Source organism: Lygodium microphyllum, chromosome 4 (assembly GCF_053477565.2).
Source record: "Lygodium microphyllum isolate KBCC chromosome 4, Lygodium_microphyllum_v1.1.10, whole genome shotgun sequence".
Taxonomy (NCBI): domain Eukaryota; kingdom Viridiplantae; phylum Streptophyta; class Polypodiopsida; order Schizaeales; family Lygodiaceae; genus Lygodium; species Lygodium microphyllum.
In genome coordinates this window covers 7,966,620-8,038,708 of record NC_141138.1, presented here as the reverse complement: position 1 = coordinate 8,038,708, position 72,089 = coordinate 7,966,620, and the positions used below count along the sequence as shown (strand labels likewise).

At 38.4% G+C, this 72,089-nt stretch overlaps 1 protein-coding gene across 4 annotated transcripts; it reads left to right on the top strand.

Moving 5' to 3' along the window:
- Positions 1-15,886: 15,886 nt before the first annotated feature.
- LOC148036774 (HVA22-like protein i) lies at positions 15,887-45,353 on the top strand. 4 transcript variants are annotated; one of them, XM_087675653.1, is made up of 6 exons: positions 15,887-15,950; positions 16,062-16,160; positions 23,897-23,953; positions 24,050-24,113; positions 24,721-24,906; positions 45,128-45,353. In XM_087675653.1, exons 1-6 carry the CDS (start codon positions 15,922-15,924, stop codon positions 45,173-45,175), a joined length of 483 nt encoding a protein of 160 aa, XP_087531779.1. In that variant the 5' UTR covers positions 15,887-15,921; the 3' UTR covers positions 45,176-45,353. The 4 variants fall into 4 exon arrangements, with proteins under 4 accessions (XP_087531779.1, XP_087531778.1, XP_087531781.1 ...); XM_087675652.1 differs by lacking the exon at positions 45,128-45,353 and adding an exon at positions 31,811-31,907; XM_087675655.1 differs by lacking the exon at positions 45,128-45,353 and adding an exon at positions 29,610-30,217.
- The last annotated feature ends 26,736 nt before the right edge of the window (positions 45,354-72,089 follow it).

The following is a 72,089-nucleotide window of genomic DNA, read 5'->3' as shown; positions in this document are numbered from 1 at the left end:
GATCTCCCTCAACCTCCAAAAATGCATATTTGGAGTTTCTTCTAGAGTCACGTTGGGCCACATTGTCTTTGCGTAAGGGATAGCAACAGACCCTGCAAAGATTGAGAAGATTGTAGCCTTGACATCACCAACCAACCTAAAAAAGTTGAGGGGATTTCTAGGCCATGTGGACTACTACAAAATGTTCATAGCCCATTTTGCAACAAAGGGAGCCCCCCTGTATAAGCTTCTAAGGAAGGATGCGGAGTTCATTTGGATAGGGGATTGTGATCAGGCCTTCAACACTCTAAAACAGTGCCTAGTTGAGGCACCTATATTGCAACCTCCTGATTGGACAAATGAGTTTCATGTGCACACTGATGCATCAATTGAAGGCTTAGGATAGTCTTATGCTAGAAAGGCTCCTTGAAGTTCGATCAGCCCATCTACTATGCAAGCTAAAAAGTCACTGACAGAGAGTGTAACTATACAGTGATAGAGCTGGAATGCTTGGCAATAGTGTTTTCCCTAGAGAAGTTTCGCCACTACCTACTGTCAAATCACTTCAAATTTTATGTGGATCATGAGGTCCTATCCTTCCTGATGAACAAAGCAGATGTGAAGGGAAGAATGATGAGATGGCTCCTTCTATTCCAAGAGTTTGACTTCGAGGTAATCACCAAACCTGGTCACTCCCATGTTTTGGCTGATCATCTATCGCATATCCCATAGACTGTAGAAGAGGAGTAGGATGATCCAGACCTTCTTGATGCGTCTTTGTTTCTAGTCGACATTTCCCCCTGGTATGTAGACATTGCCAACCTATTGGCAACCCAACAGTATCCTCTTGGCATCTCTAGTCACAATAGGAAGAAGCTTCCGTTAGAATCAGCCCCCTACACCCTGTTAGGTGGCGCACTGTACAAGAAAGGCAAAGATGAAGTGCTCAAAAGGTGTGTTGCAAGAGATGAGATTGGGATTATTCTAAAGGATTGCCATGACAAGCCATGTACAAGAAAGGCAAAGATGAAGTGCTCAGAAGGTGTGTTGCAGGAGATGAGATTGGGATTATTCTAAAGGAAGAAGCTTCTATTAGAATTAGTCCCCTACACCCTGTTAGGTGGCGCACTGTACAAGAAAGGCAAAGATGAAGTGCTCAGAAGGTGTGTTGCAAGAGATGAGATTGGGATTATTCTAAAGGCTTGCCGTGACAAGCCATGTGGAGGCCACTTTGCAGGAGAAGCAACAGCCAGAAAGGCTCTACTCGCAGGATACTAGTGGCCAACCCTCCACAAGGATGCCTATGAGACTATTGTAAGCGATGTGATGCTTGTCAATGAATGGGGAAACCCACCTAGACCAATGCTATGCCACTACAGCCTATCATTCCCTTGAAGCAGTTCGAGAAGTGGGGCATTGACTTCGTAGGTCCAATTGATCCGCCACCCGGACGAAAGCAGAATAGATACATCCTGGTATGTATAGATTATGTCACCAAGTGGTGTGAAGCTAAAAGTATGAAGCGAAACGATGGTAATAGTGTGGTCTTATTCTTGTATGAGAATATCATCACCCATTTTGGCGATCCCCCAGAGCTTGTCAGTGATGACAGAGGCACCCACTTCCTTAACAAAATCATGGAAGAGTTGATAGAACTATATAAGATCTGCCATCACAAGTCCACCCCCTATTACCTCAGAGCCATCGGCCAAGTTGAAGTCAACAATCACATCCTCTGCCCGATCTTGATAAGGATGATTGCTGCAAATCGCCGTGATTGGGATGATCGACTTACAGAGACCCTCTGGGGGTACACAACCTCCCATAAGGTAGCTACAAGACAGATCCCCTTTTAGTTGGTGTATGGAACAAAATTCGTATTTCTTGTTGAATTCGAGCTACCCTCTCTACGTGTGGCCATCAATGAAAACTCGGGAGACGACGAGTCGCTACAACGCCATTTGTTGCACTTGGAGTGTCTTGATGAGATTCATAGGATGGACCTACAGTGCATGGAAACCACACAAGCTCATAGAAATGTCTATCATGACAACTTCATCAAGCACAAGGAGTTCAAAGAAGGTGATCTCGTCTTGGCCTATGACTCAAGATTTGGAAAGTTTCCTCAAGCTTCAACAACGTTGGATGGGTCCCTATAAGGTACTTGCCATCAATCTGAATGGCTCAGTCCAAGTTCAGATAGTTGATGCCTCTAATGATCCCTTCCTGATTAATGGCTATCGCCTGAAGAAGTACTTCCCTCCCTGGGGATCTTGACAATCACAGTCGACCCACTCTTCCCCTTTTGGGCATCGCACTGTCCTTCTCCTTATGCTATTGATAGCCATTATGATCTTCTTTACGAGGCGACGTCCTTCTACTTGGCCCTCCCAAACACCTCCCATCCCTACTCTGTTTTCCTCTCACCTGATCCAGCAGTGGTGGTGAGGATGGTCCTGACACACGGTATTTCTACAATTCTCCTTGTTTAAAAAAAAAGAAAAAAATGAGAAAAAAAAAGATATATCGGTCATGGGAGAAAAGGACTTAGGTCCCTATCATACCGACCTATTCTTCACGAAAAGGTGGAAACACCCTTGGAAGTAGGAAAGAAAAATAATAATAAAAGAAAAAAAAAGCAAACTATTATGGAAAAAAAGGAAGCAATTCCCTGTCATAGTAGGCCTCGTTTCGCGAAAAGATGGCAACACCCTTGGGTGGGAAGCTGGCTGTGGAAAAGGTGGTAACACCCCATAGTTCAGGATAGCTGACTCACCGACAGAATTTCTTCAGATACAATTTCAAGCCACCTCCCTTGGTGTGTTGCCTATGCAACTTTATCAAATCATCTGACTCCTTCAACAGACGATCTCTTTTCTAACTTAATTGAAGTACCATACATGTTGGCTGCCTCCCTAGGTACGCCTCAACTTCAACACCCTGATGACAATAATGGACGAAGTGATCTTCATCGACAACCCCTTGAGTGATGCGAGCTTTCATCCTTATTGGATGGGGATGTGAGTATGGTCTGCCCTTTGTATATCTATCAGTGAGTGTGAGACAAAGGGTGGGATGAGTAACTGGTCCTTTCTCTTCAATTCAAATGAGAAGGTGCGATGCGTGAATGGAATGTTGCACACACAGGTTGGGGTTCTCAATGCACAAAGCACAATCTGTTCCTGTGCACTACATTATAAGGCTTGCTAGCCTTCCTTCTTGCACCGTATGCTGGCATAGGGCAAGATGCACAATTTCACCATCAAATGCGTACAAGGCATACAACCTCTGCACAAGTTATTGTGAGGCTAACATCAATGGGTTTTAGGAACAGGTTGCCCTCCTATATCTATCAACAGAGAGTGAGATAGAGGGGGGGTTGAGCTTGACTGGTGTGTCCTCCTAACAATCATCGAGAGGTGAGACTGAGGGACATTACAACAGTTGGTGCAAGGTATGTTTTCCTTTCCCTATGCACCCAATGGGATTGGTCTCTGCGATCACCACAGGATACGTCATCCTCTTCTGTACATTGCACAACAAGGCTCCCTGTCCTGCTTGCTTGCACCTATGTTAGATGGGGTTAGACGCACTAATGCACCATCAACTGTGCACACTGGAATACTCCCTCTGCACCATCCCCCTTGTCGATTCCTAAACTTGGTGTGAGATTTGGGTTTTCATCAATATTACTTCGAGTGATGTAAGTTATGGGGCGAGTGACAGTTCTCTCATCCCATTTGAGTGCTCGTGAGCTGAGTGACTATCCTTCGTCAATGACACCTACCCTGATGGGCTTTATCAACCAGCTACCTCCCTGGGTGCTACTACATGGTCCCTGCCATGTTGGCTGAATGCTGGAGCGAGCTGTGGCACCTCCTGCAGCCGACTCCAACCCTTCTCTAATAGTGACAGTTTCTTCAACCATACGTGAAACACGCCAAGTTTTTCTAACCCTATCCTTATGATTGCAAGTGTATGTTATGCGTTAAGTGTGGGGATTTCAGAGTCCAATTGGTTGACGAGTTCTAGGCTGTGTTGATGCATCTAACCCTGTTCGTTCAAGTTTTAAGTGTAGGGACGCATCCCTGCGTGTATATGCCTCAATTTGATCATGCATCTATGCCATGACTTGATTTTACCCTGATGGGGTCCCTTTCCCACCCACTCGTCCACTTTCAACCTACCCTTGGAGCCGTTTCTTCTCTATTTCCCTTTATCCCTTGTTTTGAAGTTTTTCATGTGAACGCACCCTACATTAACTGGAACCCAAATCCAGCCTTACAACCCTATTCTTCCCTTCGACCCGACCATTTTTCCTTTTTAGTAACCCCTGTTTTGCTCGACACGATTCTTGAGTTATTAATTTTTGAACCATTTTTCATCAATTGGACGTGTTTCCATGTGAACGCATCCTTTTTACTTCAGAACAACAATCTGACATGACAACCCCCCTTGCAATTTGTTCTTTTTATCGCCCATCGTTCCGATGCACGGTTCATCGATTATTAAATTTTTGGGGTTTTTGAAACATTTTCTTGAGTATTTTTACATTTTTCCATGTGAACATGCCCTATTTTTACTAGAATTCCAGTCCAATTTGACATTCATGTCCACCAACCTTTCCCCACATTTTTTGTTTTTTCTCCGCCCTATTTTGCTCACTGGATTTTTAGTTATTACTTTTCCAATGTGTTTTTGGGCGTTTTTTTGTGTGTTTTTTGCATGTGCACCCCTCCTCATTCCCCCAGACATGAGTTTTGATGCGACCGCCTTGTGAATCCCTTCCCTCGGATATTTTTCCTTTTTAGTGCCCTTCGTTCCGGTACTCGGTTATTCCCGTATGAATTTTCGAGTCCCTTTTTGAGTCCGTTTTTTGGGTTTTTTTCATGTGAACACATCCTATCTCTGTCAGAACCATGTTTTGACATGATAAGTTTGTCGCCACATTATTTTACACCTTTTTCCTTCTTTCTGCCCTTTGTTTCGACGAGCCGTTTTTCACATTTTTAGAGCCGTTTTTCACATTTTTCCCATATGAATGCCCTGATTTTGCATTGGATACCCTGTTCCACATTTCCATCATCTTCCCCTCATGGCCCGGACCATTTTTATTTTTTTTTGGAATTTTGTTTCGATGTACAGTTTGCGTGTTATTAATTTTTCTTTGTTTGGCCGTGTTCCCGCGCACCTCGCCTCACGCGTGAACGCTTGCGCTTTTAATTTCAGGTGCCTCGAGATGCCCCCATTGTGTCCGTGACTCTCCCGCCGCCAGTTTGGACCTGTTTGATATTGTCGATGCAAATGTTTTTACCCCCATCCCACGCACACGTGCGGGATAGGGGCGCACCACCCTTTTTAATGGTTCCTCCTTTACAATGCTCTCCTCTTATTCCATTACCCTCTCCCTCTGATTACATTAACCTTCCTCCCCAGATAGTGCTAGATACTCCTGGCTATGATCATGACATAGTTCGTTGAAGACAATGGACGCTGCATGATTCTATGATCGGACCAGTATTTAACTGGCCTTTTATTCTAGGGTCTTGGGATATGTTTATAGCATACTTGAACTCTTATCTTCATTTTTCCAGAGTGCATGTTACTTCTAAGGATACCACTGTCCGTGTTGCAGCTCATTTTTGTTGGTATTTTTCTTTTATGCATTAGTAGTCAACCTTGAATGATCGAAAGAGTATCCCCCATTGATCATCAATCCAAATGTGGATGTAGTTGTTGCTGATCAAATGGATGTGCAGTACTACTTTGAACATGCCTTCCCTACTAGGTTCATCATCTTATTGGAGAGGATATGTTGTTTACAGTTCCTCCAGAATGTGCCTTAGCATTTTGTTGATGAGAGTAAAGCTTTGGAGCGCCTCAAGCTTAGTATACACTTTAAGAAGAGATACCTTCATCCTACTTAGCAGAGGATCTTTTCATGATTGTATCATCTTTTTATTAATGGAAAATTCTTTTTGCTCTCGAATTTTGGGGGATCCATGCCATTCAGACTATATTTGTATATGGGTATTTTTTGTGTTGGGTAATGTGTGTTTTTTTTTTTGATTGTGTGGAGCTAATGAAGATAAAGCTATGAAGATTGATGATGTTAGTTATAACATGGTTGTAGTTGAGGACTTGGATACATAACTTTTATATCCTTTAATAATTTGAGTTATTTTGGTTTTATGATGTTGGAATGGTTCTTGGTATTATTGGTTTTCCTTTCATATGTGTTTTAGATACAAGTTCTATGAAGTTGATATATTGGGGAAGTGATAGTAGTTGGCGACTTGTGATGGATTGAAGATTCTTTTTAGCAGATATTCGAGCTTTCATTCTCCTTTTCTTTCTGAGGTCACGAGGACGCTTCCTTTCTAAGTGTGCGGATATGTTGAGTGTGGAAATGATTTATTTTTTTGGGCTAATTTTTTGTTGTTTTTGTTGCTGAATGGTTATTTTTGGTGATTGATTGTTTGAATTTGAAGATGTCTTGAAGTGTTTGGAATGGTTTGAGTATGTTTGAAGGGTTTATGTTGGTTTTTGATGAGGATATATTGTTCTAAAGGGTTCTGTTATTCTCTCTGTTTGGTTCTATAAGGTCTGCTTTTCTTCTGTTTTATTTATGTCGTGTTTCTGTTTTGGTAGTTGAGATGGTTGAATGGATGTTTTGAGAGATGTTTGAGATTGTATTAAAAGGTTTATGAAAGATTGAATTGGTTTTAGTTTGGTTTTTGTGGTTTTTATGGTCTTTGTTGATCTTCTGTAAGGCTCCGTAGCTTTTGTAGTTCTGTTCTTCTATTGTCATGTTGTTCTGTGGTCTATACTGTTTGTTTTTGTTGAGTGTTATATTGGATATATGGATATTTTGAAAATTGTCATTGTCTTAGAAAATGATGAATGGAAGCTCTATTCAAGCTAATTGAAGTGAAGAAGTAGCTAATGAAGATTCATAGAAGGTTATAGAAGAACAGTGACAGAAGCCAGATCTCACAGGACACTATGATGTCTCTGGTGCCTCTTTGTATCTAACATACCTTTTGGGAGGTGTATCCACAACCTAAGAAGGATTATTGTGAGTGATTATTGAGCATTGTAGTGAGATTTTGATGTACTATTGAGAGTGTAATATTGTGAGAGAGATCATATGTTAGAGATAGCCAATTCTATCAAAACAATGTATCTTTCTATGAGAGAGAGAGAGAAGAGAACTATGAAGACAATGAAGATGAATCCTATGTGATTATTTCCATTCAAAAGTGGTGCCTTTCTTTTGTGTTTCTTGTTCTATTGATGGATTTTGTGAAGATGTTGAAGATTATGGTTGATTCTATCAAATCCATGGGAGATATTTACTATGAGACTGCGTGAAGATTTGTTCTTTTCCTTGTTGTGGTTCTCAAAAGAATGAAATAAAATCTTGTTGATGTTACAAGATAGATTTTCTTGTAGTAGAAACCCTTTTTCCTTGGTGTCTCTATTGGGGCTCCACTCCTTAGCTTCCTAGAGCAAGGGCTAACTATAGATGTAGTACCGGATGATGCCTCTTGTCTCCACTATGGCTCTGTGATTCTTGCTTTTCTTTCTGCACATAACTATCATGATCATCATCATCATCTAGTGTATCACCACTAGATGTATACCAATTGCTCCTCTTATTGAAGATAACATCCCTAGTCACTCTAAACTGACATGTGATATGGTTATAACAATGATATAATTTTTGCTCTAAAGAGTATCTGATAAAAATACATATTTAAGCCTTTGGACCAAGTTTCATTTGCATCTCATCTTGCACATGAATATATGCAATACAACCAAGCACTTTCAAGTGTGACACACCGGACTTCTTGCTTGTAGAGCATTCTTTGGGAGATGTTCCATGAATTCTAGTTGTGGGAGTTTTGTTTTTAATATAGATAGTAGCGTATGACCATCTTTAGATAAAAAATATTTTGACAATATTTTTTGAGCCATCAATGTTCGTGCAACTTTTGCGATATATCTATATTTACTTTTTGCAACCTCATTTTGTTATGGGATATATCTATAAATAAATTGTCTTTTTATCCTATGAGACCTCAAGAAGTCACTAAAATAATTAGAGAGGTACTCTCTTGGGGGGTTTACTATAGATGGTGTATGGTATCATGTGAGTGTAAGGGAGGGGTTTTTTGGAAGGGGACACTTAAGCATATACATTAGAGGTAGACCCCTCTTAATTTCCTATATTGAACTTAAATTTAAGGAGCGGATAGAGGGAAAAAAGAAGGGGGGATGAATTTGATCACCTCTGTCCATAGATTGGTTTCTCCATGGCATACAAGAGACCTTGACAAGTAAGGTTAAATCCCTAAACCCTCACATAGTAGGGTTATTGAATTAATCATAGTGTGGGAGGGGGGGGAGTTGACACTCTCCCATGGTTTTGGTAGAGAGACTCAACTCTCCTTCTTCTAAAGAGAGCTTGGTGTCTGCTTGGTGTAGTCACTTTAAGTATAAAGGGGTTTGATTCTCCTACTCTCTCTCCTCATGTGGTAAGGGGGTATGGGCACTCAAAAATATTGCGACACATACTTCGATGGTATCCAAGTGCCACTACATAAATCACTTTGTGATAAGACCATTTTGATACTTTTAATTGCTTAGGATAATTCAAACTTTTAAAAATAAAGTTAGTATATGTTCTATGAAGACTTACATTTAAGAAAGGGGATACATAAAAAGTCATACATGTATATATCTTATATGCTTAAATAGGGGGATATATTAGTCTTACAAGCTTCATAAATAGGGGTTTTTTTAGAAGTCCTTGCACGCAGGTGACATGTCTTCTTTACTATGAGAAAACCCCCCGTGGGTACTCTTCCCCTCCATCTAATCTTAAGCACTTAATTTTCAAGCCTATTTCTCTTTCAACATTAGCCTTGAAAGTTTTGAAGTGCTCAAACACATCACTCTTTTTCTTCATGGAATATACCCATAGCTTTCTTGAATAATCATCAATATACGTGACAAAATATTTGCTACCACCAAGAGATATATTTTGTGTAGGTCCCCAAATATATGTACACACAACATTGAGTATATTCATGCTCACATCTCTATTATGTAGAAAAGGTTGTCTTTCTTGCTTACCAAACTAACATTCTTTACACACGTTATGAAAATATGCAACTCTAATAGTAGGCAACCCTTTGGACTGCATCAATTTCAACCTTTGCACATTTGCATATCCAATATGTTTGTGCCATGTTTCAGTTGTTGCAACTACTTCTTTGTCTTTAGCATACATAGCAACATTCATAGTAGGAATTTCAACATCTAAAGCAAATATATAGCTAACTCTACTTTCTTTTGTGAGACTAACTTGCACTTATCATTACAACCTTTCATAATATAATTTTTTACATTAAATCAAACCTACAATCCTTGCTCTACCATTTAGTGAATAAATACTAGACTCTTTGTGATGGATAGCACATGTAATACATTTGACAAACTCTTTATTTGACCATTATGTAAGGACAAGGAAACTTTTTTAATGTGTAAAATTAGGTGGCATGAATCATTACCCATTTGTACATAACCTAGATTTTATAAATCTTACATCTCTTTAAATCATTTGATATGGTTGATCATATGATTAGATGCACTTGAATCAACATGCCATATATCATCATGTGTCCCCTTTCCTGGGTAACAACATTCATCATATGTTACATAACAAACAGATGCTCATTTTTATCTTCATTCTATTGCAAAGATGTTGCATAGTTTCCTTGCTATGATTTACTACTATGGATATAATCATTGTTAGCATAGAACTAGGCTACAATATGACATGTTTTGCTATAATAATTACAAATAATACCAAAATTGCTAGAACCTATGTTCTATCCTCCACCTCTTCCTCTAGAGCTCCCCTTTCCTTTCAAGTTTTCATAGTCTCCTAAGACCTACATTTCATTAAATTTCTTTGGTTATCACAAGAAAGTCCTATACCATTGCCTCTTGAAGAGGATTTGCCACGTCCTCTTCCTGAATTTGAGTAAAATGATGGAACCTATTTACCATTTTTTTCAAATGATTCACCCTACATGTTGATCTATTTAGTAATCATAAGAGAGACTAACTCATTAAAAAATAGAAAATGGCTTCTATACATATAAAAAAGTGATAAATGATTCCAAGTCTTCTCATTATTAAGGCCACCCAAAGTAGATGAAACAAAATCATTATCATCATGTATTACATTGATAGCTACCAAGGCATCTACAATGCTTCTCACTTTCAAAACATACTCATTCACAAACATATTCTCTTTCTTCAAAGTATTTACTCTTTCTTAAGTTGAATCTTTCTTTGTGTTTACTAAGAATATATTCTCAAAGATTTTCGAAGTTGCATGTGAAGTTTTTGCATTTCTGATATGTCCCAACATAGTATTATCAATGACTGTAGATAGCCAATATATCAACTTTTTATCTTTTGTATTCCATTCCTTCCATGGCTTCAATTCTTCTAGAGTCATAGAATTACTTAGCTCTAGCTCATTTTCTTCACGTGAAATATACCCATAGAGGTATTTTCCAATAAAGAATCTCTTGAAAGTGCCTAAGTCCCACTACTCTACTCTCAAAGAGGGCAGTAGTAACAAGCTGGCCCATCGCTTCTATGGCCCCTACTAGATCCTGAAGACAGTTGGTGACTTGGCCTACTGATTAGAGCTCCTCCCTACCACCAAAATCCACAATGTGTTTCATATCAGCCAACTGAACCCCTTTAAGGTCTCGATCCATCAAGGAGTATCTCATCAAATGGCAAGGCCTACCCCTAGAAGAGACCTCTTGGCACCCAACCACCATTTTCAATGAATTTTCTCACCTCCAAGAGGCCCAATGGATTGAAGACTAGTTAGTTATGCCCCGGTTTAACCACAATCTGCCTACATCTACACACTACTTTAGAACAATTTTGTACTTGCTCGAATCTCAAGCATGTGCATTCTACCTAGGATGAAATTAATCGTCATAAGCTCCGTTTCGACATGTGGCACACCCCATTTGGAGTAACCTACCAAAAGCTATGACAATTTTACCTCAGTAGGCTGATCGTGGACAGAATTGTAAAAAATTACACGGCGTAGCGAACATAATCTGAGAAAGACATAGAGAGTACACAACAGATAAGAGGAGAATGAGAAAATTCTTTAGCTCCAAACAACTAATACAAAGATGGCTCTGTCCACCCGTGCGCTTCCACTGTGTGAAGCTTAGATGGTGATCTAGACAAAAGATAGGTGAAGAGCTCAAGGCTAGCTGGAATAACAACTTTGACTGGGTGAAAGATGAATGATGGATGGTTGTGAAGGGGTTTAGCTTTTATAGCCTGCGAAGGCCATTAGGTCGGCCTAACCGACCTACCATATAAGCCTCCACTAGTCGGCCAGGGAATATTTCCTTTACCATCGGGCCGGGGGCCCCCAGACCCCAAAATAGGGGCCTCTTTTAACTCCCTTACCCCGCAACTCAATGCAATGCGCCTCGAGTTGCTACCAGCTTAACCACTCTGTCTAACCCAAAGATTAGACCCACAACAGTCAACTTTTTGCCATCCGGTCACATAGACCTCATCTGATATACAAGTTAGGACTCAACCAATGTCCAGGCTCACATTTGGCTTCTCCTCATAATGGGGGTCTTACAACTTTGAGCACCATGGATCATTGGTGGCACCTAATGAGGGTGGGGCATTGATCATATCTAACAAGAATGTTGTCCCTAGTCTTTACCCACCCATTTTCATTGTAATGTGGCTCAAAGTAGTACTCTGCACCCCTCCCTAAGCTCACCCATCACTCCCCTCTAGTTCTCTTTGTTTTTTAGGGAAAAAACCTTCAGGGTGGGGATGGATTGTAACGAGCGGGATACATATAAACTAGGAATTAGACACCTAGTCACACTAATCGGGGTATATAAGGTGTAAAAGTCCCAGATTAGGGCAACTAGTTATTATTAAGAACATACTCTTTATCTTCATCTTCAGCTTCCATGGCTTCCTCCTTCCTTCTCCCCTCTTTTTTGTATTTCTCTCTCCTCTCCTAGTCTTCCTTTCTCTTCTTCTTGTTCTCTTTCTCTCTCTCTAGCTCTTTCTCCTCTCTCCTCTCAACTTCATTCATTACAATCTGGTTGTACTAATCTCCCCAATCTGAATCCATTAATTGTGGGCTTGATTATCTTACCCTGCAGTGTAGCCAAAACAAAAGTTCCTTGGTCCACATCCTTAACCACTTCATACAGACTTATATACCGTAACTTCAACTTTCCTCAATGCTTTCCTAGCCTTGAATTATATACCATGACAAGCTCTCCTCCCTTAAATATCTTCTTCTTAATGTGCCAGCTGACCCATGCTTGTCTTCTCAACTATACCACCATTGAAAGGTAATGAGCTATAATCCGATCCTTTTCAAGTTGCATTAATTGTTGTAACCTATCATGTACTGAATCTTCCAAAGATAACCTATGCCTTACTACCACTCTCAAACTAGGAACTAAGAATTCCATTCGGACTACTACTTCAAGTCCATAAACAAACTTAAATGGAGTTAACAATGTCGACACCTTATATGTTGTGTGAAAAGACCAAAGTGTTGAATCTAATTTAGTGTCCCAATCCTTACGGTTAACAGTAAATATCTTCTTAAAAAACTACAACAAGATCTTGTTAGAGATCTCGGTATGCCCATTTGCTTTAGGGTGGTAAGGTGTTGATTTCTTATGCAAAATTATATGTTAAGAAGTTGACTCCTTGATCACTTCATTCACAAAATGCTTACCACGGCCACTTACCAACTTTATAGGGCAGTCAAACTAGGTCTTTATATTGGACTAGAGAAACTATGTTACATTTTATGCATTCCTATCCTGGAAGGCTTTACCTTCAACCCACTTAGTATTGTAATCTGTACATCATTATCATAAAATTGATACAAAACAACAAGCAAGTCTTCTATAACCTTTCACAATAAGCACATAGTAACGCACCAAGTAGCCTTTTCGATAGTATGTGTAATTTGTAACTTGTTAGCCGATAAAGCTTGTGTTTGATTCTAGACAAACACCTTAGAACTTAAAGATTCAAAATCTGTAATGCACATATCCACTTTCAATTCATACAAGCAAAATCGCAATATACCCCAAAATTGATGTCTGTAACTTTGTGGATCCAAAATAGGTCCTAAAACAACCTATAGTGGCAAAAAATGCTATGTTGCATATCAAATCTCATAGCAATCTGAGATTTTTTCTTTGCCATGCTTTTAGTGCCTCCACAGGCACTATCCAAGAGAAAGAGTGGAAGAATGGGAGAGCTTCTTACCTATTGCGCTATGCTTGCTCAAATCCTTACTTATTTTCCTTCACTTCGACCTACAAAACCAACCTCTCTTAGTGGTTCCATTCTAATACCATGTCACGAATCATGTGGTGGGGGGAGTTGCTATGCTAAACACACCCTACACACAAGAGGAAGCTCACTTAAGTACACAAGAAGAGAGATGGAGGCCAAAACGTTTTCTTGCTAGTTTTTTCTTCTTCTTTCACACATAGTGCAATATGCACAAAGTATAGATAAGATACAACATAAAGAAAAGTGGCATATTAAGTCAAACAATGCATAATTGATTATATAAATCAACTAGCACTATAACTATGCTAGTTGTTGTAGGTAGGTGCAATAAACTAAATATAATAAGTGATAGGTCAATGGCTATGTGAGGATCATAATGACCACAGATGTACTAAGTATAGATATGTGGACCCATCTAATCAAACAAGGCTATGTGTGAGGTATCTATTGACTAAGTTGGCATGCCCTTGAAACAATAAGAGTTGTTTCCAATGGTCTCGAATGTTGAGCTGATTAGCATAACGATCCTCGATGTTAATGCTATGGACGTAGACACCTTTTGTCAGGATATTGACCAATAGTTGAGATCCAACGTCCTTAATCACATGTAATTAGTTGTATCTACTAACCTTTTGTTACAAGAGAAGCATATTGTGCTTGAGAATTGTCTCCCCCTATTGTTCTTCACTGTGAATGTTAGAGTGAATAAAGCACAATGGTCAACAAATTCATTCTTCTTGAAATACCTAATGAGGGAGGCTTGCCTTGGTCAAACTCTATTCCCTACTCCTTGAAGCATTAAAATATAAAAATTCAAGAAAAAAAATGAAAAAAAGTAATGAATGATCTATTGGATCCATCTCTAATTTCCTAGCCCATCTGCCCCTTCACAATTCAAAGCATATCAAGCCTTAGGGGATCCTAGGCTTGCTTGATAGACTTCTCATTCTAAATCTCATCAAACATTCATCCTTCACCAATTATCTTCTCAATTATGGGACCTACCTATGGTCTAACTAGTCTTCCACCAATTACATTGCACCAACACTCACCACTAGCACATGCGATTGGATATTACTTTCACAGAGAGTACAATATTTTTTTTCAAGTACATCTCAAGGACATTGCCATCTACCATCAACATCCATCTCACTACCTTCATCAGTAGCTCCATCCTCCCAAACCCTTTCCATTTCATCATTCATGTTCCTAGTACTAAAGTCTCTGATACCTACCCAATGTGTTCCTAAGAGTAACTTGCCATGGGATTGACATCTCCCAAATTTTCTCTCTACTGTACTAGTATTTAATAATGTTTTTCTTTTTACACTGCTAGTGTTCGGGAACCTTCCTCCCTATCTAGATATTGTATGTGTTCACATGTGATCTACGAGATTTAAAAAAACCCTTAGCTTGAAGGCCCCTCATGCATAAAGAGCTAAGTTTCTCCTACCACCTAATAAAGGTGAACATTCCCAAATAAAGTAAATATACATATAGTAAGGAGGGCAATTTTGTGACATCTCTCCAATCAGGATTAGGAGGTTTCTTTTTGACCCAACATTCTATAATATCTAAGAGGTGGGTTTCACATGTTCAACCATCACCTATCAATCACCCAACCCTCCCTTTTGGATCATTCTCAACTCATTCATTGCATGATATGTTCGAAGATAGCAGTAATCTTGGCATGAGAGCACCTAGGAAAAGATGCCTTCTCCTATCTAGTGTTCACAATAATGTAGGTTTAGTTCAAATGAATGGTAGTAATTCTACATGAACTCATTGATTCCTTGATCTCATCGTTATATTGTAGCTCAATGAGGAGAAGCTTGCTCGCCTCCAATCACAATAATGTAGGTTTAGTTCAAATGAATTGTAGTAATTCTACATGAACTCATTGATTCCTTGATCTCATCGTTATATTGTAGCTCAATGAGGAGAAGCTTTCTCATCTCTAATCTATGTTGCAAGATCCAATGTCCTCCTCTTGATTCATCTCCACTTGATCCACAATGTTGCCCTCCCATGACAAAGAAAGAGAGAAAAGGAGAAGAGTGAATACTCTAGAGACCAAGGGGAGAAGCTCTCACGTTCTCATGCTCACAAATGCTCTCACAAGAGCAATGAAATCTCACTCTTGCGCTCAAGCTCTAGCTATGGAGGGTAAGGAGGAGAGAAGGAGATGGAGAGGTACTAGGAAAAGGTGGCTTCTCCTATCCAATGTCCCCAGAAGATGTGAGATGAATTGTAGTGTGTGATAAAAGTGAAAAGTAATCTCTTAACTACCCCAAATGGATGAGCATATCCTATGAGCATGAAAGCTCTTCCTTGTTCTTACAAATGGCGGATTAGTGAGAATCACGTAAGGGGCATAAGCGCTTGGATGCTAGGTGTGTTTCTACGGATTAGCTTGGATAGTACGTGATGATTGATGGAACCTTTCTTAAGAAACGATCTGTATAAAGGGGAATGGATTGGAACCCTTGCAAACGATCAACCAGATTATCCTCAACAATAACAATCATGGCAGCCATTTCCACAAGGCTCCTGACGTGGGTACCCTGTATATTTAGTGCAGCCTATCTATTATCTTGGTCATGTACACGATCTGCAGGTCTTAATTTTGCCGATCCATTTTGTGGGCTGGTGGGTTGGATGGCCAGGTTGGTGGTGGCGTACATCTACCCGGCGTTCGAGTGCTTCAAAACGATTGAAGCTGCCGCGCCCGACCAAGAAACGCTCATATTTTGGTGCCAATACTGGTAGAAATCATCAAATTGACTCTCTAGATTTACGAGAGAGAGAGAGAGAGAGAGAGAGAGAGAGAGTGTGTGTGTGTGTGTTTGGCTCTACGCGATCGCCACTGGACTCTAAATTCCAGAGCATTGTGTCAGAGAGAGAGAGAGAGAGAGAGAGAGAGAGAGAGAGGCCGCCGACTGCAGCGCTTGACTGTTAAGGAAAAAGATGGCTAAGTGTGAGAATAAGGAAAAAAGCTTTTCCACATTTCTATAACTTCAGTACTATGAAGAAAATACCAACTCAACGTTCTAAATTCCTCTCTAGTGTGAACCTCCCATGATTCCCATGTGCTTCAATACAACAAGATTTCCCGTTATAGGGCGCTCTCTCACCTAAAAGTACATACTTTATGTCACTTTATTGATCATCTTTTGCATTATTTAGCTTCAAATTCCTCTTCATGGCATAAGAATAGCTTCGGCTATGTGGGAATGACAATTCCACACTTGAAATCTTTTGGCATGATGAAAGTTTCTCTATGGGACATGTATGGCATCCTTCTAAGCTACAACAAACAAATCTCCTTTGGTAACTTTGAATATAAGGATTGTTGGTGACATGTTGATCAACAATCAATGTAGCCCTAACCATCTAGGGAGAGCAATCACACTTACCATTGAAGCCTCCACATAGGCTATAGGAAGAACATGGAGACAGAACCTTCCATTCCCCTCTTTTTTTCCCATTGCTTTATAATCTTGCTTTTGACATCTTCGATTTTATTTTGGTCTCCTATTAATAGGCTCAAGGTAAACTCAAGGCTCCACATAGAAATTATGCCAAAGGCAAAGAGTGCACGAATCTCTTTTTTAATGGAGCATAAAGTACCCATCAAGCTATATGTAGAGTCTTATTCAATTTCAAATGCAATCTAGTAGATATGACACTTCACAAGGTTGGTTGACAACTAAATTTTGTGTTTAAGGTGAACTTTGTATTTCCTTTTTAAACACTAGGATTGTAACCCCATAAATATTGTGACTCAACGATGAAGCTAGGAATTAGCATCTCCGTCCTAGACTAGTTTTACATCCTCCAAACCCACCATAAGCCGTAGGTCATATACTATTTGTAAAGTTGGTCATATAGCCTTCTTTGAGCTATTGCTTGCAAAAGAGACCAGTTAGACTTCAACATTTGAACACTTATCCTTTAGGCATAGATCATATCTTGTCTATGCATAGATCATACAACCTCCTCTAGGCTACTACTTGAGACTAAAAAATTAATGCGACTTTAAATTGCATGTAGGTGGTGATGCTAGTCGTGGTGGTGGTTATATAGACCATTCACAATGAATATGTTGCAAATTGGTAAAAAGAAGGAAAACAAGTTTAAGAGGTCTTTTATATGGTCCAACTAAGGAGGACTATGGGCACTTTTGAAAACCTCTTTTAGAGGATCCCAAGGTACCTTTGATACATATTTGAATGGAGGACCTTAGTTGTGCCTTCTATGGTTTCAAAAAACAACCCTTTTCATAGTGATGGATAGCCATGAAATTTCATAAGGTTTAATGCGATCTCCATTTTATGGCAACTAATGTATATGACACTTGGGCTAAATCTAATCCATGCAAGTTCTATCTACTACTTTGAAGCTTCCTAGGTACCTACATAAACTAACTCACAAGTCAAATAACATAGCTTAAGTTTGGCCTTGTGATTGTCATATAGATCAAAACTCCCTACTATCTCCTTGAATATAGTAGGGTCTTCTATCTCATCCCCGACATTAGTACTCGACTTTTTATTTTGCTCCAATGGTACTAAAAGAGGCTTACATGCCAATGGTACTAAAAGAGGCTTACATGCCATCATACTATACTTGGATAATATATCCAAGCCATAAAGCCTTTAGGATAGCCATAATATACCATCTATACATTTGATCACCTTAATACCAAGAAAATATCTCAGCTCACCCAAATCCTTCATCTTAAACTTTTTTTTCAAAAGGCCCTTGCAATTAGCAATCCCACTATCACTATCATTTGTAATAATCAAGTCATCCACATAGATGACTATGACAACCAAACTTACATCATCATTCCTCAAATAAAGTGAGTGATCTACATTTGAAATATAAAAGCTAAGGCTGATAAGTTACTCTTCGATCTTGTTAGACCATGCTCTAGGTGCTTGTTTCAGCCCGTAGAGCACATTCTCTAACCTGCACACATATATGGGATGCTCTAAATCCTCATCACCTACTATAGCTACTCCATATATAACTCTTCCTACAAATCACCATGCAAGAAGGCATTCTTTAGATCCATTTTCTCTATAAACTCTAATCTTTGGTTGTTGCCAAAGCAATCACACATTTGATAGTTGCCATCCTAGCAAGTGGATTGAATGTCTCTTCATAATCTATGCCATATGTTTGTGCATAGACTTTTGCAACCATCTTGGCCTTACACTTGCTAGTAGAGCCATTTGCATTATGCTTTATTTCATAGACCCACTTACAACCAATAGCTTTCTTGCCTTTGGGCAATGGTACTAGATTCCAAGTCATGTTGGCTTGTAATATAGCCATCTCCTTATCCATTGTTGCATCCCAATGAGTATGACCAATATTCTACTCAAAAGAAGTGGGCTCAACATCCTCAACCACCTTTTCATTATAAGCATAATGATGAGCTTCATAACCCTCAAAACCAAATCTTCTAACAAGGTATCTCATCCTACTAGCCTTGCATGTACCACCAAATCACTCAATGAAGCCTTTACATTTCTATGTGCTCTCTATATATTTGGTGACATGATTAAAGAAATACCAAGCTCATATTCCAATTCTTCTCTTTATAATTACTTGCCACACTAGTAGATGCACATGAAGATGTGGGACTGCTTCTTAGTCTCCTAGACCAAGGACTAATTTTAGATCTACCACTAGATGATGTCTCTGGTCTACTAAGAGTTCGTGATTCGTACTTTTTGTATATCCACATGAGTATCATGATTATCAATATTATTCAATGTATCTCCACTAGATGTATATTAATTGTTTACCTCATAAAAAATAACATCTTTGCTCACCCAAAACTCACTACTACCAGGGTTATAACAATGATACCCTTTCTACTCAATAAAATCTAAAATGAAAATACATTTTTGAGACTTTGGGTCCAATTTCTTCCTTAACTCATTAGGCACATGAACATACGCAATACAACCAAATACTTTCAAGTGTGATATATTAGGTTTCTTGCTTGTAAAGCATTCTTTAGGAGGCCTATTCATAATTTAGATAGTAGTATGAATAGCCTCAGACAAAAAATGCTTGGGTATATTCTTTTTAGCCATTAATATCCATGCAACTTCTACAATATGTCTATTTTTCTTTTCTGCAACCGCATTTTGTGTGGGATATGCCTACATGTAGATTGTCACTTTATCCCATGAGACCTTAGAAAAAATCACAGAACTCATTAGAGAGATATTCTCCCCCTCCATCTAACCTCAATCACCTAACTTTCAAGTATATATCTATTTCAATAACAGTCTTAGTCTAAGTTTTGTAGTGCTCAAATAGTTCACTCTTTTACTTTATAATATACCCAAAGTTTCTTGGAGAAACCATCAATTAAAATAACAAAATACTTGTTGCCACCAAAGGGATACATTTTGGGTAGGCCTCCAAACATTTGTAGAGATCACATTAAGTATATTCTTGCTTACATCTTCATCATATAAAAATGGTTGCCTTGCCTGCTTACTGCATTAATTTTTACCTTGGTAGATTTACATGTCCAATATGGCCAACTCTACTTCCTTTTGTAATCATCCTACACTTATGATTAAAGTCTTTAACAAAAAAATCATTTGCATTAAATCTAACTTGAAACCCTTGCTCTACCGTTTGACCAATAAATATCGAAATTTTTATGATGGATGGCACATGTAAAACATCTGACAAACACTTTATCTGATCATCATGAAAGGACAAGAAACCTTTTTCAAATATGTGAACTGGATGATACGAATGGCCTTTTATAAATCATGCATCTCTGTAAATCATTTAGCATGGCTAGACATATGATTAGATGCACTTGAATCAACATACCATATATCATCACATGCCCTCTTTCTTGTAACAACATTCATAATATGTTGCATGACAAAAAAATGCTCAATTTTGGCATCATTCTGTCTTGAAGACGATGCATGATTTCCTTGTTGCAAATTTTCACTTGAACGTCATTTTTCTTAACAAAACAATGGGCTATAATATGCTCTATTCTTCCACAGTAATGGTAGACAATACCAAATTGCTAGAACCTCTGTTGTTGTTCTGCCATCCACCTCTTTCTCTAGAGCTCCCCCTACCTCTAGAATTACTACAACCTCTTAAAATCTACATGCCACCAAAGGGTTGATTTAACCTATTTTGGTAGTTACCACAAACACAATCCATACCATGGCCTCTTGAAGAGGATATGCCATGTCTCCTTCCTAAACTTGAGTAAAATTCTTAGACTTGTTTACCACTTCTTTCTAATGGTTCACCTTGCATATTGATCTCTTTAATGATCATGAGAGAGACCAACTCGTCAAAATCAGGAAACGGCTTCTGTATGTACATAGAAGTAATAAAAGTTTTCTAGGCCTTTTCATTATTAAGGCCACCCAAAGTAGAAAAAACCAAATCACCATCATTAGGTATTACATGTATCTATAATGATCCTCATCTTCAAAACATACTTGTTTACATATATATTGCCTTTCTTCATGTTTACATATATCTTGCCTTTCTTCAAAGTATTCAACTCTTGCTTGATTTGGATCTTCGATGCCTTTGTATTTATTGAAAACATAACCTTGAAGATTGTTCAAGTTGCATGTGAAGTTTCTGCATTTTTGATATGCCCTAGCATAGTGTTATCAATGACTACAAACAACCAATACATTACCTTTTTATCTTTTTGTGTTTTATTCTTTCCGTACATTTTTTTCTTCTATAATTGCAAGAGTACTTAGCTCTAGTTCCTTTTTTCAATTGAAACAAACTTGTAGAGGCCTTTTCCAATAGGCACACAAAACTTCCATGATGGATACTTGTTCTTGTCTAGCTTCTCAATAATTGGATTTTCACTTTTCTCAGTCATTATGACACAATTGAGCACCAAAAAACAAGAATGACTTCTGCAACTCTTCACAAGATGTACATAGAAATAAATCAAGCAACCTTTTCTTTGACTGCTCAATAATACATACAATCTACAATATGTTTGCAAATAAATCTTGTGTTTGCTTCTTGACAAATACCCTAAAATTACATATTTAAAATCTATAACCTATGCACTAGAGAACAATCGACATACCTGAAATTACAAGATGCCTCGAAAATATTATCTACAACTTTGCGGAGCTAAAATAATGCTAAAATAGCTCACCAAATCTCAAATATCTCACAATAATCTGAGAGTTTGCTCCGCCCTACTTCCGGTACCTCCATATGCACTATCCAAGGAAAATAGAGAAAGAATGGAAAAGCTTCTTACCAATTGCTTGCTTGCTTGAATCCTTGCTCCTCCTTTACTTCAACCTTTAAAACCAAACTCTCTTAATGGTATCACTTTGATACCATATCACGGATCACGTAGTGTGGGGACTTGCTTAAGTCAATGTGTCGAACAAGTAGTTAGGAGGATTTCTAGATATTTCATTGTCTTAGCAACAATTCTACTTGTGACGAATACATTTGGCCTCTTCGAGTAGAACTTTTGAATGTCAAACTCATTGTTTCATTAGTTATATGACATCTAAAAGGAAAAAAACATCTTTATCACAAACATTTTCTCCACTTTAGTAGCCTAACCTTTCCAATATACAACATTTTCTCCATTGTAGTAGCTTAACCTTTCCAATATACAACTTCTTCGAACCAATATCTACTAATAACTGGGTTTTGACATGAGTAGTTGGAAGATCACACACACACACACACACACACACACACACACTCTCTCTCTCTCTCTCTCTCTCTCTCTCTCTCTCTCCCCCAAATGAGCAAGTCTATTTGCATGATTAAAACTTCTTTCTACTTCTCCTTTGACATTTTTATTAAGTATGATAGCATGAAGTTAGGTGTTAGAAATTTCATGTTTCCACATGGTTATGAGCTAGAGGATATAACTAAGGAGGATGATATATTATAGTGCTCATGATTATTTGTGAGAAAGAATGTGTTTGTGCATGGAGAGAAAAGATAGCAAGACACAAACTAGATGCAAAGTAGAAACGTAATCTTATTGCTAGAGAATGATTGATTGTGTGAGAGGGGAGTTACAATGTGGGATAGAGCCTCTTTTATAGGCTTAGGCAAGTTGCTTGATTATATCATTAGTGAGGCCATAGTCATATGGGTCCAACTACTTCTCTCAAATGGTAAATGCATGTTCCCTTTTTCCACCACATAGAGGAGGATTCACATCAACTTGTAAGAGGCATATTTCAACACCCTCCTTGGCTTGAGTAACATGAAAGAGATAGATAAGGGAGGATAGGATATACAGATGGGATAGATAGGGATAAATGGACTAGGTGTTACCATTTAGTACCCATGAAGACCAGAATTACAAGGAAAAGAAACATATGGAACTGAGATAACAAGTCTATGATTACAAGAAAAAGAAAAAATTGGAACTTAAATAACAAGTCGAGGATTATGATAAATAGAGAGGAGATGCCAATAACATAAAAACCTAGCCACTACAAAATAATAGTCTTCAAATTCTCAAATGAGAGGCCAAACATAGTTGATTATGCTCAATGGCAAGCACATAGTGTGACACTCAATGAAATAAAGAACTCGAGTATAGAAGATCCAAAATATGTTGGTCTGAGTGAGAGTGGTTTGTCGATGAAGAACTTATTTGTAGTTGGACACTTTGGTTGAAGACTCTAATGATGCACAAACTTCTTATATATTGTTGCTCTTGATGTAGTGATTCAAAATTGGTGTGTTTGATAGCCCTCCGTTAATTCTACATGTGAAGTTGATCTTCTCTTGGTCCTGCACTCCTGTGGTTGTGGAAGCTTGTCATATGTTGACTTCATGTTATGCTCTTGAAGCTTCTTCTTTGATAAAATAATGCTACTTGTTGTAGTTCAAAAAACAAACTTAATAGAAGAATTAGAAATTAGTTGTCTAATGTGAACAAACACTTGAAAATAACTTGGTGTGAATGGGGTCTAAAGAGAATGTTAATGTTTTAAAAAATTAATGAGATTTTAAGCTCAAAAATATTATTAGAAAAAGAAAAATTATAAGATTATTAGAAAAAGAACAATATTATTGATTACACTGATGGATTCCATGAGCTATAATAATGAGGATGCTACCTTTTTTACCGTGATGATCTGCCGTCATTTTATGATTTTGGTGGACTTGAGATGCAATAAAAGCACCATTTCTACATTGGATGAGCTTATGTGGATAGGAGCTTAATTTCAAAGAATGCTACCAATAATCCCCTTAAATGTAAAGAAGTCAATCACAATAAATTATTATAATCATAATGGCTATGTTAAGGGCACATTGGCATAGTTTATCATGGAAGTGAAGATCTTTATAAGGTACAAGTTCATTTGTAACATAACTATTTGTCATGTCTAAATTTTTTCAAAAGAACCTATTGTATATCTTTTTCTATTTTTCCTTGACCTTGTTAATAATATTTCTATCACAGGATCATCATCGCAATTATAACAGTGTGGGAGAGAATAGCAGATGGATTTATATCATGGTATAATTAAACTATATCAAGATATTTCACATTGTTTAACTTTCACATTTTGATTTGATTACATGGATCAATGTTTAATTGAGTTTGTTTATATAGGTTTCCATTATATAGTGAAGTAAAGCTTGGATTCATAATCTACCTATGGTACTCAAAGACTCTGGTAAGAACACTTGATACAATTAGGTGAGACAACTTCTATAACTAATTCAACACCTTTTTCTTGCATTTCATCAAGATTCTATGCATATTAGTTCCAAACAACACCTTTCTTAAAAGAATAAATGTACAAAACTTTGATGCTTTTTTGTCAAATGAAGAAGAAGTTGTAACATAACACGAAGTATGATAGCTAATTCATCCTATGTTTTGGACCTTATAAGAAATATATTTGAGTGGATTTTATCGTAAAGAGGAAAGCCTTGATGTTTACTCATGGTCGGCATGAGAGCATGAGACATGTAGATATGGATTTGTGGACTAAGTTGAGTTGCATACAACCTTTCTTTAAGGTTGTATAATGAGACATGTGGACCTTAGAAAGCTTGCTCAGCAAGGCAACACATCTTTTATTTATAGAATGCACAAAATAACTTCATCTAGTAATCACCAATATTGCTAATAATCTAAAACCACACCCAAAAAATGTATTTGAGATCAAAAGTCCTCTTACTAGATGGTTCTAGGCAATACACATCTAGCCATGAAACTATGATTTTAAAAGAATTGTTGATTGAAGGTTCATGGCAATCAATTTTTTATGATGATAGGGGACAACACATGTTTATTCAACATACTTGAAGCCCATTGTATCCACACATATATTGGGACTTGATGAGAAGTTGACATTTCTACAAAGTCGTGCAAAGGAGTTAATGGTTCAAAATTGGAACCATGCATGTGTCTACCTTCGGTTGCGATTCTTTGAGCTCCTTCGTTATATTACAGTGACTCAAGTGATTTGAATTCTTTGCCCCAAAACTCATGTTTTTTTTCATTTTTAAATAACAAATTAAAAAAAACAAATCAATACATAAAGTACAAGTTTAATTTTAAAGTTCTATACATATGTTAATTCAAACATGTGCATACATTGGGCTCATTTTGGGGTATAGATATTACCATTCACATTTTGAAGTTGTATGTTATTCTTGTAAATAATCAACTTATCAACCAATTTGGGTTTAGTGAATGCAAGTTTCATTACAATTAGGTTGAGAATTGCTGAAATAGGGTGGAAATTTTGACATTTGAGTTTCTAAACCTACATACTATTCTATGTAAAGAATGAAAGCAAACAAATACCATAAGGGGGATGGGGATTACCATTTTTTCAAGCTAATACTCATGAGCTGAAAAGTTGAGGGTCGAAATAAAAATTGAAAGTAGTTAATATTTGTAAATATTAACATGTCCTTCTAAACATGCTTATCCTAAAGCCCCTTGTTATCATGTCTTGTCCCCCCACACACACACACACACACACACACACACACACACACACACACACACACACACACACACACACACACACACACACACACACACACACACACACACACACACACACACACACACACACACACACACACACACACACACACACACACACACACACACACACACACACACACACACACACACACACACACACACACACACACACACACACACACACACACACACACACACACACACACACACACACACACACACACACACACACACACACACACACACACACACACACACACACACACACACACACACACACACACACACACACACACACACACACACACACACACACACACACACACACACACACACACACACACACACACACACACACACACACACACACACACACACACACACACACACACACACGTATACACAAATGCACGCATACACACATGCACACACATGTGTGCATACACACACATATGCACACACACAGAGAGAGAGAGAGAGAGAGAGAGAGAGAGAGAGAGAGAGAGAGAGAGAGAGAGAGAGAGAGAGAGAGAGAGAGAGAGAGAGAGAGAGAGAGAGAGAGAGAGAGAGAGAGAGAGAGAGAGAGAGAGAGAAGATGTGTTATATTCATAGTAGTGATTGTTCTATTCATACTCTTCTCTAGAATTCCGATAAATCAACACACTAACTCCATGGAATCCCCATGAGGTTATCCATCAACTCCTTGAGAGCTTTATGAAGCTAAGGTAGATGAGGCTTAGTGAGAGCATGAGAGCTTGATGAGAGTAAGTATTTTAAAGACCTCCACTTGACAAGACCAAATGTCTTGCCCAAAAAATTCAAGAATACCTTGCTTGAAAATGCATCCATATATGTAAATACTCTTGTATGTAACTCGCTTTATAAGTTGCATACCATGCAAGTATAGGCGGTGAAATTTTCACTAGCCAAGGCTAAACCACTTTAAATGGGGTGTAGAAGTTAATTAGGTAGTGATTATTACCCCTAAAAAGGATATGCAATGTAGATTACAACTCTATTTTACATTCCTTAATATTACTGTAGTCTTCCCATCCACTTTCTAGTTTTATAGTCTGGTTAAATCTCGTTAGTCTTTTGCTTTTCCTTTGACTTTGTAGGTCAAATTCCTATTCTCAACAACCTCAATTAACTCTATTTTCTCAAACATAACTATGAAATTTCTTGTTACTCCAATTGAAAAATTATAAATAAATCTAAAATTCACACCTCAAATAAGGCTTTTGTTCAATCCATGATGGTTTGCACATCTAATCCATGAAAAAATATAGACATATTCATCACATTTTGATCTTATCGTAAATGTTTTTATAGTAGCAATTTGTATGGGAATATTTGTTCTTATATGCATACAGGATTGAGTGGATGGCCACCTAGGTTAAATTGATAAATTAGGGAATATAAATGAAACTCTTATAATCAACCTTAATATCTCTGTGAAGTGAGTACCAATGAGGGACAACTCAATGTGGGAATGGGAGGTCAAGATTTCAAAACCTATCATTAAGTAGCTTTGTGGTGCCTTACCAATAGTGCTGAAGAGATTAGGATGGAGCCCCATCACAAATAATTAGAAATGGTCACATTAAGGAGAAAACTTTGTAAAGTGAGTGAGAATGAGGTTATTTTTTATTGTTTTAATTTTTTTAAAAATGAAGTGAAACATATAGGAAATATTTCTTTTTATATGCTTATGGATTGAGTGGATGGCCACTTAGGTTAAAGTATTAAACTTGGGAATCTAAAGAAAAATCTTATAGTTAACCTTCACAACTTTTTGAAGTGAGTACCAACAAGGGACACCTTAGCTCAGCAACAAACAAGAGGTCTCGAGTTCAAATCCTATGATTAAGGGGTTGCAGTACCATACCTTTAAGGGTGCAGATATTAGGATGAAGTCCAATCACAAATAATTTAGAATGGTACTATGAAGATTTTTTTTCTTTGGAAGTGAATCAAAAGAAGGTTCTTTGTTATTATTTTAAATAAAGGAAAAATGAAGTGAAGGATAGAGGAAATAAAAGACAAAAGGTCCCAAGGAAGTGAATTGTATAGGAAAATCTAAAGAACAATGATAGTTAAATCACAATGCGGAGTGGCAGAGATAAACAAAGGATTGGTACACCTTAGCTTAGTAGGAAAAAGAGGTCCCAAGTTCAAAACCTATGGTTGAGGGGATGTAGCACCTTACCCTTAAGGGTGCATGTATTAGGATGAAGTCCAATCACAAATAATTTAGAATGCTACTAAGGATTTTTTTTCTTTGGAAGTGAATCATAAGAAGGTTCTTTGTTATTATTTTAAATAAAGGAAAAATGAAGTGAAGGATATAGGATACAAAAGATCCCAAGGAAGTGAAATTGTATAAGAAAATCTAAAGAACAATGACAGTTAAATCCCAATGTAGAGTGGCAAAGATGTACAAAGGATAAAACTATGGGTTTTAAAGTTGTTACCATGTTTGGTTTGGTTCATCCTTTGTAACATCAATTTTAAAAATTACCTAGTTTCTAAAAGAAGGATAAATTTTATAAAGGGACCTAATTCACAAGATCCTAAGGATTTTCACATTGAAATAAACAATTCCAACAAAGTTTAACATGAACCCACAATGCTCACTAGTATAAAATGTCGCAAGCATGAGACATCAAAAATTTATTAGGATATTTCTCCAAAATATTGGAAAGAAGCATAGAGCCTAGGTCTAGAATGTCTTTAGTCCCTAATTTGACAACCTTAAGAAACTAGTAAACTAGGGGATAAAAGATCTAGGTCTACAAAGAGCATTTTACCCTAAAGTCAATGAGTCTATTTGGGGAGGCTCTTGATCTTAATATTACACTACTCCATGGAGTAGCTACCTATGACTTTAATACATCTAGCGTATGAAAATATATTTGTTAGATATGCTTAATACCCACTCTCAAATGGTGCCATGAATGATCCATGGTGCTCAAATTTATAAGGCCCCTATTATGGGGAGATGCCATCTATGAGCCCGAACATTGGTTGGGATTTGGCTTGTTTTTTAGATGAGATCTATGTGATTGGATGGCAAAAATGTGACTTTTATGGATCTAACCTTTGGGTTAGATAGAGTAGTTAAGTTGATAATAACTCGAGACACGTTGCATTGAGTTTTGGGGTGTGGAAGTTATCAAGGATCCCTATTTTGGGATTTAGGAGTTGCAAGAGTAGTATGTGGTGATTGGGGGGGTCTTAAGGGGAACAACTATCCCCCTAATGAGAGTTTGGGGGTACTGCCCCCTATTTGATGGCAAATGGAATATTCCTTAGAACATTTTTTGGTCGACTAGGGAAGGTTCATAATATGGTAGGCTAAAGACGCTAACCAACCGTGTTTGGCTATAAAAGGAAGACCCCTCTGAATCCATTGCCAATATATCTTTCACTTAGCTAGAGTTTGTTCTAGTTAGCCTTAAGCTCTTCATCTATCATCTATCTAGATTGCCATCTGAGCTTCACAGTGGAAGCACATAGGGTGGATATAGCAATTTTTGTATCAAAATTTTTGGAATTAAAGAATTTTATATTCTTCTCATATTTGATGTGAACTCTATATTCCTTGCTCAGATTTTGTTCACTTCACTATGTACTATTTACAATCAACTTTCATTATTCCAAACATGGCATTGTCTAGCATCAAATGTGCTAGGTTTTGTTAAGCTTTTTATTCTAGTAGGTTAGTGAATCAAGGTAAAGATAAAAGGTAAGGTGATCCAAAGGATCCAAATAATATGAACCAATTTGAATTTTCATTGCACTATTTCACTTTTAGCAACACATCAGGATGAATGAACAAGACTAATACTAGACCCCATATGCTACTATCACCTTTGCACATTATCATTGCATGTTTTTTAACTCTAGTGGATCACTCATAAATATGTAATTATATAATGTGGATTCAATAGAATAGGGGATATTTTATGAATTAAATACTAAAAGGGCATGCTTTATTTATGGAAAATTCATAGATAGGGCATTTTTTAATTAGGACTTGAATGCATGTGATAGTAATAGTATACATATAATGAATCCTACAAGTTCTATAATATCTATTTTCTACCATTGAGAAACTAGCAAAAAACATAAATGTGTTGAGATATTTTCTTTGTTGGAGTAGGGTTGCAAAAACACATAGAGACAACTTGGAGAAGAAGAAGCTTGAGAGCACACAATAGAAAGTGAATTGAAAGTTATCCAAGTAGAATATTTACAAGATTATATACAAGGCCAAGAGAAGAAAGATCTCCCATCGAGGGAAATACATATTGAGAAGCTCCTACATGTGTTCACACATATCATTGTCAAAATATATTAATAAGTCTTCCCCTAAGAGTGACATCAGTGAATAAGAGCTCACACTCATACATAGGGAATTGCCAAGCCAAGTGGATAATGTTCAATCTAGAAGGGGGAGAAAGTCTAAAGCTTTATGAAAAGCTTCAAACTTCTCATGAGGTAAAGCCATTGTGAAAAGATCTAGATGGCTATCTTGTTTGGGCATATAGTCTAATCTAATCTCTCCTAATAGTGAGTCTCTCCTAGCACCTCAATGTTCTTAGTACAATCACGAAACACAAGGTTACTTGCGAGTATTAACATGCTATATTTGTAAAGATAATGATGGTAGATGTCTATCCAATACCTAAATCACGCAAAATGCATCTAAGAAAAACACAGTCAACCATAGTTGTAAAAGCTACATTGTACTCATGTTCACAACTAGAAGTGGCCATAATGGGATAGTTCTTGCCCAACCATGATATGCATGAGTTTCCAAGCATGAAGCAAAAGCCATTTGCAGATACATGAGTGTCATGATAACTAAATAATTCATAATTTGAAAAATCATATACATCTAGTGATAATGATCCAATCTTGGGATAAAATAGCCCAAGGTATTGCTACCACTCAAATAGTGAAAGATATGCATTACTACCTACCAATGCTTGATATCTAGGCTACTCAGAGACCTGTTTATTTGTGATGTGACATACTAAATGTCATATTTCTAGGTAGATTTTGAGTGTGTGTTTTCAAGTTACACATATGCGACATGTGAAACTTGGAAGGTACTCTTATTAATTCAAGAGCTTTAGCATATTGCCATCATATGGCCACCTCTTAAATGATCATGTCAAGCATCCTACTTTACATTGATATACTATCTATCATTTCTTGTATGAAACAATAGTTGCAACAATATTCAAGTCAAAGTGAGTAAGAGCTTACCTTTATTAAGTTTCTTACCAAGGCTTACCACTTGCTCCATGATCCATGTAACAAATCTTGCATCAATCCTCCTTATATGCATATAGAGAGAAGAGGTAAGAAGGATGGATGAGGATGGTGAGAAAAGCTTTACACTTGTGCCTCAATTTCTCTCACAAAATCTCAAATATTCCTTTAGATCTCACCAATATTAGATGGATGGAAGGAGAAAGAAGAGAAGGGCTTTGAATTGCCAAGTCCCTCACTCTCTCTCACTCTCACTCCCATGTATATGTGTCCTTGGATGGCCTTAGACACTTGTATGTTGTCTCTTGATGGTTGATTTTCTATAGTTGTGGCGCACAAGAAAAGTGCAAGTCAATACTTTTGTAAAAGAGCGCAAGGCGCATCATTTATTTTAAGAGCATCGAAAAAACTAATTAATATTTATCCCCTTCCTAGATAAGTACTAGTCCCTTGGCACTTGTAATGTCCCCATTACTTAGTTTATTTTAATGTGTATGCATTCTAGAGAAAATTGATTTATGTTGCACATTAAAAAAAAAACTAGCTCTAATTATGAAATTGAATCTCATTATAAAGATAATAATTATTATTAATGAGGTATTATATGCCAGTTCATGGAAGAAATACTTGGGAGGCCCTCTCAAGACTAGCTTATTAAAACTATGTTTGTAGCATAGAACAACAAAAAGAACTAGCTTAGTGTGTTGAGATTGCAAGCTCAACACGTGCGAACATTGATGATGGAACGCCTGGCTAGGTGAGTCCGCACGTCTACACTTAGCATGTTGGTGGTCATTATGATACTCACATGGCATTGACTTATCAGTTATTATATTTAGTCTGTTACACCTACCTATAGCTGACAAAGATATAATACCAGTCGATTAGTGTAGTCAGTTATGCACTGTTTGACTTAGAAGGGCACTTTCCTTTATGTGGTATCTTATCTATACTTTGTGTACATTGTATATTGTGTGGAAGAAGAAGAAAAAATTAGCAAGAAAACGTTTTGTCCTTCATCTCTCTTCTTGTGTTCTTGAGTGAGCTTCCTCTTATGTATACAATGTGTGTTTGGCGTAGCAGCTCAAGCAAGTCTCCCACCACGCGATTCTTGACATGGTATCAAAGCCATGCCACTGAGAGAGGCTAATTTTGAAGGCTGAAGTGAAGGAGAAGAATCAAGGTTCGAGCAGGTAAGCAACAGGTAAAAAGCTCTCCCATTCTTCCACACTCTCTTGGATAGTGCCTATGGAGGCACTGGAAGCAGGGTAGAGCGAAAATCTCAGATTGTTGCGAGATTTGGTGTGCAAGCAGAGCATTATATATTTTGAAGATAAGCCCTAAGGATTATCTGCAGTTATTTTGGGTATCTAAGGCCATTTCAGGCCCCATTTTAGAGTCGCAAGGTTGCGGACAGCAGTTTTAGGGAACACTGTGATTTTGACTATATTGATCGAAAGTGGGTGCATAGGTTACAAATTTTGAATCTGTAATTTTTGAGGTGTTTGCAGGAAACAAACATAAGGTTTATCTACAAACAAGTTGCAGATTACATGTACTATTGAGCAATCAGTGAAAAAGGTTACTTGGTGTATTGCTGTGCATGTATTGTGAAAGATTGCACTAAAGACTAGCTTACTGTGTTGTATCATTGTTTGTGATAATGGCAGAGAACAGTGGAAATCCCATTATTGAGAAGCTCGAAAAGAACAACTATCCTTCATGGAAGTTCCGTGTGATGAACTTCCTCATTGGAAAGGGCATTTATAAGTTTATTCCAGGTGAAGAAAAGGAGCCAGAGTTGGATATCCCTCCGATTGCAGATGAATTAAAATCATGGAAAGAATAGAATACGAAAGACAAAAAGGTGATGTATTGGTTATCTGCAGTCATTGATAATACGATGTTGGGACATATCATACATGTAGAAACTTCACATGTATCTTGGACAATTTTTGAGAACATGTTTTCAGTAAATACAAAGGCACAAAAGATTCAACTCAAGCAAGAGTTGAATGCCTTGAAGAAAGGGAAAATATTTGTCAATGAGTATGTGTTGAAGGTGAGAAGCATTGCAGATGCTTTAGCAGTGATTGATGCAATGCCTGATGATGATGATTAGGTTTCATTCACTTTGAGTGGCCTTAATAATGAGAAGGCATGGAAATCATTTGTTACTTCAGTATACGTATGTAAGCCATTTCGAGATTTTGATGAGCTGATCTCTCTCATGATTATCAAAGAGATCAATATGCAGGGTGACTCATCTGAAAAAAATGGTGAACAGGTTCAAGCATTTTACTCAAGTTCAAGAAGGGGGCATGGTAGATCCTCTTCGAGAGGCCGTAGTATGGAGGGTACTGGCGATAACCCCCAAAATAGATTCAATTAGCAATTTGGTGAAATACAGGTTTCAGGAGGTCGAGAAAACTTTAGATGCAGGGGGAGCTCTAGAGGTAGAGGTGGATGGCAGAATAGAGATTCTCGAAATTCTGCTATTGTTTGCCATTATTGTGGCAAAACGGATCATATTGCAGCCAATTGTTATGCTAAGAAGGATGATATTCGCAGTGGTAAATTGTAGCAAGGAAACTATGCATCATCTTCACGACAGAATGAAGACAAAAATGAGTGCCTGTTTGTTATGCAGCATATGATGAATGCAGTTACAGGAAAGGGGACACAAAATGATGTATGGTATGTCAATTTGGGTGCATCTAATCATATGAACAGTGATGTTGAATGGTTTGGAGAGACGCAGGACTTACAAAATCTAGGTTATATGCAGACATATGATGATTCATGCTACCCAATTTCACACATTGGAAAGGTTCCCTTATCCTTGTATAATAGCCAGACAAAGAGCTTGACAGATGTATTACATGTGCCATCAATTACAAAGAATCTAGTGTCTATTGGCCAAATGGTAGAGCAAGGGTTGTAGGTCCGATTCAATGCAAAAGGTTGTTTTGTATAAGACTTTAATGATAAGTGCAGGTTGGTCGCAAAAGAATGTAGAGTTGGCCGCATGTTTACTTTAAATGTTGGAATTCGTGCAATGGATGTTGCTATGTATGCTAAAGGAAAAGGAGTAGTTGTAGATATTGAAATATGACATAAACGTATTAGACATGCAAATGTGTAAAGGCTGAAATTAATGCAATCCAGAGGATTGGTTACACGGTTGCCTTCTTTTAGAGTTGCAGAATTGCATAAAGTCTGTGAAGCATGCCAATTTGGTAAGCATGCAAGATAACCCTTCTTGCATGATAGAGAAGTGAGTAGAAAAATACTTGATGTAGTGTATACAGATGTTTAGGGACCTACACAGAATGTATCTCTTGGTAGCAGCAAATACTTTGTCACATTTATTGATGACTATTTAAGGAAGTTATGGGTATACTTCATGAAGGAAAAGAGTGATGTGTTTGAGCACTTCAAATCTTTTAGGCAGCTGTTGAAACAGAAATAGGCTTAAAATTGAAGTGCTTGAGATCAGATGGAGGGGGAGAGTACCTCTCTAACGAGTTTAGTGGCTTCTTGAGGACTCATGGGATAAAGAGGCAATTTACTTGTAGGTATATCCCAGAGGAAAATGGAGTTGTAGAAAGAAAAAATAGGCATATTGCAGAAGTTGCACAAGCATTAATGGCTGAAAAAAATATGTGAAAACATTTTTGGTCTGAAGCTGTCCATACTGCTATCTATATTATGAACATAACCCCCACAGTTGCAGTTCATGGGATAACTCCTGAAGAATGCTTTACCAAAAAGAATCCCGATGTATCGCACTTGAAGGTATTTGGATGTGTTGCATATGTTCATGTGCCAGATGAGGTACGGAAGAAGCTTTATCCAAAGGCAGAAAAATGTCTTTTTATTGGATACTCTTCAGAGCAGAAAGGGTATTGCTGTTGTAACCCTGTCACAAGTGAGTTTAAAGTGAGCAGGGATGTTATGTTTGATGAGATGGGTAGTTGGTATGCACAATAGAGTTACCAAGAATTAATCCATGCTTGCAGTATGAAGATGGTTTAGAGTCCACTAAAACAAAAGTGTGAAAATCAAGAGGGAAGTTCTTGAGAGAGACATTGAAGGAAAGATTATTAGTGGTGGTGGTGAGCATGAAAGGTGACATTTGCATGCCACACTTTGTAATGTGCCCACCTATCGACTGCCCAAGCACATTTTTAGCATTCTTAGATAGATGAATCTAAGCGATGCCACTCGGCACTCCCATGGAATGTCACGGGGTTTGTCGCCTAGGGTTTCCCGAGTCTACCTCGCAACGGAATGTTCGCGGTCGAATGCACTAAGATCGACCTAAAATTTGGGTTCCTAGTAGCCAAGGTCTCCTAACATCATTCTAGCGTCGAGTCATGAACATCCTACTTTACGCAGATATACCCAAGCGGAAGTGGACCCATGCCGCACTTGGTTCAAAGAGAATGGGAAATGAGAGGGATGCGCCACTCAACCTCTCTGCCCATAAGGCATAGTCCCATTTTGGTCCCCTAAAATAGCATGAATCGGGTTCTAACCTAACAATATCTAAAGGTCATACGATTGTAGAACCTTGTGAGAAGCCTCCCAATCCTCTGGGACCACCCTTCCGTAGGACAGACCCATTGGGGGTTCCGTCCATCTGCTTCCCTCAATAGCTTTAGTTTTCTAATTAGATCCTATCACATTTATATGCGGCATTTAAAATTAGCTTCCTTAATCAAGCATATTAGGGAATAGGGTTCATTCGCGTAATTTACAACCCATACACAAATACAGAGCAAGCCATCCTTTGACAAACAAGTTCAACCAAGTTTCTTAACTTATCTTCAAGTTAATCTTTGTCTCCTATCCATATATGAGAAATTATATATTCCCTTCTGTCCAATAGAAGTACCCGATCCAAATCAAATGGCACCATAATTAGGATCTTCCAATGCCTTGGACCTTGGGCTCAGGGCAGTCTGCAACTCCGTTTTGGACTAGGGAAGGGGTGTCCAGAGCTCCACTAGCCCCAAGTGACATAGGAGTGAGACACAACTTCCGTGGTTGGCCTTTTCACCACTTGATCTTTAGACCATGAATCGAGCAGTGCCCCCCCAGGTTGAAACATGACGTGGCCTTGGAGACAATCCACTCATGCAAAATATCATTCCTTAATTAATCCAATTAAGAATTAGCACAATCAAGGCAATTACCCTAATATCATCTTCCAAGAAAACATTCCTTTATTTCTCCATGGCAACTTGTCATCACTAACCCTTGCCATGCATTTACCATCAAACACAAGCACTTGGAATAATCATCCAAATCACATCCCAACAATAATCTTAATGCAAAAGCATTTAAGTCATTGTTTGATCAATCAACAAAAACAACGGTATCCTTTTCCAAACATTGCAAGAATAGTTGCGATAACCTTTCCATCATATGTTTGCTCTCCCCCTTGGAATCAAAGGGCGATTCTACGTAAAAATTACTTAACACACCCTTATTTCCATCATATGTTTGCTCTTCCCCTTGGGATCAAAGAGCGATTCTACGTAAAAATTACTTAACACACCCATCTTTCAAATAAGGTTTCAAACACTGTACGAGACATAAGTTCTATTAATCACTTATATTGATCTATGACCCAACCTTCTTTCCAAAGAGTAGTGGTCTTTACTTTGACTCAGTCTTCTCAATCCCTTGAGCTCTCTACTTGCCTTTGGGGGCTGGAGTTATATTATCTCCAAATTGGATCGATAAATGTAGTGCTTATCATATGGATCCCAAGGCAATCTTAGTCTTAGTCCTTATGGTCCTTGTTTGTGTTAACTACGCACATCATCAAGATCTCAATGATCTGGAAGATTTGAGATTACTGACTTATCACTTACTGTATTTAGTTTGTTACATATACCTATAGCTGGGAAAAGATATAGCGTCAGTCGATTAGTGTAGTTTGTTATGCACTATTTGACTTAGTAGGCCACTTTCCTTTATGTGGTATCTTATCTATACTTTGTGTACATTATATAGTGTGTGAAAGAAGAAGAAGGAATCAACTAGAAAATATTTTGGCCTCCATCTCTCTTCTTGTATTCTTGAGTGAGCTTCCTCTTGTATATACAGTGTGTGTTTGGCGCAACAGCTCAAGCAAGTCTCCCCACCACGCGATTCTTGACATGGTATTAGAGAGTTGCACCACTGAGAAAGGCTGATTTTGAAGGCTGAAGTGAAGGAAAAGAAGCAAGGTTTGAGCAAGCAAGCAAGGGGTAAGAAGCTCTCCCATTCTTTCACTCTTTCCCTTGGATAGTGCATATGGAGGCACCGGAAGCAGGATAGACTGAAAATCTCATATTGTTGTGAGATTTGGTGTGCGAGCAGAACACTGTATATTGTACAAATAAGACCTTTAGGGTTTTTTTCGTAGTTTTTTTTTGGCATCTGAAGCCGTTTTGGGCCCCGTTTTAGTGTCCAAGGTTGTGGACAACAGTTTCAGGGTACATTGTGATTTCGACTATATTGACCAAAAGTGGATGCACAGGTTATAGATTTCGAATTTGTAATTTTTGAGTTGTTTGCCAGGAGGCAATTGATCTGAAAGCAAGTTGCAGATTGCATGTACTATTGAGCAATCAGTGAGAAAGGTTGCTTTGTGTATTGTTGTGCACTTGTTGTGAAAGGTTGCAAAAGACTAGCTTGCTATGTTGTATCCTTTTTTGTGATAGTGGCAGAGAGAATAGTGGAAATCCCATTATCGAGAAACTCGACAAGAACAACTACCCTTCATGGAAGTTTCGTGTGACGAACTTCCTCATTGGAAAGGGCCTTTATGAGTTTGTTTTGAAGAAAAGGAGCTAGAGCTGGGTATCCCTCCGACTACAGATGAGCTAAAAGCATGGAAAGAATGGAATGCAAAAGACAAAAATGTGATGTACTGGTTATATGCAGTCATTGATAATACTATGCTAGGACATATCAGGAATGCAAAAACTTCACATGCAGCTTGGACAATTTTGGAGAACATGTTTTTAGTAAATACAAAGGCACAAAAGATTCAACTTAAGCAAGAGTTGAATACCTTGAAGAAATGAAAAATGCATGTCAATGAGTATGTTTTGAAGGTGAGAAGCATTGTAGATGCTTTAGCAGCAATTGATGCAATGCCTAATGATAATGATTTGGTTTCATCCACTTTGAGTGGCCTTAATAATGAGAAGGCATGGAAATCATTTGTTACTTTAGTATACGTACAGAAGCCATTTCCAGATTTTGATGAGCTGATCTCTCTCGTGATTACTGAAGAGATCAACATGCAAGGTGACTCATCTGAAAGAAATGGTGAATAGGTCCAAGCATTTTACTCTAGTTTAGGAAGGGGACGTGGTAAATCCTCTTCGAGAGGCCGTGGTATGGGACGTGCTGGCGATAACCAGCAAAACAGGTTCAATCATCAATTTTGTGAAATGCAGGTTTTAGGAGACCAAGGAAACTTTAGAGGCAGGGGGATCTCTAGAGGAAGAGGTGGATGGCAGAATACATGTTTTGGAAATTTTGCTATTGTTTGCCATTATTGTGGCAAGAGAGGTCATATTGCAGCCCATTGTTATGCTAAGAAGGATGATATTCACAGTGGTTAATTGCAACAAGGAAACTATGCATAGTCTTCACGATAGAATGAAGACAGAAATGAGCGCTTGTTTGTTATGCAGCATATGATGAATGCAGTTACAGGAAAGGGAATACATGATGATGTATGGTATGTCAATTCAGGTGCATCTAATCATATGACCAGTGATGTTGAATGGTTTGGAGAGATGCAGGACTTACAAAATCTAGATTATGTGTAGACGGGTAATGATTCATGCCACCCAATTTCACACATTAGAAAGCTCCTCTTGTATTTGCATGATGGCCAGACAAAGATTCTATTAGATGTATTACATGTGCCATCAATCACAAAAAATCTAGTGTCTATTGGCCAAATGGTAGAGCAAGTGTTGCAGGTCTGATTCAATGCAAAAGGTTGTTTTGTAGAAGACTTTAATGATAAGTGCAGGTTCGTTGCAAAAGGAAGCAGAGTTGGCCGCATGTTCACTTTAAATGTTGGAGTTCCTGCAATGGATGCTACTGTGTATGCGAAAGGAAAAGGAGTAGTTGTAGATATTGAAATATGGCATAAATGTATTGGACATGCAAATGTGCAAAGGCTGAAATTAATGTAGTCTAGAGGATTGGTTACAAGGTTGCCTTCTTTTAGTGTTGCAGAATTGCATAAAGTCTATGAAGCATGCCAATTTGGTAAGTTGGGCAAGACAACCCTTCTCGCATGACAGAGAAGTGAGCAAAAATATACTTGATGTAGTTCATACAAATGTTTGGGAGCCTACACAGAATGTATCTCTTGGTGGAAACAAATACTTTGTCACATTTATTGATGACTGTTCAAGGAAGCTATGGATATACTTCATGAAGGAAAAGAGTGATGTTTTTGAACACTTCAAATCTTTTAAGGCAGCTGTTGAAATAGAAATAGGCTTGAAAGTGAAGTGCGTGAGATTAGATAGAGGGGGAGAGTACCTCTCTAATGAGTTTAGTGGCTTCTTGAGGACTCATGGAATAAAGAGGCAATTTACTTGTTGCAGGTATACCCCACAACAAAATGGGGTTGCAGAAAGAAAAAATAGGCATATTGTAGAAGTTGCACACGCATTAATGGCTGGAAACAATATCCCAAATTGTTTTTGGTCTAAAGCTGTCCATACTGGTGTCTGTATTATGAGCAGAACCCCCATAGCTGCAGGTCATGGGATGACTCCTGAAGAATTCTTTACTGGATAGAAGCCTGATGTACTACACTTGAAGGTATTTGGATGTGTTGCATATGTTCATGTGCTAGATGAGGTGTGAAAGAAGCTTGATCCAAAGACTAAAAAATGTATTTTTATTGGATATTATTTAGAGTAGAAAGGGTATCATTGTTATAACCCTGTCAAGGTGAGTTCAAAGTGAGCTGGGATGGTATTTTTGATGAGATGAACAGTTGGTATGCACCTACTAGTCATGTGTTAGATGATGATAATGATCATGATAGCTATGTGCAGAAAAAAAAGAAAGAATCACGGAGCCTTACAAGAAACATCAACTGATACTACACCTACAGTGAGCCCTTGGTCTGGGAGACTAAGGAGTAGCCCCATATCTTCAGGTGGATCTATAAGTGTTGTAGGGAAGGACAAAGGAAATAAGAAAGTGCTGGATGGTAATAATGCATCTACCAATCATTTGGGATTTGATTGAGATTCTAGTAGTGTAGAGAGTTTGGATGATGAGCTTGGTATTCCTTCAGTCAGGACACCAAGTGTACAGAGAGCTCATAGTAATGTAAAGGCTTCATTGAGTGATCGAGTGGTACGCAGGTCTAGCAGGGTCAAAAACCTTGTTAAAAGATTTGGCTTTGAAGGTTATGCAGCTCACCATTATGCTTATATGGTGAAACTAGTTGTGGATCTTGAGCCCACTTGTTTTGAGGATGCTGTTGGTCATGCTCATTAGGATGCAGTAATGGATGAGGAGATGGATGCATTAGAAGCTAATAAGACTTGGGATTTGGTACCCTTTCTTAAGGGTAAAAAAGCTATTAGATGTTAGTGGGTTTACAAAGTCAAGCATAATGCAGATGGTTCAATTAGTAGGTATAAGACTAGGCTGATTGCAAAAGGCTATGCTCAAACATATGGCATAGATTATGAAGAGACATTCAGTCTAGTTGCTAGGATGGAAACTGTTAGGTGTGTGATTGCCTTGGCAGTAGCCAAAGGTTGGACTTTGCAACAAATGGATGTTAAGAATGCCTTCTTGCATGGTGAATTGCAAGAAGAAGTGTATATGGAGCAGCTAGCAGGTTATGAGGATTTAGAGCATTCCACATATTTGTGCAGGTTAAAGAAGGCGCTCTATGGGTTGAAGCAAGCACCTAGAGCATGGTCCTACAAGATTGGAGAGTATATTTTCAATATTGGATTTTGTATTTCTAATGTTGATCACTTACTTTATGTGAGAAAGGGAGATGTAGGTTTGGTCATCATAGTCATCTATGTGGATGACTTGATTATTACAGGTAACAATGACAATGGGATTACTGAAGTTAAGGACTTCTTGAAGAAGTTTGAGATGAAGGATTTGGGTGAGCTGAGATACTTTCTTGGTATTGAGGTGATCATATGCGATGATGGTAAATGGCTATCCCAAAGGCAGTATGGCTTGGATATGTTATCCAAGTATGGTATGACAACATGTAAGCCTCTTTCAATACCATTGGAGCAAAATGTGAAGTTGAGTGCCAATGTTGAGGATGAGATAGAAGACTCTACTATGTTCAAGAGGATGGTAGGGATTTTGATTTACATGACTATCACAAGGCCAGACTTGAGCTATACTGTTCGCCTTCTCAGACAGTTTATGCAGATGCCTAGAAAGCCTCATTTGGATGTAATTAGACGTCTATTGAGATATGTGAAGTCCACTTTACATTATGGAATTTTTTATGAGGGAAGTAAGGATGTATAGGTCTTTGGATATACAGATGTAGATTGGGCTGGTAGCACCAGACAGAAAATCTACTAGTGGATTCATGTTTTCCCTTGGTAGTGCAGCAGTTACATAGAGCAGCAAAAAGCAACCTATAGTTGCTTTATTGAGTATGGAGGCTGAGTATAGAGGTGCTGCTATAGCAACATGTGAGGTGGTATGGCTGCAAAAGTTATTAGGTGTTTTGGATGCGCATGGAGATGATCTAGTTGTCATTCGTTGTGACAACATGAGCATCATACAGCTAGCTAGGAATCCAGTGTTCCATGCTAGGACAAAATACATTGAGGTGCACTACCACTTTGTGAGAGAGAAGGTACTTGCAAGAGAGATTGATTTGGTATATGTCAGCACATAGGATCAGATAGCTAACATATTCACAAAGGCATTGGGTGCAGAGAAGCTTTAAAAGTTTCGAAGCTTACTTGGAGTTGCAGAGATAGAGTTGAGCTTGAGGGGGAGTGTTGAGATGGAAAGCTCAACACGCACGAACATTGATGATGGACCACCTGGCTACGTACACTTAGCACGTTGGTGGTCATTATGATACTCAGAGGGCCACTGACTTATCACTTATTATATTTAGTTTGTTACACCTACCTATAGCTGGCAAAAGATATAACGCCAGCTGATTAGTGTAGTCTGTTATGCACTGTTTGACTTAGTAGGCCACTTTCTTTTATGTGGTATCTTATCTATACTTTGTGTACATTATATAGTGTGTGGAAGAAGAAGAAGAAATAAGCTAGAAAACTTTTTGGCCTCCATTTCTCTTCTTGTGTTCTTAAGTGAGCTTCCTCTTATGTATACAATGTGTGTTTGGCGCAGCAGCTCAAGCAAGTCCTCCCACCATGTGATTCTTGACATGGAATGCTATTATGCTATGTGTGAGTTTGTTGCATAGAATCTAGATACAATTAACTTCTCTTGATACCTGCACTTTGCAACTTTATCTTTTGAATGTATGAGATGAAGCTTATCCCTTCCCATGACCTATTCTCGTGCATCATCTAATGTACTTTGTGCGGGAATCAAAACAAGCATCTATTAATTTGGAAATACATTACTTATGGTTGGTATCGCAGTTGGATTGGCAGTGATGCCCTTGCCTGGCGCTTCATTGCTTATTGTGGGATTGCCATCTGTGCGCGATATTTTCCGCTTGGGGGCCATTCTCAGTCTTCGTCTCCCTTAAATGCAAGTCACATAGGACTTCTGCACCTTGAGCTCAATTAGTGGGGCCAATTGGGGAAAAGAATTAGATTGCAGGTGGACAATAATCTTGTGGAAAAAGGTATAATGATTCGCAAGAAAAGGGGAAAAAGGATGCTCACCCTATTAGGAGGGAAAGAGAAAGAGTCCCTCTCCCTCTCTCTTTCTCTCTCCCTCTCCCTCTCCCTCTCTCTTTCCCTCTTCTTCTTCTTTCTCTCTCCTTCTTCTTCTTCTTTGTCTCTCTATCTTCTCATCTCTTCCTTCTCTCTCTCTCTCTCTCTCTCTCTCTCTCTCTCTCTCTCTCTCTCTCTCTTTCACACACACACACACACACACACACTCCCTCTCTCCCTTCTCACCTCTCCCTTCTCTCCATATCTCTCTGTCTGTCTGTCTGTCTATCTGTCTGTCTCTCTCTCTCTCTCTCTCTCTCTTCTTGCTTCTCGCTTCTCGCTTCCTTTTCCTCTCTCTTCCTTAGCATCAAAAGGAGGGGGGAAAGAATAAGGTGGTGTCCCTTAGACGCTTAAGGAAGGGGGGGGGGCGTGGAAGAGGTGGAGTGGTGTAGGGATTTTGCTGCAACATATTGGTTGATGTGGCATGGAGGGGTGGTAGGCCCATGGCCTCCCCCTTGTTGACATCATCGTGAACTCCTCCTTCCTCACCATGTCATCTCCTTCTTTCCTCCCCCCCACCTCAGCTGTTGCATCATCTCCTCCACATCATCGACAACGGCTTTCTCTTGTCCTTTTTCCCATGTCATCATGCCGTCTTACTTCTCTTCCCCCCCTCGCCACCTATCGGTGATGACAGGGCATGGAGAGATTATGAGGAGTAGTGAGGTATGGAATGTGATATTTGCATGCCACTCTCTCAACATCAATGTTTGATAATGAAAGTACTAGTTTGTGTTTTTTATTTTCTAAGAATTTGTTGATGATGTCAGTTGTGGATGGAGAATGTGTCTTAATGCCTTTCTTCTTATGAACCACATATTTCAACTTCCAAATGTGAGTGGATCTTGTAACGCAAGCTTTTTTTCCCAATCAAAGCTCGTATTTTGTAACAATGTCTTTCATCCAAGATATAAATGTGCAAACATACTCTAATTCTATTGTAAAGCAATTCAATATCACTACCATTTAGCATTTTGTATCTACAATTTTAAAAGGAGGAGATGTAGCAATGAGATGAATTTGCTAGAGAGAGAGAGAGAGAGAGAGAGAGAGAGAGAGAGAGAGAGAGAGAGAGAGAGAGAGAGAGAGAGAGAGAGAGAGAGAGAGAGAGAGAGAGAGAGAGAGAGAGAGAGAGAGAGAGAGAGAGAGAGAGAGAGAGAGAGAGAGAGAGAGAGGCACCAAGTTCAAGAAGCCCAATTAAAGATTATGTGAGTGCAAGAATAAAACATGCAAAAATTTAACATCAATTAGGCATAGGTTATGTGTAATGGTTGCAATTGAGAGTGGCATTGGAGAATGGGTGATAAGCGATAGAGGGGGGTTCATAAGTAGTGATGAGGGGGTCACATGGATGGACACATTGTGGCATGATATGGAGAAGGCACACCAATCCTCCCAATTGCAACCTTACCACCACCCACAACATCTTATCCACCTCATCTACCACACATGTAACCATCCTTGCCCTCAAAAAAATCATCAACCTCAATCTTCAAGGCCTTAAACTATGTATTTTTGTAAAGGCTTATCACTTTTTACACAACACATGATGAAATGGAAACACAAAAAGAAATAAAAACACGTTCTCATATTACAAAACTTGTTGATTACATTTATTTGGTAGTACTATTCTTGTGAACAAAAGGCTCATGAAATGTTTATCTTTCTTATGTAGAAAGGGCTTGTATAATGGCCTCTATAAATAGAAGTATGAAAGTCTAAGAAATGCATTTCTAACACAAATACAATGTATTGTTTCTTATGTCTTTCGATGTATTTTTTTTTCTTATTTGGACTTGGAAGACATCAAGTGAGAGAAATTAGAGATAATGTATACAAATCTTTTGATCATGTAAATTTAAAGAAAATTAAACAAAGAAAACAATAATGTACATTTTTATCATCAACATAGAAAGTAAAAGAAGTAGGAAGTTCGACATCTTGATGCAAGTCCATTCTCAATTTTTGTAATGTGCATAGTGACATTAGCTTCATAATAATCAAAAGATCACCATGCAACCAAATATCAATATCTTGTATTGAATCCAAAGAAAATTCCCTCATGTCTTAGTCTAGTGGAATTTACTTCCCATAGACACGATGCAATCTTCTATACAAAAATATCGTGATGAAGTTTTTAGTGGAAATCATATACTTGCAAACAACGAAATCTAGTTGCACCTTGCACGTTATTCCATATCTCACCTTTGTATCTTGGTGTGCATTCATAAACTCTAGTATACTATTTGTATTAGGACACTTTACTAGAGATATGGTCCTTGAACTATAGACTTGACTGGTGAGGAAGAAGTCCACAAAGATGGCTATGGGAATAAAAAGAGACATTTTTCTTTGCTTGAAATATTGGGCTTTAGTAATTTGTACACCTCATAAAAATTTTTGCACATGTAACTCTTGCTTGTTCTTGAATCAGGCAAACAACTATTCTTTACTCTTGAAATCTAGAAGGAGAGTACTATAGAAGGTTTCCCATTGCTTTACTAGAGGAAGGTGATATGTAAAAATGATCATAAAAGAAGATGCCTCTCTCAACCAATGCCCCTTGAGTTCTCCCCTTTTAAAGCTCCTCGCTAATAACAGAGGTGTGGATGGCATCTAGGACATCTTCCAGACATTCCACTAGCTACCACTACTTGACTCTTGATGGATACAAGTTTGTTAAGCATCAATGAGTCTTATTACTTGCATGATGAATAAGAAATACAAACCTTTATTCACACTAAAAAGTATACAAAACTAAAATGTACTAATAGTTGGGTTTATAGAGAGAGAGATTAGAGGCCTTAGGCTCAAGGTGAAGCTCCTTATGCGTGAAAACATGTCACATACACAATTCTTTTCTTGTCTTCATGCAACCACCTAACTTGAAATCTACTAGTTTACCTTTTTAGCATGATAAGAAAGGGTTTGATGTCAAGGATCTGTTCTAATTTCTTTACTACATGATTATCTAACTTCCCCTTGCTATGATCTAGAAAACACACTTGTCTTACTCATCAAGTGTGTGGTAAGATATTATGAACTTAATGGAAGAATTAGGTCTTTTGGATTGAGAAGGCACCTCCATGGCATAGGAAGATGATAAGTAAAAACATGTGGTGGATTGGAGGAAAAACAAAGAGGAACTCCAAAGGATATAGAGTGGAGGGAAGAGAGGAGGAAATGAAAACTCAAACTTTTCAAACAAGGAGAAGGCTTTTCCACACTTTTTTCCTCAATAATGGAAGGAATTAAAAATGATGGAAAAACTTTAGTATTAGAAAGTTACAATCACTCTAGCCATCTCAATGAAACTAAGAAGTTTAAAAATGCTAAAATAATTTCTTTTAAAAATATTTTGTAATGGAATCCTTCTCCTCATTGGTGGAGAGCAATATTTTTCTAGATGCTAAAAGGACAAAAAGTGATCTTAAAATCCCATTGTGGCATTCTTGATTATGAGATAATGGTGTTTGGTAGGTGACACATGGATGAGGGTGTCAATTATGTGGACATGTTAGAGTTTCAAGAGTGGATTGAAGATAAGAGGTCACCAATGTTGCTAGACTATTTCTTTATAATCTTTCTACCTACCAATAATGAGCTTGTAATCAACATGTACTCCTTGTGGATGTGGCTACCTTACTGTGTAATGAAGTACACATGATAATGCACGTTGAAGATGGGTCAATTCCAAGCAAGCCTAAAATGTTTTCACACACTTGAGGACCCAGTTGGTGCACTTGGAATATTTTTTCACACTTATGGACCTAGTTGGTACAAAGTCTTATTATACAGTGCAGCTCTCAAAGTTGTGATAGATTGTGGGAGAGCCTTGCTCTTAATGTGTCTTGAGGTTGTGATGTGGGGGGAAGGGCTAGGGGGTTAGAAATAGAGTTGATTGATTGAGGCCACTAGATATGTCTAAGTTAAGGACCCCTAGGTGTAGTAAGTGGGTGGTGTGCTTATTCTCTTTCTTATTGCATTTTTGTTTTATCTTTATCCTTTTCTTAAAAATAAAAATAAAAATAAATAGAGCTTAAGACTTTGAAAGGGGGGAGCATTCTCTTGAGACATCCTTTTCTAAGAAGAAGGTATTTGATGGACTCATGAATTGACATGAGGACTTTAAGAAGAAGAGGTGTATACACATAGCAAACCTTTTGTCTAGTATGCCTTCGAATAAGACCTTCCAACAAGACCATGCAATCTAAGAATAGGAGCAACGCTATAGAAGTAAGGCTTTAAGATATAATTGTATCAACACCACATCATTGATTCCTACATTCACATAAAATAACAAGGTTGGTAACCCATATTCATAGGGAGTAATTGGCTATTGCAAGAGTTTCTCTTGCAATCCCAAACCATTATAAGTGGTAATGAGCAAGGGGTCTACGAAGTTATTGAATCTTCTTAAGAAATGGCAATAAGAGTACGCTAGGTCCAAGGGCTGGAATAGGTTGTCATCAATAGCCATGCATTTAGAACTTTTATGAAAGTATACATTTCATGTTCTCTTTTATAATAGCTATTGTCATGTCTTGGAGGGCACGGGCCATGGAATAAATCTACTCTCTCTTTAAGGTGCGAGAAGCAGTAGACATGCAATGCTTTATGCTTAGATTTAAGAATAGGGTAGCATCACTCCATTTTCCTTAGCCATTTATCCTTAGGTTTCTTTTTTAGATAACTACTTCTACTTCCTTGGGTATGCAAGATTTTGGAAAAGCCCATGGATCCTATTGGTTAAGCCACTTCAATGCTATGTTTTCCTTGACTTGATGAGGAATTGTATAGTCTACAAGGGAACAATTCTCTTAAATCTTTGCTCTTCAAACACCTTGAAATCAGAGGTTGCTAAAATGTTTGGCGAGTGCATTTTCTAGTACTTTTGCAAAGTTTATTCAAGATTTTCCTCTTCTTCTCATGGTAGGATCTCTAATGGAAGTGGGTGGTTTGTCACCTTTTGGCATTGCACCCTTAAGATCTTGACTATTTTTTCATAAGCCTCCCTTTGATATTGGGTGTCTTTCTCAAATTTTGTGGCATCTTATTGTTCCACTACTCCTTATTATTCGAAGAGAGGGAGAGATAGACAGAGAGTGGAGCAGACTCAAGAGCCTTCAGGCTCACGTTCTTTCATATTCATTATTCCAAACTTTTTCTAAAAAAAAAACAAAGTAAGAGTAAGTGTTACTTTAGGTCTAACTAACCAATAAGTGTTACTTTAGGTCTAATTGACCAATATCCAACTAAGGTTAGATTAACCCTACACCGACTTATTCAATGACACACACATGAACAACTGTATCTAGCTTGAGTCGGTCTGTCACATACGACATAAAGAAGGACAGGGAAATAGAGGGAGCTTGATTTCTAATACTCCCCCTCAAGCTCAAACCATCTACAACACTTGAAGTAGCTACCTAAAATAGGTGAACTTATCTCTACCAAGTGATTTGGTAAAGATATCTGCTACCTAGTCTTTAGTCTTCACATGCATCAAGTCAATCTACTCTGCTAGTACCATTTCTGTGATGAAATGGTAATGAACTTCAATGCGTTTCGATCTTGCATGATAGACAGGATTTCTTGCAAGCATAACACTACTTAGATTATCACAATGTAGCTTTACTTTGTTGTCCAAGTGGATCCCTAAGTCATTCAGTAACTTTTGTAGCCAAATAGCTTCACAGGCCGCAAAGGCTGCACCACGGTATTCAACTCTTGTACTAGACAATGCAACTATAGGTTGTTTCTTACTCTGCCAAACTGATCATGCTACTACCCAATCCAAATGCATAGCCACCAGTTTACCTCCTATCATAAGCACAACCAACCCAGTCAACGTCAGTAAACCTTGTCAAGCCAAGGGGTTTCCCATATGCATACAACAACCCATAATTTATTGTAGCCTTTACATATCTCATGATTCTCTTGACTGCATCCAAATGCAGTTTGTGAGGCTTTTGCAACTAACTTATCAGCCCCACAATAGCATAACTCAAGTCAGGACAAGTTATGGTCAAGTAGATCAAGCTACCTACCATCTGCCTATACATGGTTACATTCTCAATCTATGTCAACATCAATCTGCAGCTTGACATTTTGCTCTAAGGGTATATCCATAGCCTTACATTCAGCCATACCCATACTGCTTCTGTAGCAACCATATGCCTTGAGGCGCAGACACTACCTCAATGCCCAGAAAATATTTCAGCTCACCAAGATCTTTGACTTTAAATTTAGCCCTCAAACATGATTTAATGTCAGCAATTCTGCTCTCATCATCTCCAATGATGATAAGATCATCAACATAGACAACCAAAAATACATAGCCATGATCTGTGTTTTTCATAAACAAACTGTGATCAGCATCACCCAATTTAAACCCATGCTTGTCAAGATTGTGGGAGAGAAGGAAGGAGTCTCGCTTGAAGCTTTCTTGCTTGCACAATGGGGGAAGACACACAAGGGTGGAGGCTGAAAACAGTTTTCCTCTTCTTAGTTGTGTAAGCCAAAAAAACTCAAGTACAAAGAAATAGAAGAACCCTATATATGGGTCTCAAACCAAACTCAACTAACTAAGGTGGCATACTAACTGAGCCACGAACTAGAGTAGATAAGGATAGCTATCATGTAGCTATTATTCATGGGCGGTGTACCAACCGCGTCTGCAACTGACAAGTCGGTGACATAAATATACAACGGTCACCCTGGCGTATCACGAGTGGAGCTCGATATCTCAACAATGCTACTGTAAATAACTGCTAATTCGAGCATTCCATGATGTGGGTGCCTATTTCATCCCATACAATGCCTTTTTTAGCCTGCATACATGTGCTGGAAATTCCGGATGCACATAGCCTTCAGGCTGCTCCATGTAGACCTCTTCTTGCAACTCACCATTTAGAAAGGTATTTTTTGCATCCATCTGCCATAGTTTCCAGCCTTTAGTTGCTACCAATGCAATGATAGTTCTGACAGTAGCCATTTTAGCCACATGGCTAAAAGTCTCCTCATAGTCAAGACCATACTGTTGCACATACCCTTTTGCAACTAGCTTGGCCTTGTAGTGTTCCAATGACCCATCTAATTTGCACTTAACCTTGTACACCCATTTGTAGCCAATGGGGACTTTGCCATCAGGCAACTACACTAAATCTCGTGTTCCATTTTCAGCCAAAGTTGAATACTCCTCATCCATGGCAGCACGCCAATTCTCATCTGCAAATGCCTCATCAAACTTGGTTGGTTCTTTAAAACCTGTCACTTTTTTCACATAAGCATAATGATGGGCTGAATATCCAGTGTAAGTGTACCTGCCAACTAGCCTTTTGATCCTCTCAGATCTGCTCAACTGTGGCTCACTCTGATCCTACTTCTCATGAGGCGGTACATACCAATTTTGCCTAGCACCTAGCTCATAACAAATAAAATCCCCAACTTAGTGTCCAAGCTATCACTGCTAGACAACTCATAACCTACAGTAAGTGGTCCTGTTACATCCTCAAACACTTTTATTTTCCCTTATCCACTCTCCCCCTCATTGAGATATCTGTGTTAGTAGATGTAGGAGTGCGATTCCACAATCTGCTAGACCAAGGACTCACTATAGATGATACATCACCTGTCTGACCACTCATAGATGTACTAATTGCAGGGGTATTTTCAACATTTCCCATGGTGGCTGATCCATTAGTAGGCACATCAACTAGATTTCCATACCAGGAAGCTAACTCGTCAAAGACAATATCCCTGCTTATCAACGTCTCATGCATAGATGGCACATAGCATTTATAGGCTTTTCTTTCCTATGCATAACCCAAAAATACACTCTTTACTACTTTAGGATCCAATTTCTTTCTCTTTTCATTTGGTATATGCACATAGACAATGCATCCAAAAACTTTTAAGTGCCTAATGTTAGGTCTGTGACCATACAACCTCTCCCAAGGTGTAACCTCATGAATCCCTGCTATAGGGGTTCGATTCAGCACATAAACTGTAGCCATCACTGCTTCAGCCTAGTAAGCATTAGGCAGACATTTTTCATTCATCATAGCTCTAGCTGACTCCATCAGTACTCTATTTTTCCTCTCTACAATACCATTTTGCTGCGGTGTATAGCTGCAAGTGAGTTGCCTTCTTATCCCATACTTTGCAAGATACTTGTCAAACTCCTTAGAGACATATTCACCTCCTCCATTTGATTTTAGAAAAGAGATATAGCAGCCAAAATCATTTTCAACATGCTTTTTTAAATCCCTGAATGCATCAAATACTTCATCTTTATGCTTTAATATATATAGCCAAGTGTACCTGCTAAAATCATCAATGAAAGATACATAATAATGGGGTCCTCCAAACAAAGAATTATGCGATGGACCCCAAACATCAGAGTGCACTGACTGCAAGGGTCTCAAGCTATTCTTTACATGCTTCATGAAGGGAAATCTTGCTTGCTTTCCAAACTGACATGCAGGACATACATGACCAAAGTCATTATACTTGAATTTAGGTATCAAGTACCACTTCCTTTTGCTGCATAGATTTCAACTTTTGTACATTGATATGGCCAATCCTTTTGTGCCAAATCTCTACATCCCGAATAGTACTCTCATCATGTGCAAACATGGCTGCCTTGAGTTCTGGAATGGATGCGTCCAATGTAAACATCCTTCCATGCCCCTGGCAATTAATTTGCAGCCATTACCATATTCTTCAATAAAGCATCCATCTTTATTGAATCTCACCTGCAAGTTTTGTTCTGCCATCTGTCCCACAGACAAAAGATTCTTGGTTATTGACGGTACATGAAGTACATCATGTAGGCTCTTTTTCTTGCCATTAGGCATCATCAACGGAACAATTCCTGTGTACTGAATATCATGCTGGGTGTTATCCCCGATACACACATAACCATGTGAACCTGCAACCATCTCATCGAACCACTCTCCATGGGATGTCATATGATTTGAAGCCCCAGAGTCAATGTACCATCTATCATCTCTATTCTGCCTAGATTCATTCTTGGACACATGCTGCATGGCAGATAATCTACCAACCTGCTCATCATGAGCACCACTAGAAGATGCATAGTGCCCATACTGTTTGCCCTTTGCCTTCATATCTCCTTGCTTCTTGTAACAATCCTTTGCAATGTGTCTATATCTACTGCAATAATGACATTTCTTATCTTTGTTTGACTAATCATTTGACTGCCATGAACCAGATCCACCACCTCTACCATAGGGTGATCTCCCCCTGCATCTAAAGTCTCTAGATCCATGCTATCCCTATGTATTTGTGCCATACCAATTACCCTACTGCTGCTGTCCATAGATGTTCTGAGTGTCACCATGACCTCGAAACAAACTATGGCCTCTGCTACCTCTGCCACACTGGCTAGAGTACAAAACAATGTCTCTACCCTGAGACACATTAGAACCTATATTCAATCCAAGCTTTACCTCCTCATGCAACAGCAATGCAATTAGCTCATCCTAGTCAGGGGATTTAGCTCTAATAGAAATAGATGTATCGAAAGCTTTGTATTCTTTACCAAGTCCATTCAGTGTGACATCAATCATATCATCTTCAGAAACCTTTGATCCAATGGTGGCAAGCTAGTTTGCTATGGTCTCTTAACCTCTATCTTATAAACCTAGATACTTTTGCCATTCCTAGACATCCAGTGATCTGTATTGCCATAGCATCAGATATACATAAAGAAAACTAGTGCAACACCTTGCGTGCTCTCTCAGTCCATATTCAATTCAAATTTTTGAAGATTCAATCAAAGTTGTTTTCTTCCATCTTCATTCTGTAAATCTTGGACACGACCAACTGCCTTGCCATCAAACACGAATCCAAACCCTAAGCCATCCCCACAGTCAAATCTCAACATTCCTAAACTTCCTGCCATTACCAATAATGTATCTAAAGCAAAACCCATAGTTTGTTACAAATGCCATCAACCTGGACATCTAGCACACAACCACCATGTAAAGCACCATATAGACATAACCAAATTGAACAGAAAGAAATTCAAAATCAAATAGAGGAATTGCTTAACAGAGGATTAATTAGACCTAGTAGCTCTCCATTTGGTGCACCTGTCTTATTAGTGAAGAAGAAAAATAATACTTATCGCATGTGCATTTATTATCGTGCCCTAAATAAAATTACTGTTAAGAATAGATATCTGATTCCTAGGAAAGATGATCTCATGGATAAGCTACAAGGATCTACCATATTCAGTAAGATAGATCTTAAATCTGGATATCATCAAGTAAGATTGGACAAATCTGATATATTCAAAACTGCATTTAGAACACAATTTGGATACTATGAATTTCTAGTTATGCCTTTCGGTTTAACTAATGCACCAGCCACATTTAGTCGTATGATGAATCGCATATTTCTGAAACATCAGCATTGTGTCATAGTTTTCTTTGATGACATATTAGTTTTCAGTAAAAATGAGAATGAGCATTATGAACATTTTTCTTTAGTTTTTAAGTTGTTAAAAGACAATCAATTATATGCTAATCCAGAAAAGAGTGAATTCTTCCAAATAGAAATTGAATATCTAGGACATATTATTTCATCAGAAGGTATTAAAGTCGACCCTAAAAATATAGAAGCAATTTTAAATTGGCCCATACCCAAAAATGTGCATGAATTACGTTATTTTCTAGGTCTTGCTAGTTTTTACAGAAAGTTTGTGAGGAATTTCTCATTACTTGCATTACCTTTGACAAAACTTTTAAAGAAGGGTATTGTGTATAACTGATTTGGCAATCAACACAAGTCTTTTGATTTGCTGAAACATGCTTTAACTCATGCTCTTGTATTACAACTACCTGACTTCAATAGACCATTCTTTTTAGTAGTTTACTGATGCTAGTGGATCTGAAATGGGAGCAGTCCTTATGCAAGATTCTCATCCCATAGCCTACTCTAGCTGTAAACTCAAACCATTTGAACTTAAATATTCTACCTATGACAAGGAATTGCTAGCTGTAGTACAAGCGTTACATCAATGGAAATATTATTTAATGGGATCTGAATTTATGATCAAAACTGACCAACAAAGCATTAGACATCTCCTTAGTCAACCACAAATATCTGACCGACATATTAAATGGGCCGCTTTTATTCAAAGTTTTCATCTCCTTATACAATATCAACTTGGAAAAGAGAATGTTGTAGTTGACGCTTTGAGTAGAAGACCGACAATTCAAAATATTTCTGTCATATCATTGGATTCCCTTATTCCTATGAAAGATACTTATCATCAGGATCCTTCTTTTCAAGCTGATTGGAATAAATTAGTTGCAAATAATTGGATTCCTATTGATTCACTGTCTTATACTAATGGATTCATGTTTTATGAAAAAAGATTATGTGTGACAGTTCCATTTCGATCATTTGTTTTGCATGAAATTCATTGTCCTCCATATCAAGGTCATAGAGGAATTATATCTACTTTGCATACATTGATTGAAGATTTTTATTGGCCACATATGGACACTGATGTATCTAACTTTGTATCTAAATGTTTAATTTGTCAACGAGTTAAAAGACACCATGGTAAACAATATGGTTTACTAATGCCATTATCTATTCCATCATGACCATGGGAACAGACTTTAATGGATTTTATCACTGGTTTACCTAACACTAAAGCTAACCATGATATGATTTGGACTGTTGTAGACAGGTTTAGCAAACAAGTATATTTTATTCCATGCAAGAAAACTTTAACTGCATCTCAAGCTGCTCAATTGTTTTTGAAAACTATTTTCACTAACCATGGTTTACCAAATGTCATTATTTCTGATCGTGATTCTAGATTTTGTAATAATTTTTGGATTACTTTGTTTGCTAATTTAGGAACAAAGATTGATTTTTCATCTGCATTTCATCTTGAAACAAACGGTCAAACAGAAGCTACTAACAGTACTATTTTAGATCTTTTGCATGCTTACACCATTTCAAAACCACACACATGGGATACACATCTAGATTTACTTCAGTTTGCATATAATGACACACCACATACAGCTACAAAGAAAGCACCATTTGAGGTTATTTATGGATATCGAATGTCTACACCTGTTGCATCATTATCAAACAAAATTCAGACTGCTGATGATATTGCTAACATGCATGCCACTATTTTTGATGAAGTTAAAGATATGATTGCCAAAGCCCAGCAATCATATACAAAACAAGCAAATAAGAAAAGACAAGCTATGAATTTTAAAGTTGATGATTGTATTTGATTAAGAATTGAAAAACGAAGATTACAAAGTGTAGATAAACACCCAGTTGTGAAATTAGCACCTAGTCAACCTATTGAACAGGCCCAATGGATGCACGCTAGAGACTTAAATGTTTTTCCCACTCTGTTAGCTCCACATTAAGCTAATAGCAATTGAGAACAATTGCTATCCCACCCCAGGGGTATGATGCCAGGAGGCATATTCCACGGTGGATTCCGTGAGGTTTTGCCGTGGATTCCGTAAAATTTTATTATTACCAGGGCTCATACACAAAGTGGATTCTTTGTGTGAGAAGTTGATGGGGACGCCTATCCTTTTCGGGCGTTTTGTTAATTTAAAGTGTAAGTGGGTGATTCCATAGCGGGTGATTCCGTAAAATACATATTTAAATTAATAAACGTTTATGAGTTTAGAGTGCGCACTCGTAATAAATTAAGGTTAGGATTGATTTCTAACCAATTTATTTATGTAGTCGAAGAATGCTAGGTATTCACTTTTGTCGGTTTAATTGTATTATTTTTCTAACAATTGTGAATGCTTCAGTTGATGTGTAGAGCAAGCAGCGGTGGCAATGGGAAGCATTAGAGGATAGCATGTATTCAAATTATCATCAATTTTTTATGGGTGCGTATCTTAGGCATGGCGCCTATATTTTATCACGCTTATTTATCAAAGTGCTTGATATTTATTTATTATTTTTGTATGCGCATGTGCGCACGATTTAAATACTTGTATTGGACATTGTATTTGGGTACCACCTGACTTCTTGGAAGCCCATTAGCTTTAATTCTTTATTGGCACAAAAGTAAACTCAAAAGCTAAAGCATGCTATTTTGTAATTTGGGCTATTATTTGAGCTTGAAGATGAATAATATATAAAATACATCCTTTGTGGAGTGCTCACACAAGGCATGGGGGGAGATTGCACCCAATTGGTCTCTTGTTCATGTTGTGCAAGCTTTCTTCATTGGTTTTTGTGTAAAAAGTAGAGTTCTTTTGTTCTTGGGGACCTTCTGACGCTCACTACGCATGCATACGGCATCCGATCTGTGCACCAAAGCCAACAAGTGTGACTTACCAAGTGCAATCCTTAACTATTTATCACAGTTTTTCTGCAACAATTTCACTGTAAAACAAGTGTATTTTAGTCCAATGACAGCTCAAAAACATCCGCAAATAGGTAGTCCCTCTTGTAGGTACAATGGTCAATGCCTACTCAATGTAGTTACTTCAGCTTTATCTTCTGCAACCTTACTATCAAATTGCATACATACAATCTGTAAACTGTAGGCTGTCAATGACCATCAGCTTATTCAATAACAAAACTAAGCTGTATGCATGTCATACATGTCCCAAACCTTCATAAACATGTGCTAGTACATGTAGTAGTTCAAACATAAGCATACGAGCACAGATCAGTGCATGTGTCAAATATCTTGTTCACAGATTGCAATCAACAAATAATTAGTGAAACCAAGTCTTTCTAGCTCCAAAACAACCCCAAATCATGTCATACATTCACCTTGAAGTGTTAGGTTCAATACATGAGCATTCAGGTAGTTATAGTCATCATGTCTTCAATGACCAATGGCATAGAAACATGAACTGTTTATAACCAACCAATACAATATGAATGCACTAATTTCCAACTTCAAAATTTTGCATTCAACTCCCTTCTTGATCCACAAGACATCTGCAAGCTATATGCCAAGTCATCCAGTACATAGTACTAACCAAAGTCATCTAATATTCTAGGACCATTAAGTGCTTGCTTCTCATTGATTCATGACAGTTTTCATCCTATTACAAGCTCTTAGATTAGAGTACTTTGATCACAAATTGTAGCTCCAATGCACAGGAGCAAGTACATATGTCTTTCAAGCAAATGCCTATGCTTCAGTGATGGCCAAAGTACATGTCATATGAATTCAATGCATCAACCAAGGTCAAGTATATGTTGCCTTGTCACTGTTAACAATAGGTCTTCACTATTTTCTAGATCTGTATATCACTGTTACAGCTCACACATGACCTCCCATCAATGCATTTGCTTCTTACAACATTTGAGCACCTCCCCAAGGGCATAACCAAGCATTCTATCACTTAGAATGCAACCAATGTGTTGATTTGTGGGCAATGGAGCTTTAGCTTGCATCAGGCGCAATCATGCAGGTCTGTAACCTTATTTCCAATAGCACGTAATGAGGGTAATGATGACGACCAGGCACTCTAATGTGCTCAATGAAGTCTTACAAGTCTCCCCAACAAGCCATTGCCAACATTTCATCCAATGAAGACCACAAACTTACAATGCATACCTTCAAGAAAACAATGGTGGCTTGCTTGACCTTTGACAAAACTGTGTCTTCAACTTTTGTAGATCTTCTTCAGTTCCTCGTGCTCCTGAGAGTCCACCAGACTATGCTCTGATACCATATTTGAAGAGAGGGAGAGATAGACAGAGATGGAGCAGACTCAAGAGCCTTCATGCTCATGTTCTTTCATCTTCATTATTCCACACTTTTTCTAAAAAAACATGAAGTAAGAGTAAGTGTTACTCTAGGTCTAATTGACCAATTCCTGACTAAGGTTAGATTAACCCTACACCGACTTATTCAATGACACACATGAACAGCTGTATCTAGCTGGAGTCGGTCTATCACACACATGAACAGCTGTATCTAGCTAGAGTCGGTCTATCACACATGACATAAAGAAGGACATGGAAATACGAGGAGATTGATTTCTAACACTTATGCATACTAGAGGATTTTGGTAGTTGTACTAGAGGCAACATGATGGTTGGTGGCTTCATGTATACTAGGATGGAGCTAAGGATCCTCACTTAATGAGGAAAATGAGCTTGTTCATAAAACCATGTCCTTGAGGTCATCATCATATCCTTGTCTGTGAAGGTATACCTCAAGATTTCCTTAGGAGTTCATAGGGTATCAAGTTGAGTTCTATTTCAAAATCTACTTTTTTAGGTAGTAGCTAGACTTAGTTGTGCCTTCTAATCATCCACATACTCAACATGTATCTTAGCAATAGTACTAATAGCCTCATGGTACAATTCTTACTGCAATTGGATGACATGATTGCATACAAATATCTCATCCTTCTAGTAGCTCTCTTTGAAAAGGGCATTAGCGAGGTCCAAAACCATGTGATCATGTAGCATGGGCTTGCTCTAGCACGACCTCTATTCTAGTTCACAACTTCTTTGAGAATAGACTTATAGGTAGTTTGTAGACTGATGGAGTGCCAAGTTAAGCTGGGATTTGCCTTACTAGCTTTCTATTATCTCTTTTGGAGGGAAATTATCTTTTCTTATTGTCACTCCACCTATGCCTTGAGTACAACTAAGTGAATTCTAGTGTCATGCTTCTCTTGTTGCTTCATGTCTAAACTATGTAGGCAAGCCTTGACCTCTTTCATCTCCTTGCTCCTTCCTTTTATTTCCCTATTTCTCTCCTCTAATTTCCTACTCTTTTTTTCTAATTCTTTATTCTTTCTCTCCAATGAGCCTTCAAAGGTCTTGTTATTGTTGTGTGATCTGTTTCAAATACTCTTGGTAAGCCTCCATAACTTTATCTAGTCTATTTTGCAACTCTTGCTTATCCCTAACGACCTTAGCTTTCTCCTTCTTATGCTCTTCACACAATTGTTCAAAGGCATGTAGGCCACCTAGTATACTTGATAGTAAGTTGTGCTCTTGTGAGCATGTGGTAGACTCTACACTTTTTTGGGGGGGGTTTCATTCATAAATATGTATATATATCGCATGGGTCCAAAAAAAGGGATTTTTAAATACCATTTTTACACATTCTTTATATATAGAAGGGTATCATACATGTCATGAATTGTGTGGTGGGGGGGACTTGTTTGAGCTACTACATCGAACACACACAATACACACAAGAGAAATCTCACTCAAGAACACACAATGAGAAATGGAATCCAAAATATTTTCTTGATGTTTTTTCTTCCTTCTTCCTCACACAAGGCAATGTACACAAACTGTATATAAGATTAAACATAAAGAAAAGTGACCCTATAAAGTTAAACAGTGCATAAATGATGATACTAATCAATTGGAGCTATAACTATACCAACTATAGGTAGGTGTAACTAACCAAATGTAATAAGTGATAAGTGAGTGGCCATGTGAGGATCATAATGATAATTGATGTGCTAAGTGTAGATGTGTGGAACCATCTAACCAAGCTGTCCATAATCAATTGTTTGCACGTGTTGAGCTTGCCATCTCAATACTCTCCATCAAGCTCAACCACATCTCTACGACTCCAAGTAAGCTTCAAAATCATTGAAGCTTCTCTATACCCAATGCCTTTAGGAAAATGTCACCTACTTGATCCTATGTGTTGATATATACCAAGTTGATCTCACCTACAAGTATATTCTCTCTCACAAAATAGTGATGCACCTTAAAGTTTTTTGTCCTAACATGAAACATTGGGCTCCTAGTCAATTGTATACTGCTCATGTTGTCACAGTCAATGAATTGGACTGTCTCCTTGCACATTCAAATCACCCAATAAATTTTGTAGCCATACCATCTCACATGTTACCATAGCAATTTATCTATATTCAACATCTATACTTGATAAAGCAACCATTGGTTGCTTTTGGTTGCTCCAATTAACTATTGGACTACAAAGGGAAAACATGAATCTACTGTGATAGATATTGTATTAGACTTCCCATTAGCCCAATCTTCATTTTTGTACCCAAACACATGTACATCCTTACTTGCCTCATAAAAAAAGTCCATAATGCAAGGCGAACTTCACATATCTCAATATGTATCTAATTGCATCCAAATGAGGCTTCCTCGGTACATGCATAAATTAAGTCACAAGTACAAAAGCATTGCTCAAGTTTTGCCTTGTGATGGTAATATATAGATCAAAATCGCTACTATTTGCCTAGAAATATTATGGTAATGCTGTGCTCTAGGTGCTTATTTCAGCTATAGAGAGCCTTCTTTAACATGCCCATATATGTGGGATGCTCTAAATCCTCATAAACTATTGGCTATTCCATATACACCTCTTTTTGCAAATCATCATGTGAGAAGGCATTCTTCACATCCATTTTCTATAAGCTCCAACCTTTGGCTTTTGTAAAAGCAATCACACATCTAAAAATTGCCATCCTAGCCCCACAGGATTGAATGTCTCTTCATAATCTATGCCATATGTCTATACATAGCCTCTGACCTTATATCTACTAATGAAACCATCTACATTATACTTTATTTTAAAGACCCGCTTACAACTAATAGATTTCTTGCCTTTGGCCAATGGTACTAGATGCCAAGTCCTATTGGCCCTTTAATGCATCCATCTCCTTATCCATTGATGCATCATAATGAGCATGACCAATAGCCTTCGCAAACCAAGTGGACTCAATATCCTTGGTTACATTTACCATATAACCATAATGTTGAGTCGCATGACCCTCAAAACCAAATCTTCTAATAAGGTATCTCACCTATAATACTCGTTGTCGAGAACTAAAATGGCCTAGCATTGGCTGTAATGGCTCTACCCATGCTTCTACTCCTTCAAATATTCACTAAAATCCTAAATGCCTTACTACAATGCACAACCATTTGGTTCTTCATTGAAAATATGTAAAATTTCAACATTCATTTCATGTCCATGCCTTGTATATATTGACTTTTATATTTCATATGTCATTTTATATAGAACCTACCCTTATCTAACCACTTTAACATAAAATTGAGCATAGATTGAGTATAAACCCCATGACCTATTGGTCACTACATATTTGCCAATGTTTTCTTATTTTTATCTATTTTTCTAGGCTCAAAAATCTACTTTTTCATTATTTTTCTCAATTATTATTGTCATAATTATTGATAATTTTGTAATTTCTGATCATAAACTAGAGAGGCATAGCCATGGTAACTAGAATACGTTATTTTGTTCCATATATACCATTACTTCCATCAATTTTATCAATTATCATATTTTTTAATTTTATGGGTTTTGCGTGCCTTGAATAATTAATTTCCAGATTATAATAACCAAAAAGTCTAAAATTTTTAGAATTGCAACACTTGAACACAATACATATTACTTCCACATCGAATTTCAACCCATATGCACCTCAATTACATGATGTAAAAAAAAAAGAATCAAGATTCCTTTGAAATCGAGACTTATCATGAAATATGCTATAAAATCATTTAAATTTTTATGATTTTGAAGTCACTTAGGTAGATCACTGATGCTTCACATAGCAGCTAATAGAGCCACCTTCATTCTCCTTTGCTCCATTTCTTGCATTGTACCATGTTTCGGCACCCATCCCTCTCATCCTTTCAACCCATGTGAATAACAATTATAGCGAGAGAAAGACTAAAAATTGAAATTTTGATAGAATGCATAATTCTTAGTTATTTTTGAGGTGAATTTTGAAGCAAAAAAATTCAACATCTCATGGTCAAGTCTAGTCCTTGCATCTTTGTCAGTTGCAAAATCCCATTTTTTTTGAGAAATGAGGGGGTGCATTGAAACATGTGTCCCCCCAGTCTCCCTCTCCCTCCCCCAAAATCATGAGTTTTTAGTCTGTTTAAGCTTCTTAAGCTTAATTACTCAAATAACTGCTTTATGTCCTTTGCATTGCATTGTCCCCGACACAATGGTTTGGCTAAAATTTGAGGTGCAAACAAACACGGATTCAAGCTTTGAAAACATGGTCGTGTTCCTAGTGTCGTTTTCTATTGACTTGGCCTCTTGGATGCTATTTTCGGATTTTGGATCAAGGAGATGCTTTGTAATAAAAATGTTGCACCTTTTTAAATGGATCGTCTAATGAATTCTAAATTACGAATGAAGGCTTCTAATGTGTTAGAGCCACTTGCTTTCTCTTAGAAAATTTCAATTCCTCTTCATTTTTTTCGCAAATACTTCGTATTTTACTTTAATTTTGGTACCTAGATGCACCTATCATTGGCAACCATGGGATAGGGGACTTAGGTTGTCGAATCCACTGATTGATTTGCACACAAATAAAACATAACAAGCATCAACTCATCATTGGCAACCACAGGATAGGGGACTTAGGCCATCGAACCCACGGATTGACCTGCACAAAAATAAAACATCACAAGCATCAAGCTACATCAAGTAAAATATACAACATAACACAAAACATAGCTCTCACATTACCCTTGACAAAGATCAAGGCATGAATTTCACAAGGGATAGGCCAAGCATAGTCTAACAAAGAGATCAAGAGTGAGTTGCTAACCAACTGCTCCAATACAGATCAACCAAAAGATTTCTCAAAGAGGTCATCCTAAGTGGTGGTTTGACCTGCCTGACACCTAGGACAACTGTACTAGGAACTTCTACTCAGTGAGGACTCTTATAGCCTAGTCCTCTTGAATTCATATATTTGTCCATTTTTCTCATTTTCTATTCTTTATTATTTGGTACTTGGATGTATAAAAATGAGGGAGCTAAGCATATTGTGACCCAAGGAGAACATGGCATTGACCTTAGATCTAGTCTCTGTATCCAAGGACCTACCAAGCTCTTGTGAGGTGACACTAAATCCTTCTTTTCCCCTCACTTTTATTTTTTCCCAAACCTTCCTTATTTTCTTTTGGCTAGATACCACCCCTAGGAAGACAAGGCATTGCCCTTGAGTTTGTTGATTCATCCCTAGGAACCTACCAAGTCTTTGCAAGGTGATGAATATCTGTTCTTCTAATTCTTCTCTTTATGTTCTTATTTCAAGGGTTAGAACTCCTTTTTACATATCTTCATATTGTATATATTTCAAACACATTTATTATTTGCTTCTTTTATTTGCCAGACTTCCCTAGTTGTCTCACAACTAATATGAAATCCTAAAACCAGCTTCCTAGTAGGCTAGGAGGATAGGGTCACTAGGGCTACCACACTAAGACAAATCTTTGTATGCTTGACAATGTCTCCACAGGAGGAAGACAATTGCTCAAACCTCCCTAGACATACCTCACCTAATCCTACAACTTCATGCCTTAACTGTCAATTCCCAACAAGGAAAGAAACATCCCCAAATACACATACACATTTTGCTTAAGGAAAAAGAAGTTGGAAAGAGGAAACATCACTTGGACTGGCCACAAGAAGCTTGCACATAGCAATTGGATCCCTCCGGGTGTTTCTTCATACCTGTCTAGTGCTGCACTAAAACAAAAAACCATCAAATGCACCTGCACCAAAACCAGACACATGGCCCTCTTAGCCTAACAAAGTAAATCATTTCATTGCAAAAGAGGTGGCCCTCTTGGCCTTTAAAAAAAGTGTTAGCCATGGATTTACAGTTTTTGCATTATGTTTACCTTTGCATGGTTAGTACCTTAGCCATAATAATAGTGGAGTAGTAGGAGGACTTAGCACACTGGATGAAGAATAGTTTTCGAACTATAGAGATACTTATGGAGATGAAGGTACCTTTGGTATTGCAATAGTATCCCAATCTCCTGCAACATCCATGGTATCTCCTACAAATCATCCAACTCTTGCAAGTATACCAAGTGTGTCAAATGATGGGGAGACAATATTGTCACCAAGAAATAAGGATACCCCTCCTAAGCAGGCAATTGAAAGATTGGAACATATAGTACTTGGAAAAAAAATCTTGCTATGAAATACACTTCCACCATAAAAGTCTTTGAAGTTCAACCCTTTACCCCCACTTAAGAAGCCTAAGCAGTAGTACACAATGAATCCTAATCAGTTAATGAATCCCAAGATAAGAACTTCAAAAATTTTTGGCAAGAAGGGAGAAAACCCAGATTGCCATGTGGCTCAATTTGAGACATGCTGGATCACAAGTGGCTTTAATACCATTTATGAAGATCAAGTTAAGATGTAGCAATTTGTAGAAACTTTTAAAGGAAAGGCCTTGGACTAGTATAGTACATATGATGCTACTCATTTTAAAGGAAAGGCCATGGAATAGTGTAGTACATATGATGCTTCTCATTTTACTACATATAATGCCCTTAAAGATGCTTTTCTTAGCAAATTCAGGAAGCATAAAATTGTTACAGATGTCTTGAAGAGGTTGAAACAGATAAAGCAAAGATCAATGCTTGTGCATAAGTATGCTCAAAAGTTTAAAAATTTGTTAAACAAATTGGATGTTACTAACATGCCATCTTTGGATTTGCAAAGTTTCTACTTTGTAAAAGGGTTGGATAAAACTATTGAAAGTGCAATAGCCAATGTGGAATTGCAAGCAAATGCTACAATTGATGTGTTGGCAAAAGTTGCTCAAAGAGTTGAGAGGAGGCTTGGCAAAAGCAAGTCTAAGAAGAAGGCAACAAGGGATACATCTAATTCTAATTTGGAATATTCAAATTTGAAGATAGCAGTAGTGATGGGGACACCTCATTAGGTTCAGATTCAGATACGGAGTCAAGTGACTCAAAGGATGAGAGAAAAAAGAGGTGCCAAAGATGCCAAAAGATAGAGTCTAAAAATAGCAAAGGAGCTTCTAAGGATAATAATTAGGGGAAAGAAATGGAAGAAAATATAGCATTAGGAAATAAAATTAATGAATAGTTGTTGGACATTGGAGTTATTAATACTCCTAGAAATGTGAAGTCATGCAACATATGTCAGAAAAAGGTAAGCCATGAGGCTAAGGAGAGTTGGTACAATCCAATGGTGCATAATTTAAGACCGCAACTAGTACCACCAGTGGCATCGGTAAGTCAAATTGCACATGAGATGGCATAACAACATGGATTTAGAGGCTTTGGAAGGAAGGGTCAACCACCTACTAAGCAATGCAACAATGACCAACCAAGGTAGTGGAATAATGCCCAATAGAGACAATGAGGGCCTTGCTACTACTATGATAGACAGGGACATATGTCAGGACCTAACAATCAGATTTGGATATGCCACAGGACTAAAAGAGGAATGTAGATTGGAGAGTAGAAAGAAATGCAATCAGTAAGACTACCTTGTGGACAACAACCACTGGCACCCGCAATAGTGGTCCTAGTCAAGATACTTGCTGTAGTCACAGAGAGGGCAAGATAGTAGGTCATTAGATGGAGGAGAAAATCAAATAAGTTTTCTAGAAACATGTGCCAAGTAAGGGTGTTTTAAATGTAAGCCAACATGACTTAGAGATTCAGGTAGGATATGATTGTTCAAACTATATAATCGTGGAAAATTGTTCAGAAGAGACAGCAATTTTAGCCATAACTAGGGCTAAAGGCAAGCAAAAGATAAACTGGGATGATCAAGAGTAGCCTCAGAAAGTAGCCTCTAAGGAAATTCAGAAGTTGTAGGAGAAGAAGGAGTTGAAACAACTCAATTCCATAGGTTTTTTGTATGAAGTGCAGGAGAGTCAACTGCAATATGCAGCAGATCAGCAAGAATTGCCACCTACAGGGTTACAATGTAGTGGCCAGTAATAAAGTGTGAATCTATATGAGCAATCTCAAGGTTCTTATGAGTTATTTGCTACATTAGCTAAATCTTCATTATATTCAACTTTGGAACAGATCCTTAATTTGATCCTAGGATTTAAGGAAAAGCTTTTAGCAAAGAATGGTGAATCAAGAAAAAGTGCTAAAACGCTATGCGGTTGATAGTAGGAGGATTTCAAAATGTCAAGTTGTTATCCTCACACAGTCAGAAGTGGTGGATTACAAAGTGCCAACCATTCAAGTGGAATACTTGGGCAGTAAATTGGATGATGTATTATTAGATGGAGGGTTGAGAGTAAGCTTGAAGAGCTCTATTCAGCACATAAAATACAAGGACTCGTATCGACACTATTTTAAGTTAAGATGGTTGACTACTAGCAAAGGATTCAACCTTTAAGAATCCTGAAGAATCAACTCATTTGGGTTGCAGGGCTGAAGTTTAAGGTAAGCTTTGTTGTTCTCTGCATGGAAGGTTTAGGAGATTCATATCACATGTTGTTGGGAAGACCTTAGTTTAGATTATCCAAGTTGAAGTAGGATTGGGGTGCTGACATGGTAATTATTCCCCATGGTGGCAAGAAAGTAAAGTTATCTATAGTTACTAGGGTGGTGTTGAAACCAAAGTACCATCCACTAGTTACTTAGATAGTAAATGTTACACCCGACATTGAAGATTATGAAGAGGAACTCCTTTTATAGGCTAATATTACCATTGTATGGGTATTGAAATTTTTTAATTTAAATATAAGGTAGTTACAACAATACCACTGCAGGAAGATACTTTACCATTGCAGGCAACAGGCTTACTGCATTGCAAGCAAAAAGAGACTTGATATAGGAAAATAGTGAGCTGATATAGTAGGATACTAAATTGGTTGCAGAAAGCAATGATAGTCTTGAGTGGAGCAAGGGAATTGATAAGGAAACTCTTCAAGAGGAAGCCCTTGAAAGAGCTAGTCAGCAAGCCATTATTGATGTTGAGTTGAAATATGAACATACTATGAGCAAGCCAGCAAGAGTGCTTGAAGATGATGTTCAAGAAGTGTATTTGGATGTTGTATCAAATTCTAAACTGATAAAGGTGAGCATTTTTGTTGAGGAAGACTTCAAGCAGTAGTTGCTTCAGCTATGTAAAGAATTCCAATGTATTTTTGCATGGGAGTATATTGGTATGAAGGGATTTGATCCAAGGGTATGCTAGCATAGGATCAATTTGATGGTAGATGCTAAATCTATAATACAAAAATTTACTGCATGAATCCAAACTATGCTAAATAGGTGAAAGAGGAGATTGACAAACTTCTTAGAGTTGGCTTCATTAAGCCTGTGAATGAAGTAACTTGGTTGTCACCTAATATAATAGTATCCAAAAAGAATGGAAAAATATGGGTTTGTGTGGATTATATAAAATTGAATGTAGCAACTATCACTGATCCATTCCCTCTTCCATTCATGGATTCTTTGTTGAATTATGTAGTAGGTCATGAGATTTATAGCTTTCTAGATGGTTCTCAGGATACAATCAAGCTTGAATGCATCCGAATGACATGGAAAAAATTACTTTTATAATTGAATGGGGAGCATTTGTGAGTACTGTTTATAAATTTTGGATTAAAGAACACACCACTAGAGTTTTAGGGTGCAATACACAAAACATTTGATCCATATCTTACTACCTTTATGACAGTTTTCATAGATGATTTTTGTGTGTTTGGCAAGAAAGCAGACCACATGTAGCATCTTAGGCTGTATTTTGAAATATGCTATCAATTTGGGATGTCTTTTAACGCATTTAAATATGTTTTTGTTGCTAAAAGAGGGGTTTTTTAAGGCCATATTATCTCACCGGAAGGTATGGCTATTGACCCAAGGAAAATTTAGGTAGTTTAGAAGGCTGTTGTGCTTGCAACAGTTCAAGAAGTGATGTGCTTTATGGGGAAACTGAAATGGCATAGTAGGTATCTTTGGTATTTAGCTCATATATGTGCTCCGCTCACTTTGCTTACTAAGAAGGGATTTCAATTTGTATGGAGGCATGATCAAGATATAAAGCTTTTGGTGTATTAAAGAAGATGCTTATAATGGCACCAATTTTATAACCTCTGTAGTGGGACATTCCATTTCATGTATTTGTTGATGCATTTGATATTGTGATGGGTGTAGTCTTGATGCTGCAGGAAAGGGTTGCATGATGGTTTAGACTTGTTTACTATGTAAGTAGAAGGCTTACTGGAGTTGAGAAGAATTACATAGCGACTGAGAGAGAAGCCCTTAGAATGACATTTTCATTATAGAAGTTTAGACATTATTGATCGAGGAATCAAGTAAATTTTCATGTGGATCATCAAGCTTTACTATACCTCATTAATAAACCATGGCTTATAGAAAGATTGGCAAGGTGGATGCTTCTTTTGCAAGAGTTTGAGTATAAAGTAGTGCATACATGTGGGAAAGATCATGCAATAAAGTAGGATTGAATCAATAGACCCTACACAAGGGGTAAATGATTAGTTTCTTGATGGAGAGCTATTCTGTATTCATGTACATCAATTCAATTCTTTCTATGACCAAATATTGAATTATGTGCTTGATGGAGTAATTCATGTAGAATTGTCAAGAGATCGATGTAGAAGGTTAGCATTGCAAAGCCAACACTTTCAAGTTATTATGGGAGTGTATTTACCGTATTTGCCGCAGCATAGAGGAGCGTGAAAATGGAAAAAAGTGAAAAAGGGAAATAGAAAAAAAGGCGCAGGATAAAAGAAGGAAAAGGCGCCCTGGAAATTTAAATGCTCGGGCACGACCCCCGAAAAGTCTCACTGTCGCCCTGAGATAGCAAAAGAGTAAAAGGCACACTATTAAAATGTGGAAGCGCTCCCGAATCCTTGTAAAAGAGCTCCAGGTTCGCTCCTGTGCAAAGTGTACGCATTAGTTGGGAATAGGATAAATTAGAATGGTGGAAAATGGGAAAAAGGGCCTAGGCTACGGCTGGCCATGTAAAAAAGGAAAAAGGGGATGACCGCCCAAAAAGGATTTAGGGCTTTGTATATAAAGTTGAAAAGTGAATGAGAAGCTCATTCTTTTGGTGTGTGGCAAAAAGAGTCTTCTTCTTCCTCTCTTCTTCTCTCCTTCTTGCTTGTGTGTGCTCTTGAGAGAGGGAGTGTGAGAGTGTGAGGGAGTGAGTGTGTGTGGGAGTGAGGGATCAAGAGGGTGAAGCTCTTCACCATCTCCTCTTCTCTTCTCTTCTTCTCTTCTCTTCTCTTCTCTTGCGCACACGGCTATGGAGGATGGAGCTTGGAGATGGAGGAGGATTGAGGATGCTTGAGCTAGCATCAAGAATCATGGAGCTACTGGAGTGCAAGAGAGAGGAGGGTACTCGATCAAGCATCAAGGTAAGCTCACTACACTCGTAGGAGTGACGGCGCATCGGCTAGGTGAGAGATAGCCATTAGAGCTCGCTTGGAATGCTTGAAGCAATAAGCGGTCCGTGGGTCTTGGCAGTTGAGCGAAAGCTCCCACATTTTGGTTCCGTTGCTGGGACCAACGGATTCAAGCTCGAGCACTTACGCGCCTCATATCGAGCATCGAAGTAGGGGATTCATCCCCAAAACGGAGCTTGAGATAGGTAGGAGGTTGGGTGTTTTTGATCTTCAAAACAAGTAAGTATTTTGGGACATTTTGGTTGCTTGATGATTGGAAAATATGGAGAAATTAGTTCATTTTTTTGCTTTCGATTCTTGTTGCGTTTAGAGTAGGCTAACATTAGGAAATCGCACCTGAAAGGTATAGGGTTTGCTGTTGTAAAATAGAGAGAAAATTGGGGAAAACAGGTGGAAAATGGAGGAAATGCTCATTTGAATGTGTAGGAATAGTAAGGAGAGTGATCGATAACATCCAAGAAATGTCCAGTAGGGATATAAGTTCTTGGAGGGCAAGGAAATCTTCATTTGCAACTAGCAGAGAGAGAGAGAGAGAGAGAGAGAGAGAGAGAGAGAGAGAGAGAGAGAGAGAGAGAGAGAGAGAGAGAGAGAGAGAGAGAGAGAGAGAGAGAGAGAGAGAGAGAGAGAGAGAGAGAGAGAGAGCTTGGGTGACCCGTTCGATCGATCAGTGTGAGGAGTTACGTTGCTATCGGCGATCCCCAGGTATATAGATCTCTCCCCCATCACTCCAGCATCATTCCTGTTGAATCTTGTAGCCTATAATAATCAATATCTGAAGATTTTGGACAATTTCATGCTCGAAAGTGCGTTCGGATCGGTGGAATCGGACACCTGATCCAGTGTCCGATTTTCAGAATCGGACGTCCGATTCTGAGAATCGGACGTTCGGACAACCATCCGATCGGACCAACTCGTCCGATTTTGGAAATCGGACCACTCGGACCACTTGAACCACTCGGACACTCAGACCAACCCCGTTCGATCGGACGCTTCGTCCGATCGAGGAAATCAGACCCACCCTTGTCTGATTTGTAGAATCGGACCCACGGATTAGGAGACGTCAGCAATCAGACCACCCACCTGGTCTGATCAGACCACTTGTCTGATTTTTGAAAATCGGTCACTTGACCCCTGTCCGATTCTGAGAATTGGACAGCTCAAACTCGGACCCACCTGGTCCGATCAGAGAATCGGACCATTGGTAAATCCGACGTCCGATTCTCAGAATGGGACACACCCTTAGGAAGAAAAAAGAAAATTTACCCCCATGATCGACTAGAAGTGCAACCCGCTCCAGGATAACATAGCGAGCGCCTTGTAGGTAGTTCCCGACGTAGGAGTCACCACCAAGGGACAGGGGGATGGTGCTGGAGCACTCCCCAACGACCAGATGCATTGAGAACGGAAATCCAATCATAGGACCTGTGATCGACCCCCTAGTGAACATCAAGAAGCAGGGCAGACCCTAGAATCCGCTAGAATGGCCAGGACTTGAGCAATGAAGCTTATTAGGCCCAAGATGAGACAAGAGGGCGTAAGGATATAGAGATTGTTTGCCGCACTCACATTGAATTCCGCACTTGAAGTACACATAAGAAAGCTGAAAGCCTGATTGATCACAAGTGCACGAGAAATGACACACACTGGGTGAACATAAATTGAAGACTGTATTCAATGAGTCAAGGAACTCACCTAGATAAAACCACTCAAGGAACCCACCAGCAGGAGAGAACCAAGACATAGACAAACCATTAAAGCACAGAATAGGACCAAGCAAGGAGCGCCAACGACGAGGATCTGTCAAGTCTATTCAACCTGATCGAAAGCATAGAGGAGTGCGAGAACTCGACCATGACGGAAGAGAGCTCCGACCATCGGTCTAATGAGGAGCTCTATTTGAACGTATTCCCAGATTCTATTCAGCCAGTTGGTGAGCAGTTACGACGTGCATGCCTGGTACGAGCACCAAGGCAGGACATCAGACGCAATCATTGTAGATCTAGAAGAGAAGAGAAGGCTAGCCTACAAGGCATTGCAGGGCATTGCCGAGTACAATAGGGATCAGCAACAAGCTAGGAGCCAAAGGCAAAGCATGGAGATGCATGAGGTGCAGCGAGTGCTGAACTTGGCTAGCCAAAACTAAACGGACCATGAGAGAGCACTAGAGGGAGACTTGACGTTGAGGGAGCTTCTCATGAAACGATTGCTCGATAATACAGCAGTAGAGCAGAGTGCCATCGCACTAGCGACGTCGCTGCTCGCAAGATCAGGGGCGAACCAAGGCTCAAAGAGCCAGGCCAAAATACCGATTGTTGCCAAGCAACTCGATAAGTACCAACCTCATGACAACCCATACAGCTTTGTTGAGCAGTTTGAGCAAGTCTGCGAAGCCAACGGCCTCAATGACCAAACTCAATGCTCACAAGCATTCGGGCTTTGCCTAGGCGACAAGGGTAGGATGTGGTATACGAGCCTAGATGCTGTAGAGCGAGCCAACTTCAATGACCTCAAGGATCTCTTCTTCAAGAGATTCACCGAGCCCGGATACTCTGATAACCTGCTAGTACGCTTGATGAACATCAAGCAGAAAGAGAAGGAGGACATCCGCGACTACGTGACCCATGTGAGGAGTCTCTTTAAGAGAATTCCTTTGGGCGAGCGACTGACTAAAAGAGCAGTTTCGACTGTATTCATCAGCAGAATTCGAGACGAGGAGTTATATAAGGCTTTGGCAGGCAATTCAAGCTTGCAGCGGGACACAGTAGCTAGAGTGTTTGAGGAAGCCATTAGAGTTGATGATCAGCTGAAGGAGTGGAGCTCCAGGAGCTCAAATCTAGAGGAGACCAACTCACAAAAGCTCAGAGAGAACGTCATCCTCTAGTGAGCGGTCAAACCCATCATCCCATGATAAGGGGAAGGCCACCAAGACAGACTAAGGCTTGGCTGAGGTCAAGATAGAATTAGCCAAGTTGCAAGTCATGTTGAGACGACCAATGCGCCCGCACGTCCAATGAGTGTATGTGGCGGAAACCACTTTACCAAGAAGACTTCCATACTCGCAACCCTACGGCCAGCCTTACCTAGCAAACAGGCCGTAGCCATTCTTCGGAAGGGGAGCCCCATTGGCTCTGCCTGCGCCTAATGATATGAAACTAGCCATCCCTA

Excerpts from the sequence above, each read along its gene's own strand:
- LOC148036774 (XM_087675652.1), top strand. The coding sequence starts at position 15,922 with ATGGCAGCCATTTCCACAAGGCTCCTGAC. Across the intron at positions 15,951-16,061 it reads ATTTCCACAAGGCTCCTGAC|GTTGGTGGTGGCGTACATCT; the intron begins GTGGGTACCCTG and ends TTGGATGGCCAG. Across the intron at positions 16,161-23,896 it reads ATATTTTGGTGCCAATACTG|GATCATCATCGCAATTATAA; the intron begins GTAGAAATCATC and ends TTTCTATCACAG.